Genomic DNA, 72089 nt, shown 5'->3' with positions numbered 1-72089 from the left:
GGGGCAGTTCGGTCAATTTTTTACCAAAAACACGCCCATCCCCCGAGCCTACTTAGGAATCCGCGGGCTAAAGCACATCAATTTAGCCTTAAAATGGCTGGTTCGTGCTGTTTCACTCGTTTGACCACCCAAATAGCCTATCTTACCCCAAGGGACAATACTAGACCGCTTCCCAGCCTTCCTCGGTAGCCCAGTCAATATCCAGCTAACACCACGCCTGACCCTTGGGCCTACCTAGGAAACCGTAGGCTATAAAACACCAATTTGGCTAAAAAATGGCCCGTTCGCGCTGTTTTGCCCGTTTGACCACCCAAAAAGCCTATCCTACCCCCAAGGGCCTACACTAGGCCACTCTCAAGCTTACCTGGGGTAGCCCAATCAATTTTTAGTAAAAACCATGCCTGGCCCTCGGGCCCACCTAGGAAACCATGGGCTATAGCACACCCATTTAGCTTAAAAATGGCCTGTTTTTGTTATTTTACCCGTTTGACTACCCACACAGCCTATCCCACCCCAAGGTCCACACTAGGCCTCTCCCTAGCCTGCCTGGGGCAGCCCAATCAATTTTTGGCCAAAAAAAGCCCGACCCATGGGTCCACCTAGGAAACCGCGGGCTATAACACACTAATTTGGGCCAAAAATGGCATGTTCACGTCGTTTCACCTGCTTGACCACCCAAATAGCCTATCCCACCCTAAGTGACCATACTAGGCTGCTCCCCAGCCTGCCTGGGGCAGCCCGACCAATTTTTCATGAAAAACACACCCGTCCCCAAGGCCCACCTAGGAAATTGTGGGATCTAGTAGACCGATGTAGCCTGAAAATTTCCCATTCGTGCTGGTTTGACCGTTTAACCGCCCAAATAGCCTATCCCACCCCAAGGATTCACACTAGGCTACTCTTGAGCCTACCTCTGGCAGCCTTGTCAATTTTTAAAAAAAAAACACGCCCACCCGCTTAGACCACTCAGGAAATTGTTGGCTATAGCACACCGATTTAGCCTAAAAATGGTCCGTTCACATCGTTTTCCCCGTTTGACCACATAAATAGCCTATCCTACCCCAAGGGCCCACACTAGTCATCTCCCCAACCTACTTGGGGCATATCGTTTGATTTCTGGAAGAAAACACGCTCGAACCCCGAGCCCACCTAGAAAACTGTGGGCAATAACACATTGATTTGACCTAAAATGGCCCGTTCACGCCGTTTCATCCGTTTGACCACCCAAATAGTCTATCCTACCCCAATAGCCCACACTAGGCCGCTTCCCAGCCTGCTTAGGGGAGCTCGATTGATTTTCGATCAAAAGTACGACAGGACCCCTGGCCAACCAAGGAAACCGTGGGCTATAGCACATCAATTTGGACCAAAAATGGTTGTTTCGTGCCGTTTCACTCGTTTGACCACCCAAATGGCCTATCCCACCCCTAGGGCTCATACTAGGCCACTACCTAGCCTGCCTGGGCCATCCCAATCGATTCTTGGTAAAAAAACGCCCAACCTCCAGGCCCACCCAAGAAATCGTGGCCTATAGCATACTGATTTTGCCCGAAAATGGCCTGTTTCGGCTGTTTCGCTCGTTTGACCATCCAAATAGCCTATCCCATTGCAAGGGCCCATATTAGGCCACGCCTAACTTTCCTGGGGCAGCCCAGTCAATTTTGGACTAAGAACATGCCCAGCCCCTAGGACTACCCAGGAAACCGTAGGCTATAGCACACCAATTTGGCCCTAAAATAGATCGTTCGCACTGTTTAACCAGTTTAACCACCCAAATATCCTATCCCACCTGAAAGGCCTACATTAGGCAGCTCTCCAGCCTACTTGGGGTAGCTCGATACAATTTTGACTAAAAACATACTTAGCCCCTGGGCCCACCCAAGAAACCGTAGGTGGGATTTGGCCTAAAAAAAGCCCGTTCGCGGTGTTTTGCCCGTTTGACCACCCAAATAGCCTATCCCACCCCAAGGGCCCACAGTAGGCCACTCCCCAGTCTGCCAGGGGCAGCTCAGTAGATTTTTGGCCAAAAACAAGCCCAGCCCCCAAAGCCACCCAGCAAACCGTGGGCTATAGCACACCGATTTGGCCTGAAAATAGATTGTTCGTGCTGTTTAACTATTTTAACCATCCAAATAGCCTATCCCACTTGAAGGGCCTACACTAGGTCTCTCCCCAGCCTTCCTGGGGAAGCTCGGTCAATTTTCAACTAAAAACACACTCGGCCCCCGGGCCCACCCAGGAGACCGTGGGATATAACACATGATTTGGCTTGAAAATGTCCCGTTCATGGTGTTTTGCCCGTTTGACCACCCAAATAGCCTACCCATCCCAAGGGCCCGCACTAGGCCAGTCCCCAGCCTGCCTAGGGCAGTTCGGTAGATTTTCGGCTAAAAATATGCCCCGACCCACCTAGAAAATCGTGGGTTATAGCACACTGATTTGCCCAAAAATAGCTTATTCACGCCATTTTGCCCGTTTGACCACCCAAATAGCCTATCTTACCCCAAGGGCCGATACTGACCTGCTTACCAGCCTGTTTGCGGTAGCCCGATCAATTTTTGACCAAAAACACGCCTTGCCTCCGGGACCACCCAAGAAACCGAGGGCAATAGCACAACGATTTAGCTCAAAAATAGATTGTTCGCGCCATTTTTTCCTTTTGACTTCCCAAATAGCCTATCCTACCCTAAGGGCCTACACTAGGCTGCCCTCCAACCTGCCTGGGGAAGCTCGATCAATTTTCAGCCAATAAAATACCCGACCCCTGGACCCACCCAGAAAATCATGGGCTATAGCTCACCAATTTAGCTCGAAAAAGACCTATTTGAGTCGTTTCGCCTGTTTGACCTCCCAATTAGCCTATCCCACCCCACGGGCCCATACTATGCCGCACCCCATCCTACCTAGAGCAGGCCGATCGAATTTAGTCCAAAAACTCACCTGGCCCCCTGCCCCCCTGGCCCACCCAAGAAAACATAGGTCGTTAGCCAACCTGGGGCAACTCAATCAATTTTTGTCCAGAAACACGCTTGGCCCCTGCACCCACCCAGGAAACCGTGGGCTATAGCACACCGATTTGGCATGAAAATGGCCCGTTTGCACCGTTTCGCTCGTTTGACCACCAAAATAGCCTATCCCACCCTAAGGCCTACCCTAGGTCGCTATCAAGCTTGCCTGGGGTAGCCCAATTGATTTTTGGCCAAAAATAGGCCCATCCCTCGAGCCCACTCAGGAAACCCTATAGCACATCAATTTGGCCCAAAAATTGCCCGTTCGTGTAATTTATCCTATTTTCCCACCCAAATAACCTATCCTACCCCAAGGACCCACACTAGGTAGCCCTCAAGCCTACCTGGGGCAGCCCGGTCAATTTTTGGCAAAAAACATGCTCGACACCCGGGCCCCACAGGAAATCGTGGGCTATATAGCACACCGATTTAGCCCAAAAATGGCCTGTTCATGCCATTTCGCCCGTTTGACCACCCAATTGCCTAACCCCTTCCAAGGTCCCATACTAGGCCACTCCCCAGCCTATCTGGGGCAGTCGATCAATATTTAGCCAATAAAAACCCTTGCCCCTGGCCCACCCAGGAAACCATGGGCTATAGCACACCGATTTAGCCAGAAAATGGCCCGTTCATGTCGTTTCGCCTGATTAACCACCCAAAATAGCCTATCCCACCCCAAGGGTCCACATTAAGCCGCTCCTCAGTCTGTCTGGGATAGCCCGATCAATTTTTGGTCAAAAACACACCCGACCCCCTAGACCACCTAGGAAACCGAGGGATATAGCACATCGATTTGGCCCAAAAATGGCCCATTTATGCCGTTTTGCTCGTTTGACCACCCAAATAGCCTATCCCACCCCAAGGGCCCACACTATGCCTCTCCCCAACCTACCTAGGGAAACCTAGTCATTTTTCAACAAAAACACAACCCGCCCCTTGGCCAACCCAAGAAACCGTGGGCTATAGCACACCGATTTGGCCCGAAAATAGCTCGTTCGTGCCATTTTGTCCATTTAACCACCCAAATAGGCTATCCCTCTCCAAGGGCGAATACTAAGCCATGCCCCAGCCTGCCCTGGCCAGCCGATCGATTTTCACCTAAACACATGCCCGACCCCTGAGCCCATCCAGGAAACCATGGGCTGTAGCCCACCGATTTGGCCCGAAAATGGCCCGTTCGAGCCGTTTCGCCTGTTTGACCATTTAAATAGCCTATCCCACCCCAAGGTCACACACTACGCTACTCCCCAGCCTGCCTGGGGCAACCCAATTGTTTTTTAATAAAAAACACGATCGTCCCCTAGGCCCACCTAGGAAACCGTGGGCTATAGCATACTAATTTTAACCAAAAATAGCTCGTTCGCGCTGTTTCGCCCATTTGACCAGCCAAATAGCCTATACTACCCTAAAGGACCACACTAGGCCACTCCCCAGCCTGCCTAGGGCAGCACAGTTAATATTTGGCCAAAAACATTCTTGGCCCCCAAGACCTCCTAGGAAACCATGGGCTATAGCACACAAATTTGGCCTGAAAATGGCCCATTCGCGTCGTTTCTCCCGTTGGACTACCCAAATAGCATATCCCATCCCAAGGGCCCATACTAGGTCGCTTTGCAGCCTGACTGGGGCAGCCCAATTGATTTTCAATGAAAAACATGCCTGGCCCCCGGGATTACCCAAAAAACCATGGGCTAAAGCACACCGATTTAGCCCAAAAATGGACCGTTCGCGTCGTTTTGCCCGTTTAACAACCCAAATATCGTATCCCACCCCAAGATCCCATACTAGGCCACTCCACAGTTTTCCTGGGGTAGCTCGATCAATTTTTGGTCTACAACACACTCGGCCCCTTATACCACATAGGAAATCGTGGGCTATAGCACACTGATTTGGCCTGAAAATGGCTCATTTGCACCGTTTCGCCAGTTTGACAACCCAAGTAGCCTATCCCACCCCAAGGGCCCATACTAGGTCGTTCTCCAGTCTGTCTGCGGCTGCCTAATTAATTTTCGGCCAAAAACACATCCGACCCCGAGGCCCACCCAGGAAACCAAGTGTTATAGCACACCAATTTGGCAAAAAAATAGCCTGTTCACACCATTTTGCCCATTTGACCGCCCAAATAGCCTATCCCACCGCAAAGGCCCGCACTAGGCTACTCCCTAGCCTACAGGGTAGCCCAATTGATTTTTAGCCAAAAACACTTTCGGCCCCCGTACACACACCCTAAAAATTGTTTTGGCCCAAAAATAGCTCGTTCTGGCCCTTTCACCCATTTGACCACCCAAATAGCCTATCCCACCCCAAAGGCCCATACTAGCCCATGATTTCCTAGGTTGACCCAGGGGCCGAGCGTGTTTTTGGACAAAAATTGACTGAGCTTCCCTAGGCAGGCTGGGGAGCATCCTCGTATGGGACCTTAGGGTGGAATAGGCTATTTGTATGGTCAAACAGGTGAAATAGCACGAACGGGCCCTTTTTGGGTCAAATTGGTGTGTTATAGCCCACGATTTTCTGGGTGAAATAGGCTATTTGCCAAAAATCGACCAGGCTTCCCTAGGCAGGATGGGGAGCTGCCTAGTATAGGCCCTTGGGGTGGGATAGGATGTTTGGGTGGTCAAATAGGAGAAATGACATGAAAGGGCCATTTTTGAGCTAAATTAATGTGCTATAGCACACGGTTTCTTAGGTGAGCTCGAGGGACGAATGTATTTTTAACCAAAAATTGAACGGGCTGCTCCAGGCAAGCTAAAGATTGGCCTATAGTGGGCCCTTAGGGTGGGATAGGCTATTTAGAAGGGAAAATGGGGGAGAAACGGCGCAAACGGGCCATTTTCGAGCTAAATTAGTGTGCTATTGCCCATGATTTCCAAGGTGGGCTCGGGGCACGATAAAATTTGATCGGCTGCCTCAGGTAGGCTGGGGAGCATCCAAGTTTAGCCCTTGGGGTGGGATAGGCTATTTCGGTGGTCAAACGGGCAAAATGACGCGAACGAGCCATTTTTGGGCCAAATCGATGTGCTATTGCCCACGATTTATTTGGGTGGGCCCTATCCTACCCCATAGGCCCACACTAGGCTGATCTTCAGCTGGCCTAGGGAAGACCAGTTAATTTTTGGCCAAAAATATGCCCGACCCTCAGGCCCACCTAGGAAACCATGGGGTATACACACCAATTTAGCCCGAAAATGGCCCGTTCGCGCCGTTTTGCCTGTTTGACCACCCAAATAGCCTATCCCACACTAGGCCACTTCCCAGCCTACCTAGGGAAACCCGATTGATTTTCAGCAAAAAACACGTCGGCCCCCGGGTTCACATAGAAAACCGCAAGCTATAGCACACTAATTTGGCCAGAAAATAGCCCATTCACACCGTTTAACCACCTAAATAGTCTATCCCACCGCAAGGGCCCACACTAGGCCGCTTCCCATCTTAGTTGATTTTTGACCAAAAACACACCTGACCCCCGGGCCCATACAAAAAACCGCAAGTAATACCACATCAATTTAACCCAAAATTATCCCGTTCGCGTTGTTTTGCCCGTTTGACCACCCAAATAGCCTACACCACCCCAAGGGCCCACACTAGGCCGCTCCCAAACCTGCCTGGGGAAACCCGATCGATTTTCGGCCAAAAACACATCCGAGCCCTAAGCCCACCCAGGAAACCGTGGGCTATAACACACCGATTTGGCTTTAAAATATCTTGTTCAGGTTGTTTCACCTATTTGACGACCCAAATAGCCTATCCTACCCCAAAGGCCCATACTAGCCTACGATTTCCTGGGGGGGCCTAGGGTCGAGCGTGTTTTTGGCCGAAAATTGACTAGTTGCCCCAGACAAGTAGGGAAGGGGCTTTTGTGGGACCTTAGGGTGGGATAGGCTATTTAGGAGGTCAAACGAGCAAAATAGTGCGAACGAGCCATTTTTGGGCCAAATCGGTGTGCTATAGCCCATGATTTCCTGGGTGGTCCACGGGGCCGGGCGTGTTTAGGGTCAAAAATCAACTGGGCTACCCAAGGAAGGCTATGGAGTGTTCTAGTATGGGCCCTTCGGGTGATATAGGCTATTTGAGTGGTCAAACGGGCAAAATGGCACAAACGGGCCATTTTCGAATTCAATCGGTGTTCTATGCTTGCGGTTTCCTATGTGGGCCCAAGGGTCAGGCGTGTTATTAGGCTAAAATTGACTGAGCTACCCCAGGCAGGCTGGTGAGTGGCCTAGTGTGGGCCCTTTGGGTGGGATAGGCTATTTGGGTAGTCAAACGGGCAAAACACCGTGAACGGGCCATTTTCAGGCCAAATCGATGTGCTATAGCCCATGGTTTCCTAGGTGTGCCTGAGGGCCGAGCATATTTTTGGCCAAAAATCAATCGGGCTACCTCAGGCAGGCTGGAGATCAGCCTAGTATGGGCCCTTGGGGTGGGATAGGGCCCACCCAAGAGAACCGTGGGCTATACACTGATTTAGCTCAAAAATGGCTCGTTCGCACCTTTTCGCCCATTTGACCACACAAATAGCCTATCCCACCCCAAGGGCCCACACTAGGCCTCTTCCCAACCTGCTTGGGGCAGCCCAGTCAATTTTCGGCCAATAACACGCCTGGCCCCAGGCCCACCGCCCACCGAGGGGCAGTCACTTAATGTTTGCCTAAGACCAAACTCGAGCCCTAAGCCCCCCCCCCCCCGAACAGTTGGCTAAGACCCATTGAAAGTCGCGAAAAATGGACCATTCGCATTATTTAACTTGCAAAATGGCCTCAACGACCCCACCATACGCTCTAGATCTACTCTACAGCCTCGAGGAGCGGCCGACTGATTTTCACCCCAAACTGAGCCCAGTCCCTGGGCCCATACCCTCAAATCGTGGGTAAACACCATCCGAAAGTCATCAAAAAGGACTGTTCACGCTGTTTCGACCATTTGACTTGCAAAACGGCCGCAAAGACCTCGTAGGACTACCCAGATCTACTCCACAGCCCGCCAGTAGGCCACCTGTCAATCTTCACACAAAACTAATCCTGGGCCCTAGGGCCAATCCCCGAGCTGTGGGCTAACACCCACTGAAAGTCGCAAAATATAGATCGTTCATGCCTTTTTGCCCGTTTGACTTGCAAAATAACCCCAACGGCCTGCCAGACCACCCAGATCCACTCCACATCCCTCCAGAGGGCCTCTGGTCGATTTTTCCTAAAATTTGATCCTACCCCTAAACCATGGCTAAGAAAATTTTGCCGTTTCACACGTTTAACTTGGAAAATGGCTTTCTTGGCCCAGTCAAAGAAACCTAATCCATTTAATAGGCCATCAAGAACCAAACGAGAAGTTTCAACTCAAATTATTTTCAAAGTCCACACCCTCCCCTGATCCATGGGCTAACACTCACCAAAAGTGGCAAAAAACCTATAATTCTGCTATTTCACCTGTTTGACTAGGAAAATGGCTCATCCGACACCACCAAAGCAACCTGGTCCATTTAATAGGCGGTCAGGTGATCGCCTGAGAAGTTTTTTCCAAAATATTTTTTGGAGCTTGCGCTGACCCCCCCCCCCCTCCCCGATTTATGGGCTAACACCAACAGAAAGTTGCAAAAAAATCTACATTTTTTGTCGTTTCACGCGTTTGACTTGGAAAATGGCTCACTCGTCCTCACCAAAGCTAATCGATCCATTTGATAAGCCACCAGGGGACCACTCGATACATTTCACCAAAAAAATTCAAAACCCACACCCCGATCCGTGGTCTAACACCCACCAAAAGTCACAGAAAACCTGTAATTTCTATTGTTTTGCTCGTTTGACTTAGAAAATGACTCCCTTTAATAGGTCGCCAGGACACCGCAACAAGAAGTTTTGCCCTAAATATTTTTTTAATCCCACAACCACCCTTGATTAGTGGGCTAACACCCATCGAAAATCATAAAAAACTCATAAATTTTGTCGTTTAGCACGTTTGACTTGGAAAATTGCTCTCCTGACCCCGCCAAAGCAACCCTATCCATTAAATAGGCCGTTAAGGGAGCGTCCAAGAAGTATCACCCTACATATTTTCCAAAATCAGCACCCACCTCTGGATGCGTAGGCTAAGACCCACCTAAAGTCCCAAAAATCCTACAATTACTGTCGTTTAACCCATTTGACTTGGAAAATGGCTCCCCTAGCCCCGCCAAAGCAACCCAACTCATTTAATAGGACGTTAAAGTACCGCTGGAGAATTTTCACCCAATTTTTTTTTAAGCTTGTACGCTCTCCCCGATCTATGAGCTAACACCCATTGAAAGTCGCAAAGAATTTACAATTCCTGTAGTTTCATCCGTTTGACTTGGAAAATGGCTCCCCTAGCCCCGCCAAAGTAACCTGATCTATTTAATATCTGTTACAAGACCGTCTGAAAAGTTTTGCCCAAAATATATTTGAATCTCACACCTTCCCTCCGACCCATGGGCTAACACCGATCAAAAATTGAAAAAACCCATAATTCCTACCATTTCACCTGTTTGACTTGGAAAATGGCTCATTCAGCCCTGCCAAATTCACCTAATCCATTTAATAGGTTTTCAAGGGTCCATATAAGAAGTTTTGCCCAAAATATTTTCTTGAACCTGCACCCACCCCCTAATTCATGGGCTAACACCCACTGAAAGTGGCTAAAAAAGATCAATATTTCTGTCATTTTGCTCATTTAACTTGGAAAATGGCTCCACCAGCCCGCCAAAGCAACCTGATCCATTTAATAAGTCGTTAAGGAACCGCCTGAGAAGTTTCACCCAAAATTATTTCTTGATCCTGCACCCCCCTCGATCTGTGTGCTAACATACACCAAAAAACGTAAAAAGCTGCAGGTTCCATTGGTTTGCTCGTTTGACTTAGATAATGGATCCCTCGTTCCCACTAATGTAACCCAATCCATTTAAAAGGTCATCAGGAGACCACGCAAAAAGTTTCACCCAAAGTTTTTGGATTCGTCACCCACCCCTTTATCCGTGGCTAACACCCACCAAAAGTTGCAAAAAACCCATAATTTCTGTTGTATTGCCGTTTGACTTGGAAAATGGCTCCCCCTACCCTTCCCTCCTCCCCCTCAAAGCAACCCAATTCATTTAATAAGTTGTTAGAGGATCGTCTAAGAAGTTTCGCCCAAAATATTTCTGAAGCCTGCGTCCATCCCCCGATCTGTGGGCTAACACCCACCAAAAGTCGCAAAAAAACCATAATTTTTGTCGTTCGCCTGTTTGACTTAGAAAATTACTCTCTCGGCCCCACCAAAGCAACCTGGTACATTTAATAGGCGTTAAGGTATTACTCGAGAAGTTTCACCCAAAAAAAATTTTGGACCACGTACCCACCCACCATCCGTGGGCTAACACCCACTGAAAATTGCAAAAAAATTGCAATTATTGTTGTTTCGCCCGTTTGACTTGAAAAATGGATCCCCCAGCCCCCCCAAAGTAACTTGATCCATTTAATAGGACATCAGGAGACCGCCTGAGAAGTTTCGCCGAAAAGTTTTTCAGAGCCAGCACCCACCCCTCGATTCGTAGGCTAATATCCATCAAAAGTCACAAAAAACTTGTAATTCTTGTTCTTTTGCCCACTTAACTACGTAAATGGCTCCCTCGGCCTTGACAAAACTATCTGACCAATTTCATAACTCGTCGCCCAAAATATTTTCTGAAACCAGCACCCCCTCCATATCCATGGGCTACCACCCATTGAACGTCGTAAAAAATCCATAATTCCTGTTGTTTCGCCTGTTTGATTTGGAAAAATGGCTCCCCTTGCCCCGCCAAAGCAACCTGGACTATTTAATATGTCGTCTGGGAACCGCCCAAAAATTTTCGCCAAAAATTTTTTGGATCCCACACCCAACTCCCGATTTGTGGGCTAACACCTACCGAAAGTCGCAAAAAACCTTCAATTCCTATCATTTTCCCCCTATGACTTGTAAAATGGCTCCCCCGTCCTCGCCAAAGCAACCTGATCCATTCAATAGGCCATTAGGGAACTATCTGAGAAGTTTCACCCAAATATTTTTTTGTAGCCTGCATCCATCCCCCGATCTGTGGGCTAACACCTACCAAAAGTTGCAAAAAACCCACAATTCCTATCGTTTCGCCCGTTTGACTTGAAAAATGTCTCCTTCGGCCCCGACAAAGCAATCCGATCCATTTAATAGGTTGTTAGGGGACTTTTCGAGAAGTTTTATCTAATATTTTTTTAGAGCCTGCACCCACTCTCCGATCCGTGGGCTAAACCCACCGAAAGTCGTAAAAACCTCACAATTCATGTCGTATCACTCGTTTGACTTAAAAAATGGCTTCCTCAGCCCTACCAAAGCAACTCGATCCATTTAATAGGTTGTTAGGAGATCGCCCGAGAAGTTTTGTGCAACTTTTTTTAGAGCCTGCACCCACTCTCCGATGCATGGGTTAAACCCACCAAAAGTTGCAAAAAAACCCCACAATTCCTACCATATCGCCCGTTTGACTTGAAAAATGGCTCCCCAAACCCTGCTAAAGCAACTCGGTCCATTTAATAGGCTGTCATGAGACCGCTTGAGAAGTTTTGTCCAAAAAAAATTTTGGAGCTCACATTCACCCCACGATCTGTGGGATAACACCTACCGCAAGTCCCAAAAAACCCATAATTTTTATTATTTCGCCCACATCCCTCATTAACCATAGGTTAACAAACATTAAAAATCATTTCTGTTATTTCGTTCATATGTCTTTAAAAGAAGCTCTGTATGCCCCTCCAAAGCAACACAATTCATTTTATAGGTCGTCACAAGAGGACACAAGAAGTTTCGTCCAAAACCCATCTGGACGCCCTCATTCCTCATCAATTAATAGGCTAACACACAAAAAATTACAAAAAATCCTCAATTCCTGCTAGTTCGCCGATATTTCTTAAAAAAACTTTGTCCATCCCTACAAAACAACACGATTCTTTTTATAGGTCATCACGAGCGAACTCAAGAAGTTTCACCTAAACCGCATCCAGACACCCACATCCTATCAATCCATAAGGTAGCCCTCACAAAGACAACTCTCACAGTAATAGTAGTTCCTTTCAAGTATAGAAGAATTTGCTTACAGAGGAACAATAAGTACAATAAAAATTTACGAAAATAAAAATAATAAAGATCAAAGAACAACAAACTAATATTATGACTACTGAAATGGACGCATAAGCAAGACAATTCAACTACCGTACTAATTTTTTACCCTTGTCTGTGTCCTTCGTAACCTTTCATCTAAAGTCTAAATACTCAATGAACTGAAGTTGTGTCATATCTTACCTAATCACATCTCCTGCAACCAATTTTTCATACACTCATACTATACATCATATCTTTGTAATTATCAATTATTTTACAAAGAATATTGATACAAAAGATCAAAATTACAACAAAGAATCAAGCGAACAACAAGAACAACATCACTAGATTCAACAAGATAGATAAATAACACAAGATTGTAATAACTATAGTGAATCGAAAGAGCCCCACACGGCTTCACTATATCAAGATACAAACAACAAGATTACAAAATAATGGATAGTAACTTGACACAAAATATCCTAGAATATAAGAACCCTAACATGAATATTAGGACCCTAAGACTAAAAGATATTTACACCAAATTTTTACTTGAATCAAGAGGAACTCATGAACCTCAATACCCACAAGTTTCTAGCCAAAGAACAACAAAAGTGTTACTATACTTTGTTGTCTAGTTTTGGGTTCACTCTCAAGAATAAGAGAGAGAAATTCTCAAAATATTACAAGACTTGTGTTTATTCAATAATAGGAATGAACTACGTTCAATAAATAGCCCTATTATTGTCTATTTATAGTACTCCACAAAATTAAAGAAAAATGACCATTCTAGCCTTGGTCTTGAGTGGCTTCGGAGTGTAATTAAAAAAGTGTTAATACACTTTTTTTGGAGTGTAATAAACTTACACTTCAAAGCCGCTCTTCACACTTCAAAATATGAAATCCCTTAGATGAATTAATTACACACTCACACACGGTCATTTGCATGAACATGGCTTGGAGTTTTTGTAACTCCCAATCTTGGCTACGTGTGAATGGTCTTGAACTAGTTGCACTTGTATCATCCTCTCTATCTAGAAGGGAATTTGTCCTCAAATTCGGTGGATGTTCATCCTCAACCATGGCAATAGGAGAGAGGTCACATATGTTGAAGGTGTTGTGCACTTGATATTCCGGAGGAAGGTTAATTTTGTAGAAATTATCATTGATTATTTCAAGTACTTGAAAGGTACCATCACCCCTCGGCATCAACTTGGTTTTCCCTTGTGAAGGAAACTGGTCTTTTCTAAGGTGCACTCAAACCCAATTACTCAATTCAAGAATAAGCTTTTTTCTCCCCTTGTTTGCTTTCTTAGCAATCTCTTGATTTTTCTTCTCAAGCTTTTGCCTCACTTTCTCATGCAATTTCTTCATGGCTTCGGCCTTCTTGTTCCATCTAAGCTAATCATAAGATCACTTGGCAAAAGAGTTAAATCCAAAGGGGAGAGGGGGTTGATGTCGTATACACACTCAAAGGGAGTCATTCCCATACTTGAGTGTATAACCCGATTGTATGCAAATTCCACCAAAGGTAGGTGGTTCTCCCATGAAGTCATTTTGCCTTTAACCATTAATCGTAACATAGAACCCAAAGTCCTATTTACAACCTCAGTTTGGCCATCGGTTTGTGGGTGGCAAGATGTAGAGAATAGCAATCTAGTGCCAAGCCTACCCCACATTGACTTTCAAAAGTGACTAAGGAACTTAGAGTCCCTATCACTTACAATGGTCCTCGGAACACCATGCAATTTGACAATATTTTCAACAAATAAAGAAGCCACACTTGACGCATCTTCACTTTTTGAACAAGGAATGAAGTGTGCCATCTTAGAAAACCGATCATCTACAACAAAAATGCTATCCCTACCTCGTCTAGTCCTCGGCAATCCTAACATAAAATCCATAGATATATCAAACCAAGGACGTAAAGGAGTGGGAAACGGGGTATATAACTCGTGAGGGAGGAGCCGAGACTTGGCTCCCTTACAATCTACACATTGGCCGCAAATCCTAGCCATATCTTTGTGCATTCTAGGCCAATAGAATTGCTCCTCTAATATCCCGAGGGTCTTTTCAATCCCAAAATAACCCATTAGACCGTCATCGTGTGCTTCCCTCACAAATAACTCTCTCCAAGAGCTAGAAGGTACACACAATCATCTACCTTTAAACAAGTAACCATCAAACTTAGCATAGGGATTTGAACCCCTATCCGAAACCAACTTGTCCCTACCCAATTCTTCGCATTCCCTAAAGATAGAAGCAAAGTGACGATCCTCGAGATACAATACCTCTAGGCTCTCAAAACCCATTAACTATGAAGACAAAGTGGACACAAGTACATATTTCTAGATAAGACATCGGCAACCACATTGTCCTTACCCTTTTTGTATTGAATAACATAAGGGAAGGTTTCTAGAAACTCAATCCATTTGGTATGCCATTTGTTAAGCTTGTCTTGTTCCCGTAAATGCTTCAAGGATTCATGGTCCATTTAGATCACAAATTCCTTGGGATACAAGTAGTGTTGCCAATTGCCCAATGCTCTAATCAAGGCATACAACTCTAAATCATACGTGGAGTAGTTTAGAGTAACACCCTTGATATTTTCACTAAAATAAGCAACGGGTTTTAAGTCTTGCATCAAAACAGCCCCTATGCCTACTTTACTAGCATCGCATTCAACTTCGAACGTCTTATCAAAGTTGGGCAATTGTAACAAAGGTGCGGAAATGAGCATAGCTTTCAAAGCTTCAAAAGACTTAGATTGATCTTCACCCCACTTGAAGGGTTGGTCTTTCCGAATTTCCTCGGTCAAGGGGGTGACTATGTTGCTAAATCCTTTGACAAACCTTCTATAAAAACTAGCCAACCCATGGAAGCTTCTTACTTCACCAACGGTTTTTGGGATTGGCCAATTTTTGATAGCGTCTATCTTGGATTTATCCACTTTGCCCCCTCTTGAACTAACAACAAAACCCAAGAAAACAACTTCATTAACACCAAAGGAACACTTTTCAAGATTGGCATACAACTTCTCTTTTCTAAGCACATCAAAGACACTTTGTAAATGCAATACATGCTCATATATGGACTTGCTATATACAAAGACATCATCAAAATAAACAACAACAAACTTTCCAATAAAAGGCTTCATCACATGATTCACTAGCCGTATGAAAGTACTTGGAGCATTGGTTAGTCCGAATGGCATAACCATCCATTCATAGAGACCAAATTTGGTCTTGAATGAGGTTTTCCATTCATCACTGGGTTGCATACGAATTTGGTGATAACCACTTCGAAGATCCATCTTGGAAAATATACAAGAACCATTTAACTCGTCAAGCATGTCATCTAATCTAGGAATAGGGTGATGATATTTTACCATAATCTTGTTGGTGGATCGACAGTCCACACACATACGCCAATTTCTGTCCTTCTTTGGCACTAATAACATCGGAACCACACATGGACTCATGCTCTCTTTGATGTACCCTTTGTTGAGAAGTTCTTCAACTTGTTGTTGTAGTTCTTTGGTATCCATAGGGTTGCTTCTATAAGCCGGTTTGTTTGAAAATTGTGAGCCCGGCACAAAGTCAATTTTATGTTCAATACCCCAAAGTGGGGGCAATCCTTGCGGAAGTTCTTTGGTAAAAACATCTTCATAATCCTGCAACACAAGAGAAATCAAAGGAGAAATAGAAGAATTAGTGGGGTTAGTGTTAAAACAATGTGCCAAAAGAACCATGGGTATGTCCTCATCATGATCCACAAAGAGCTCCTTCTTTTTAACCAACATCACTATATTTTCTTTTCCATTTGATGTTGAGGCAGCCCCGGATACCCCTACTACCCCACTTACGGGTTCCCCCTCCTTTTCTTTATTTTCAGATTTCTTTCCCTTTTCTTTCAATTCCCTCATCCTTTGATACAACTCGTTCACTTGTGAAGGCAAAAGTGAATGAGGTGTGACCTTTCGGCCATCCCTCTCAAGTGTATATCTATTAGACCTTCCATCATGTTTGGTAGACCTATCATATTTCCAAGGTATATCTAACAAAAAGTGACACACTTGCATTGGTATTACGTCACAAAGCACTTTGTCATGGTAGTTTCCTACCTTAAACCGTATCACACATTACCTCATGACTTTCAATTCACCACATTCATTCAACCATTGCAACTTATAAGGGCTAGTATGAAGTGTAGTGGACAATTTTAAGAAGTTCACCATAGCAACACTAAAAGCATTTGCACAACTACCACTATCTATCACCAAAGTGCACACACTACCCTTCACAAGGCACTTAGTATGGAATAGATTCTCCCTTTGGCTAGGATCATCTATTGCCTTACTAATCATGGCACGTCTCACTAAAAAGTTTAAAATAACACACTCTCCTTCTTGTGGATAAACATCTTCCCCATCATCATCATCATGTGGCTCACCCTCAGTTTACTCTCCATCTTGAGGCTCGGCCTTATTTTCCTCTCTTTCAACACCCACTTCTTCACCAAGTAAATACAATCTACCTTCCCTTAGGATTACATTGCATCGGTTAGGGCATTCATTGGCTTTATGCCCCCAACCTTAGCACTTGAGGCATTGGAACCCTTTAGGATTAGGATACTTGTGAACTTCTTGCCTTAAAGGAATTTTGGAGACTGTTTTGGGCTTGGAAAGCCTATTAATGGTGGGTTGGTCCTTATTTTTGGGCCAACCCAAAGAGTATTGAACCATATCCTTTCCCCTTGGACAACCCAAGGTCGATTGTCCCTTTCCTTTGAACGACGACCTCTCCTTAAGTTCCCTTTCCATATCAAGATCCGCTTGGAAAATACCTTCGACGGTATCAAACTTATGAAGTGTCAAATGAGTGGAGATCTCTTTGTTCAACCCACACTTGAACCGAATGATGTCATGACTAATTTGTTCTCCACGATCATCAAGCTTCAACATGAGTTGTTGAAACCCATCATAATATGCCATCACATTTCGATTCCTTTGTCGCAAATTGTACAACCTAGAAAGCAACTCATGACGATAACTTTTGGGAAGATACTGTTGCCTCATTAAATACCTTAATCGAAACCATGGTGGTGTTTGTCCATTAATTAAATCATTACCAAACCATTTGATGTATTCCCACCATGTGTTAGCATAACTTTCAAAGTGAGCTATAGCGTAACAACTCTTCTTTTCTTTCAAGATATCATTCACTTGAAACACTTTATCGCACGCCGATTCCCAAGCAAGATAAACCTCGGGGTCACTTTCACCCTTAAAGATAGGTAGGCTCAATTTGACGGTATTGATGCATGTGTCTCTCTTTTGGTGTAGGTTTTCCCTTTCTCCATAACCTCGGTATCTTCTTGGATCCACACGTCCCTGTCTCATCTCCTCTTCCCTCATGTAAGCCTCATCAAAGGCTCCATACCCTTCATAATCTGCTCTACCATATTCCTCAAAGTGTACGGGATAGTTTTGGACATTTGGGACTTGATTTGGAGGAATTGTATTCTGTGAAGGTGGTGGTATTTAGTTTAGTAAAGCTCAGAAGGGAGGGTTTGGATTTAGTGGAGGTATTGGACGCCCAAGTCCTTCTTGCGGAACTTAAGGAGTTTGGGAATGGGTTGGTCTGTTGGATTCTTGGGTTATGGGGTTATGGGTCATTTGTCTTGCGGCATTTAGTGGAGCTAATGAAGGATTTGGCAATTGTGGCCATGTTTCAGAAGTAACGGTGGCGGAGGAATTTATATCATGTCCACTTGAGGAAACATGTTGAGGTGTAGAAGGGTGAGAGTTTCTTTGACTCTCCACTTGTTCTAACCTCCCACTAATAGTCGTTACTTCTCCCCTTATGGCTCCCACTTTCGTACTCAACCTTTCAAGAGTTTGGGTCATGTGATCCTCATATTCTCCATTTCATTAGAATCCACGATTTGAGACGTGGTTCTTTCCATTTTCAAGGTATTACCTACACAAGCAACAAACAAGTTAGTTTAAAACCTCTCCTCACTCACACTCTTTAGGTTCACTCACACTCTCTAGGTTCACTCACACTCAAGCTCTACAAGTGTTGTAGATTGGCTAGTAACCCGTGAATCCTTAAGGTATGAGTATGCTCTTGTATGAAATGGATTCTTGTTTGAAACTCAAATAATTCTCGTTGGAATATAGCCAAGAGTTACTATGTATTTAAACGATAAAAGCACACAAACAAACGTTGACACAAACACAAAGCTTCAAAGGACTAATTGACAAGCTAGTAGGAATGTACTGGTTTGTTAATTAGTTCTCAAGTCAATTAGATGAAACTAGGAATCAATAATTAGAAACTAGAACATCCAAATTTGAGTTTAATTATCATGTGAAAAGTAACTAGGGTGATGTGGTAGCATGTCATTAGCCACGGGTCCATATACGTTGTTCATCAACTTGAAGCCTTGGTCCCTTTATATCATGTGTAATGGATGACTTGTTATTGGGAGGGAAACATAAAGTTTTGTAACTTTTTTTTTCAACTTTTCCAAACTCTAAAAGTGATGTTTGACCTTACTAGTTCCACAAGACAAGGTTCCTTGTTTTAAGGGAAAAGTGGTTGTCAAGTTTAGAAAGGTGATGTTGGCAAGTCTTCTCACAAACAACTTTTTCAATTTTGTCTTACAAGCTTTTTGGATCTATTGCTCTTTTAAGACATAGGATGAAGAGAAACTTTTAAGATGAACACAACATCAACACTTTCAAGAACAAAACAATAATACACCACAATGGTACTCCAACATCCAACACAAGTCAAACTCAAGGCCACTTCAAGTTTTCACAACAACAAGTCTCTTCTTATTAAGCTCAACTTTAGATTTAGACATTTTTTCTGTGTTGGTGAGGAAGAGACCAACACAAAAAACAAACTAAACAAATCTTTTGTAGATCTACAACCAATTTTCGACCAAAATGTTCAAGAACACACTTTTTGGTAAGAGCTTCCCAAGATTGGTTTTGTAAGAACAAAACCAAGCCTTGAGCTTTGACACCAAATGATACAAAAGATCAAACATACAACAAAGAATCAAGAGAACAACAAGAACAACATCACTAGAGAATCAAAGGCCCCACTCGAATTCTCTAGGTTTTCAAGGCAACAACGACAATATTCAACAAGATAGATAAATAACACAAGATTTCAATAACTATAGTGAATCGAAAGAGCCCCACACGGCTTCACTATATCAAGATACAAACAACAAGATTACAAAATAATGGATAGTAACTTGACACAAAATATCCTAGAATATAAGAACCCTAACATGAAGATTAGGACCCTAAGACTAAAAGATATTTACACCAAATTATTACTTGAATCAAGAGGAACTCATGGACCTCAATACCTCCAAATTTCTAGCCAAAGAACAACAAAAGTGTTACTACACTTTGTTGTCTAGTTTTGGGTTCACTCTCAAGAACAAGAGAGAGAAGTTCTCAAATATTACAAGACTTGTGTTTCTTCAATAATAGGAATGAACTAAGTTCAAGAAATAGCCCTATTATTGTCTATTTATAGTACTCCACAAAATGAAAGGAAAATGAGCATTCTAACCTTGGTCTTGAGTGGCTTTGGAGTGTAATTAAAAAAAAAGTGTTACTACACTCTTTTTGGAGTGTAATAAACTTACACTTCAAATCCCCTCTTCACACTTCAAAACATGAAATCCCTTAGATGAATTAATTACACACTCACACACGGCCATTTGCATGAACATGGCTTGAAGTTTTTGTAACTCCCGAGCTTGGCTATGTGTGAATGGTCTTGAACTAGTTTCACTTGTATCAAGTATAGTACTAGTTATTGGTGATGAAATTACATTAAATATTACAACTGATTACAACTAAAAATTACAAATGAATAAAGAAAAAATATTATTTTCTTCTTCTACGGCTGAGGCGCAGATATCTCGCTTTCTTTAAGGAGATTCAAACTCACTGCAGCAATTGTTTCACCGGTCCAGCAGTAATACTCTTGACTTGTCCCCTGCAGGATACAACACCCTACTCACAATAACTCAATAAATTCGGACAAGAGTTGAGTTCAAAGCTCCACAAAAAATAACACCTCCCTTCAATTAATAAACTCTCTTTTATAACTGTAATGAATGAACTCACAATTTTCTCTTCATCTACCATTGCCATGCATTACAATCTCTTTTTATAAGAAAATTCTTCTTTCATAAAGAGAAAGTCATGTGCCAGTTGACAAAAAAAAATAATGGTGGAGTATTGGCCTCAGTGGTTTTATAAAATAACCACTTCCAATTGTTGGAGTAAATGGCATCTAATGCCATAATTCAAGAAAAATGATAAGATAACATAAAATAATGCAATTGATGGGTGTAATGTTTTTTGCATGATTGTACTGCATAATAATAATATTAAAATAAAAATTCATCACCATCAATCCCCCCACTCATTTTAATATTATCAAGAGAGTCCAATAGTTGAAGGAAGACTATCATGCATAATGAAGGTGTGGTCTGCATTGAACCTCCACTTAGTAAAACAGTAATTTTTACTCCAGCGTCGTGGTGGCCTCATACTTGAATTATTACTGCTTTGGGGAAATAAAAAGTTACTGTATACATATAATAGTCAAGGTGTTTACATGAACTTTATAGACAGCACATTACGGCCTTGTGCTATTCCGGTATCAAAAGTGTCTTTAAGAATGAGCCTAATTCTCATAGGAAGTGGCCTACCTTCACACTCACATAGGTGAAATTCGTCGAGAGTGCTCCTGTAATTTAGCACCCCACTCATACGAACTACAGATTTTTATTAAGAGTTTTATAAACTCAACCTCACAATCATTACAGGTTAATGCACTTACATCATAGGGAGGGATAAATAAATAGTGCACTTTTTTCCACAATAAGTCATCATGTGATTCATTTTTCATTGAACCTGGTTATAGAATCTCTAGTCACCAGGTTGGGTTTCCTTACATATGACTCAAGATTCAATAGGCTTCCATTCCACCCTCCTCGATGTGCTCTAGACCTTTTCTCTTGCTAAAGCTTTAGTCAATAGATCTGCAAGATTATCACAAGATTTGAAATAATCAACATTAATGTACCATTTGTCAAATATGATCTCACATTACTATGTTTTCTCCATATAGGTATGGATTTATCATTGTAATAACGATTTTGAACTCTACCAATTGCAGCAGTGCTATTACAATGAATTAATAGAGGAAGAATTGGCTTTTCAAAATAAGGTATTTGAAATAATAAATCTCTCAACCAATTCGTTTCCTCACTAGCTGAAGCTAAAGCAATTAGTTCAGCCTCCATGGTAGAGTTAGCAATAATTGTTTGTTTTTTAGATTTTCAACAAATAGCACCACCACCCAAAGTAAAAACATAACTAGTAGTGGATAAGAAATCACCTGATAAAGTATTCCAACCCGCACACAAAAGCCTTCAAGTACAACAGGATATTTTTTTATAGAACAAACCACAATTTTTTGTTCCAATTAAATATCTCATTACTCTGGTTATAGCATGACAATGTTCACTTCCTGGCTTGCTAGTAAACCTGCTAAGTACTCCTACTGCATATACAATATCAGGCCTAGTGTAATCAGTCACATATCTCAAACTTCCAATTATGCTTGCATATTTCTTTTGATTTATTACATCAGTTTCACTTTCAACAGAAAACAAGTGAACACTAGAATCAAATGGAGTTACAACATGCTTGCAATCAATGAAATTATATTTTTTCAATATTTTCTCACCATACTATGACTGGTCAAGGAAAATTTCATCACATGTTCTAGTAATTTTTATTCCTAGAATAATATTTACCTCACCAAGATCTTTTATTTCAAAATGGCTTCTAAGAATATTTTTAGTTTCATCAATAATATTCATGTTAGAGCCAAAGATCAGTAAATCATCAAAATATAGGCAAATAATAACATGTGAATTATTCCAAGACTTATGATATATGCACTTATCACACTCATTTGTTTTAAAATCATTGTCAATTATGCAGGAATCAAACTTTTCATGGCATTGCTTTGGTGTCTGTTTCAAGCCATATAGGGATTTATTAAGTTTACACACTTTGCTTTCTTGGCCAGCCTCAACAAAACACTTGGGTTATTCCATGTAAATCTCTTCATTTAGGTATCCGTTTAAAAAAATAGTTTTTACATTCATTTGATAAATTTGTAAATCAAAAATTGCCGCAATAGCAACTAAAAGTCTAATAGATGTAATTCTCGTTACCGGTGAAAAAGTATCAAAAAATTCTAGTCCTTCTAGTTATTTAAAACCTTTAGCCACAAGCCTAGCTTAATATTTATCAACAAATTCATCCAGTTTTAATTTTTACGTAAGACCCATTTACATCCAATTGTTTTACAACCCGGTGGTAAATCATCTAGCTTCCAAATTTTATTGAAAATTAGCGATTTCATTTCATCATTGACAGCCTCTTTCTAGAAAATAGCATCATGTAAAGACAAAGCTTCTTTTAAAGTGATATGGTCTTCTCCAACGTTAAAAACATAATAATCAGGACCAAAAAAAATTTCTACTCTAGCTCTTTTACTTCTTCTTTACTCAAAATCATCATTTTCATTTTTATTTAAAGTAGAAGAAATAGGTAATGACAAAATATTTTCTTTAGTCCTTTGACCCCCACTATTTTTAGAATCAAAAGGAAATTTATTTTCATGAAAAATAGCATCGCCTGATTCTATTATCAAGCTATCTTCAAGATTAAAAAAATCTATAGGCCGTACTATTTGAAGCATAACCAAGAAAAGCACAAGTAGTAACTTTTTTACCCAACTTAGAGATTTTAGGATCCATTAACCTTACATAGGATAAGCAACTCCAAACTCTTAGATATCCCAAATTTGGATTATGACCTTTCTACAATTCAAAAGGTATTAATTTACTCTTTTTATGAGGCACACGATTCAACAAATAACAAGCAGTCAACAGACCTTCACCCCAAAAACTTAAAGGTGCACAAGACTCAATTAGCATGGCATTAGTTAACTCAACCAAAGTTCTATTCTTTCTTTCCGCTATACCGATAGATGCAGGAGAATAAGGAGGAGAAGTTTCATGAATTATACCCAATGATCTTACAAAAGAATTGAACTCAAGTGACTCATATTCACGGCCTCTATCACTTCTTATTCTTTTTATTTTTCTATTAAACTGATTCTCAACTTTATGGAAAAAAATTTAAAATTCTCAAATGCATCACTTTTATTTTTCATTAACTAAACATATGTAAACTTAGAAAAATCATCAATAAAAGTGATAAAATATCTATTTTCTCCATGAGTTAAAATTTCACCAAGTTCATAAATATCAGTGTGAATTAATTCTAATAATTCAGTTTTTCTTTCAACTTGGAAATGAGGTCTTTTTGTGATTTTAGCTTTACTACAAGCTTCACATTTTTTAAAATTCTTTTTGATCATTGGAATTAATCCTAAACTACATAACGTTCATTTATATGAAACAAACAAGCATGCCAAAAATTAGTAGAAGAAAGCATATAAATAGAAGTAGATGTTTTATTCATTTCAACATTCAACTTGAACATACCATCACATGCATACCCTTTTCCCACAAAAATATTATTTTTCACAATTACATATGGATCAGATTCAATAATCTATTTGAAGCTTTCTTTATTAAGAAGAAAACTAGACATCAAGTTTTTTTTCTCATGGAAAGAGTATAAAGTACATCTTTTAAGATTAATACCCTTCCAGAAGTAAATCTCAATTCGACATCTTCCATTCCAAGTACTTGACTTGTGTGTGAATCTCCAAGCATGATGATTTTGGGCTCCTCAAATTTTGTATATTTTTTAAACCAATCTTTGTCATAACAGACATGACGGTTTGCACCAGAGTCAACCCACCATCCATCAACATTCATCACCATGTTTATGTCTATTATCACTACCACAAAAGGTTCTTCGATAACGTTTGCCTGAGGTGTAGGCCCATGTTTCTAATATCTGCAAAATCGAGAATTATGCTCACTCTTGCCACAGACAAAGCACGGTCCTTTTTCTTGTACATGTTGATTTTTTGTTTGGTTATTTCCACCATTATTATTATTGAGATGTCTATCATTATTTTTCTTGAATTTTTTCTTCTTAGGCTTCAAAATAGTATTTTTGTTAGGTTCATGGGTAGCATTACTTGAAGTTAAATTTACCTTCGGTGTGATGTTATTCTCTTCTGTTTGCATAAGTGCATCTTGGCCTCTTGCCTCTTCTTCCATGCGGATTCTCATTATTAAAGTCTCAAGAGAAGTTTCCTTTTGCTTGTGGCGCATATTTTTTTGAAATTCTTTACACGAAGGTGGAAGTTTATCAATTATGCCACAAACAATAAGGTTATCTCCAATTTTGACTTCTTCGGACCTAAGTTCGCAAATAATCATTATAAAGTCTTGAACTTGGTTTACTGCTGATTTGTCGTCTACCATTTGGAAACGAAAATCTGCTAGCCGCATATTTTTTCGCTCCCGCCTCCTCAGTATCATACTTACTCTGCAAGGCTTTCCAAATTTTCTTTGTACTAGAGTAAGTTCTATCATAATAATTATAAAAATTATCAGACAGACTATTAAGTAAAAAATATCGACACTTATAGGAGTCATTATTATATTTTTCCACTTTCTCTTCAAGAGCAATGAGTTTTTCATCACTCATGGAAGAGTTATTTACTTTGTTTAGATTCTTCGCAGTCAATAAATAAGAGACATGGAGAAGACTCAAGTAGAAAAATACTTTACCCTTCCACCTCTTGAAGTGAGTCCCGTTGAACCGAAATGGCTTGTTAAGATCTCCTATCTTGACATCTACGGAATTTTTTCTTTATTCATTTGTAATTTTCAGTTGTAATCAATTGTAATATTTATTATAATTTTACCAACAATTTTAAGGAGACTCAAGCCCACTGCAGTAATTATTTCACCGATTCAGCTTGTCCCCTCCAGGCTACAATTCCCTGCTTACAATAACTCAACAACTCTGGACAAGAGTTAAGTTCAAAACTACACAAAAAAATAACATCTTCCTAAACTCTCTTTTATAACTGTAATGAATCAACTCGCAATTTTCTCTTCATCTGTCGTTGCCATGCATTACAATCTCTTTTTATAAGAGAATTCTTCTTTCATAAAGAGAAAGTCATGTGCCACTTGACAAAAAGAAAAAAAAATAATGGTGGAGTATTGGCCTTAGTGGTTTTATAAAGTAACCACCTCCAATTGTTGAGGTAAATGGCATCTAATGCCATAATTCAAGAAAATGGTAAGATAATATAAAATAATGCAATTGATGGGTGTAATGTTTTTTTTGCATGATTGTGCTGCATAATAATAATATTAAAATGGCCCCCATGAGTTGGTTTGAGGGATACTTCCCATAGCGGAAGTCGTGGGTTCGATCCATCCTTAATATCTTTTCAATTAAGCTCGTCGCACAGGATTTACCTAGTGCAGTTTACATCTCCTGTGTGGTTTACGAACTATTGCACAGTGAAGAATTTACTCAGTGCGCATACAATATTCACCACAGAGTGCTAACCCAAAGGACAGAGGGTGTAGCGGCTGCAAGTTGTCCTGGAATTCCTAAAAAAATAATAATATTAAAATGAAAACCCATCACCATCAGTTGCTTTCAAGTTGACTAAGAATTTGCTTCCATCATCTTGTAATTATCAATTATTATAAAACATAATTTAAAAAAAAAAAAAAAGAAGAATTTTTGCCGCCTGCTTTGCTTAACCATTAGTCCTATATTTCCATTTCAATAAGTACCTTCGAGTCAAAATGGACTTTGGTTTAATTATACTGTTCAGTAAAAAAGGTTCTTATGTTTTTCTTCTTTGTGGGGTTGGAAAAATTGGATTTTTGAGCTGAACCAAATAAGTTAATTGATTTTTCTGTTGATATATTCACACACATATATATATATATATATATGGTTTGTTGGTTCTTGTAGAAAAGGGGTTTTGTGTTTTTCTTCTTTGTGGGGTTGGAAAAATGGGAATTTTGAGCTGACCCAAATAAGTTTCTTGATTTTATATATATGGTTTGTTGGTTCTCGTAGAAAAGGGGTTTTGTGTTTTTCTTCTTTGTGGGGTTGGAAAAATGGGAATTTTGAACTGACCCAAATAAGTTTCTTGATTTTTCTGTTGATATATAATATATATATATATATATATGGTTTGTTGGTTCTCGTAGAAGAGGGTTTTTTGTGTTTTTCTTCTTTGTGGGGTTGGTAGGGGGTGCGGATAACTTTAATAGAAGGGGTGTAGATAATTTTAATAAATCTATTATAATAGATTTATTTTTATTTGTATGTGGATATTTTAACTTTTCTAAATATTTTTATTTTTAGTTTATTGTTCATATCTTGGAGGTGATTAACTGGTATTTGGTTAAATGTTTTACTGTAGTATTCTTTAATTTTTTCTCTTAGTCTTTGTAATTCTTCTATATTATTTTTAAGGTATTCTAAATATTTTATATCTTTTGTTCTAAAATATTTGATTAAATTCTTTTTCATAAGTATTTCTTCTAATCTTATTTCTTTCATATCTTGTCTCCAATATTTTAAGTACTCATAGTTTATTATTTTATTCTAAAGTAGCTGCTTGTTTACTAGTTTCTGTGTAATATTTTATTCTAATTGTACTATAATTTATATCTGAATTAAGGTTATTAATACTATTAATTATCTTTCTTTCTTCTTCTCTTAATGAGTTTTTTATGTTATATAAACTTTTATCTGTACTTTTTCTAAATTTTCTAAGGTTTCTTTTATCCATATTAATTTTTCTTTTAGATTTTTCATTATTTCTTTGAGTCGGTTTCTATAATTAATTTCTTCATATAGGTCACTTTGGTTTTCTCTAATTTTTCTAATATATTCTAACATTCTAGTCTGAATAATATCCATCTGGGTAATTATCTAGTTATAGTTGTTTTATCCAATTTATAATTTCAATTTTATAGTTTAATATTTTTTCTAATATTATTCTCTTAATATCTATAATTTCTATATTTCTAAGTATATATAAGATTAATATTTTAAGATTATCTTTCATTTAAAATTGGTTAAATACTTTATTATAATATATTTTAGTTTTTTCTTTTTAATCTCAATTTTTCTATATTTTCACTGAGAAATTGTATATATTTTATATCTTTAGTCCTTATATATTCATCTAAATTTGTTTTCATTTGTTTTTCTGTTGATTGTATATTTTTCATATTCATTTTTCAAAATTTCAAATATACATAATTTATCATGGTTGATATGTAGGTTTGGTATATAAGCATTTGTAAGAGTAGTTAGGTAAGTGTGGTATATAATTTACTCTAGTCATAAAATATTTATCAAATATTTTTTCTAATATGATTTTTCTTATTTGTAATTTTTATATCCTTAAGTACATATAAAACAAGTATTTTAAATTTATCTACCATTTCGTCAGATAAATAAGTATTCATTTTTCATATGATGCTTTTTCAAAATATTCCCTTCAATCATACACATAACAAAATATGATCATTTTAGATTATTATATACTAGATTATTCTTAAATAACATATTCTTCGATCACTATTAGCATGATAATCTGGATACTTTTCTCTTAAACAGCGCCTCTACTCTGGCTACTCCTCTATCACGACTTTATTGCCTCACCGGTTTCACCTTTAGGATGACATAGTTCTTAGGGATTTTTCTCCTTTTTCACTTTGCTAATAAACTTCTTAACATGCTATTTTTCGAATAATTCTACTATAAAGCAACTAACATGAACTTATTTTATCTTATCATGATTGTTGAAAATTTATGAATTTAGCTATTCATACTAGTAAATGAATATACCTGTTCTAGTAGATTTGATAATTCTAAGCTTTAATTTTTTTTACACGTATCCTAACTTGTTTTACCTAACCTATTTATAGTCCTAACTCTACTTTACAAAAAGTCTTCTTCTTTAAAAGAAGAGAATGACTTAAAAATATAAATAAGGACAAAAGTTATTAATACCTAGACTAACAATAGTCAAATAGTCAAAAAGTCTATACAATAGATTAATAATTTACGTAAAGAAAGAAAAAAGTCTATCTTATTTTGTTACATGTCTCTTTCATAATTAATATCTCCGTTTTTATCTCCATTATTGATCCGTTGCTATCTTCTTTTCTCTATCTTCTTTTCAGTGTAGCATCACATCTGGAATAAAGTTGTGCCTGCCACTACATCTACTACATATGTGATCATTGTATTTTTGACCAACTTTTTCACAAAATTGTTCCGTAGCTTCTTCTGAAATAATTTCTTTTTTGATATATCTCGTTAATGGTTGTTCTTCTGGTTTGAGTGTTAATCCCTATTTTCTAAGTTCTTTCATGTCTTGGTCTCTAACTTCTTTACAAGTTGAATAAACCAATGTTTGATTCCTCGAGCTATATATCTAAATGGGTTTCTGATTTGAATAATTATTAAGTAATTCTGATAATATATTACTAAGTCCAATAACTCTTTTGTTGCAGTAAAATCCTGGTATCTATGTTTTTGGTATCTCATCTTGTTCACATATTTCTTCTGGAATAATACAATCTCTGGTCATACCTATCTTAATTACTGTAATAGTCTGTTTAACTTCATCAAACAATATTTCGGCTGGAGCGGAATAAAATCAAACATAAAATAATTGTCCGTTAGTAATTCTCTTGTAGATCATAAATCCATTGTGAATATCTGGAAATCCTTCTAACTCTTCTCCAGTAGTTGTGTAAACTGTAGATAATAATCCATAATAATAACATGATTTGATTAAATTCGAACTTGTACCTGAAAAAACAATAAGATTATTGTAATTCTGGCATTTCTGGGTAATATATCCTTTTTGTTGTGCGGCTAGTTCTTTACTTTGAATAGGTTTGGTATTTAACATGGTTTGTAAGCTATATATATTTTCAATGTATTTTCGGGCAACATAGTTGTATGTCTGTTTTTCTTGGTTAAATGATTCAGAATATGTATGTATCCAAGTAAGTTTCTTGATTAGCCTGTTGATAAATATGGATTTTTCTAGTAAAAAACACTAGGAAAATTCTTCTCATATATAGAGTTATCTGGTACCTATTGTGTTGCTGGTGACAGGTGTGAGGTGTGAGGTGTGGAATTAGTCGATAGAGTTACCTGATACCTATTGTTGTTGCTGGTGAGAGGTGAGGAATTAGTCGATAGAGTTACTTGATACCTATTAATGTTGGTGCGAAGTGTGGAATTAGTCGATATATAGAGTTATCTGAGGTGTAGAATTAGTCGATACCTATAAATGTTGCTGTTGTTGGTGAGAGGTATGAGGTGTAAAATTAGTCGATAGAGTTACCTGGTACCTATTGTTGTTGGTGGTGAGAGGTGAGAGGTCTGAAATTAGTCGAGGTGCGCAAAAGATGGTCCAGACACCACGGTTATTTAAAAAAGGAGTTTTTTTTTTTGGGTGGCTTTTAGAGAAGGCTTTTGTGCTTTTCTTCTTTTTGGGTGGCTTTTAGAGAAGGCTTTTGTGTTTTTCTTCTTTGTGGGATTGAAAAAATGGATTTTTAAGCTGATCCAGATGAGTTTCTTGAGTTCTCTATTGATAAATTATGGATTTTTTGTGCTTTTAGAGAAGGTTTTTGGGTTTTTTCTGTTTCTTGGGGTTGAAAAGAAAGGTTTTCTAAGCTGATCCTGACAAGTTTCTTCATTTGTCTGTTGATAAATATTGAATTTTGTGGCTTTTAGAGAAGGTTTTTGTGTTTTTCTTCTAGGTGATTCTTCCTATTTGTCCTAACCTTGGTGGATAGAGTTGCCCGATAACTAGTGGGAGGTGGCAGTTATCCCGTGCATTTAGTTGAGTTGTGCGAAAGCTGACCCAGACACCACGGTTATTATAAAAGAGGATTTTTTAAGCTGACACAGATAAGTTTCTTGATTTCTCTGTTGATGAATATGGCTTTTTATGCTTTTAGAAAAAGTTTTAAACTTTTCAGATGGTGGGGTTTTCTCAGACCCTTTTCTGTAATGTTGATTGTAGTTGTAATGGTGGGAGTTTTACTAATGGTACAAACAAAAATGAAGAATTTTAGACATAAAAATGGAGTTTTTGTTCAGTTTGATGTTCAAGAGAAAGTGGGAATGAAGAATCTTGAACCAATGAATAGGTCTAGTGAAGCTGAAATTTTGTCAACTAGTGTTAGTCCTTATCATGATTGGGAGTTATTTGCTGCTGATTATGAAGATTGTGTATCCAGATGCTTTTACGAGCAACAAGTCTTCGATTTTTTCGAGTATTTTTCTTCCTCATACAAACCCCTTTGATCCAAAGTTAGGAAATTACTTTAGTGAGCACATGTTCAAGATTGCTCTTTTGGGTAGTTCTTTTGTTACTCAGAAACCAGAAGAGGCTCATTTTTACTTTATGCCGTTTTCGATCAACGTTATGCGAAATCATCCTCGTGTGCATTCTGCCTCGGCGATTGAAGATTTTGTTGCTGTATAAACTGATAGAGTTAGATCAGAGTTCGAATGCATCTGGTGGTGCTGATCATTTTTATGTGTACTGTCATTCTATCGGTCGAGATGCTGCCTCTGAGCATCAAGAATTGCATCATAACTCAATTCAGGTTACTTGCTCGTCGAGATACTTTCAGAGGCTATACGTTGCCCACAAACATATTGGGCTGCCCCAAGTTTGGCCTCGCCAACACGAGCAAGTGTTGAACCCTCCAGATGCGAGGTATGACGTCATTTAACTGCATTGTATTGCAATTTCTGTCAATAAGTGATTTTGGACGACTACTTGTTTTGTGTGTGTTCGATGTTATTATCTTTCGTTAGTCTTTCTTTTGTTTCAATTGTGTGCCTATGGATCAGCTGGTTTCTACTTTTAGCTAAATAGATGCCTCTGTCGCATACAAGAACGTAACTTTGGTATTAGAAAACTTTCCTCTGGCTTATACTGTTTCCAAATGCAGAAACTTTGCTAACTCTTGTTGATATAAACTAGTGGTAGGAGAACTGCAAATACACTTAATTAGGACGATCTTGACCTATACGCAAGTTGAGTTTCGGTTATTGAAGTAGAGGTGGTTTTATGGAGAATCCACTTAGTTTAGAAGCGATGATATGACATCTTTCTTTTTGAAAAAAGGGCAGCCCGGTGCACTAAAGCTCCCGCTATGCGAAGAGTTCGGGGAAGGGCCCAACCACAAGGGTGTATTGTACACAACCTTACCTTACTTTTCTGTCGGAGACTGTTTCCAAGGCTTGAACCCCTGACCTCCTGGTCACATGGCAACAACTTTACTAGTTACTCAGGCTCCCCTTCAAACAAATATATACACGTAAATACCAGTTGACAGAAAGATCTATCATAACCTCCACCCCCCACCCCCCACCCTAACACCCCCACCAAGCGTGTGCTTTACATCAACAGAAAGGTGATTCCCTTATCTTCTTCTTCTTCTGCAACTCTGGTAGTCCCACTTTCTTCCCAACAATAAAATTTGCAGCTACCGAGATTATTAAGCCTCACTTGATCTCTTATTTACCTTGTCGCCGGCCTGCTTTCAAGCTATATTCAGCCGAATGCTCTCTCTTCACTCATCTGTCCGAAATAATGGATAAGCCTCCTCAGAGACGGGGGCGGATGTACCTTGCACCAAGCGGCATCACAGGACACCACTTCGTCAATAATTTGGAATACTTGAACGATCAATTCTTGTTTTTTTTCCTTCATGGTTCGATATTCTGGTCTCCTAGGTGTAGAGAAACCACACCAATCCATCTTGAACTTAGTGGTTAAACTGCCTATGATTTGCTTTATTTATTTTTTTGCAGATACAAGCTCGTCTTCTTTGCTGGTCGTGTCCAAAATTCTCTTGCAAGACGAGATTTATTGTAGCAATGGAAGAACGATAGCTCCTTCGATATATTCTCCGGGAGTTCATCTTTCCCTTACAAGGAAGGATTTCGGAGAAGTAGATACTGTCTCCACGTCAAAGGTTACGAGTTAAATACAGCTAGAGTCAGTGATGCTATTCAGCATGGCTGTGTCCCTGTACTAATTTCGTACTACTATGATCTTCCATTAGCCAACATATTAGACTGGAGCAAGTTCTCAGTTATTGTTAATGAAAGAGATATTCCACACCTAAAGAAGATACTGCTCTCTGTGCCTGAACGAACGTACCTCAACATGTATAAGAATCTAGGTATCGTTAGAAGGCACTTCGCGTGGTATAGTAGCCCGAAAACTTATGATTTATTCCACATGACTGTTTACCAACTTTGGTGCAGAAGGGGACTACATCGAGTCACTTGGTGATATCTCGGTATCTGACTTCGCCTTAGCTGACATCTAGCCGTGGTTTATGTGAGTCTACTAGATGTCATCTAAGGCGAGCTTAAATGGAACGACGTGGTCAGTAAGGATTCATAGAGCCGAGCTCAACATGTTAGAAGTCATGGCAATGGTGTTTGTATTTTTTTCACATTTATTAGATCTCTCTCAAATTTGTTTTTTATTTACATTAATGGTGTTTGTATTTTTTTTTCACATTTATTAGATTTAATGCAAGGGCTAGGAAGCTTTGACATCCTCTTGTATATACATTCCTCATGTCTTGAATTATTCTAGTAGATAGTTATTCACAACATCCGTTAATTTTTCAAAGAGTGAAGGGTCAAAAACAAATGTGTAGTAGATAGTTATTCACAACATCCATTAATTTTTCAAAGAGCGAAAGGTCAAAAACAAATGTGGAGTATCTTGTATTTTTTTAGTTTTGTACTTATACTATTACTTGTTCACTTTTGCTACCTGAATATTCATGTGTGAAATACAAATAATTGATAATTTAGGTACTTCACGCTCTTGAATTATTATTCACTAATTCACGAATGAATTGGGAAAGCCAACAAATAGATTTGATTCGAATGCTATAAAGCCGGTGCTGGTGCTGTTGTTGCCTGTGCATAGGGCCGTCGCCCACTCCCGTTCTGGGGCGCTAAGGGACTTTTGTTTTTGGAACAGATGGTAGTGTTTTGCTGACGCCTCGAATTAAGCTTTTATTGCAACATGCTATGCTTTCTCCCCCATTGTTAGTAGGTTGATGTCTTTTGATAAATATTGTATTGATAATTAAGATAAGAAACTCATATTTAATAGTTCAGATATGAAACCTCACTGCTAAATCAAGCAAACAACAATGTGATTGTTATTTAAATTTTATTGTATTATATTGTGCGAAAACATATCATTAACCATTTTTTTAACTTATTATTTAATAATGCTACTTTGTCCTTTATCATATTTTTTTATAGTAGCTCTACCCCTTACTCTACTAAACTTTTTTAGTAGGTCTATCCATCAAATTAGCGTAGCATTATGTACATAAAACTTATCCAACATTGTACTCATCAAACAGCTGATCTCATCAAATAGTGGATGTGTAACATTATGTAATGACGAAAAACACCACATTATCATTGATGATTCATATAGATCTCAGCTTACTTAAAATTGAGGTATATATAGATCTCAACCTACTTGAAATTGAGGTATAACTATTGTCGTCTGAGTTGAGGATCTACTGAAAAATCTCTCTACCCCACAAATTATCAGGGAAAGACTACATTCGATCCTTTAGGCCACTTATGTAATTACACGGAATATATTTTGGTGCATGTGACTTATGGCAATGGATCTGTGGATCATTTGATCACTCTCATAGCACACAACACAATGACTCCAGTTCACCAAAACATTGGCAATTGGGAAGAAATAGTTGTTCGTATCCATTGACGTTAGCAACAACATACTCAGCGAAATCCCACGGATAAGGTCTGGAAAGGGTAAAGTGTGTTCGAACCTTACCACTACCTAGGGGAGGTAGAGAGAAGCTGTTCCAAAAGACCACCAGCTCAAGTACCATTATTCTTGAACTTGGAAGGGCATGATATTACCATGAGATGCTTTGGGTCCAAAGTTCATTTACTACGTCGTTTAAGAGGAGAAAAAACACTAATATCCCACGATAGCAAGATACGCCCTCTGAAAATGTCTTGTAATGAAAAACTAGGTACGATAAACGGAGTTCAATAACATATCTGTACAGTCCACTGGTCATGCAATAGTAGAAATGCCAAAGCTACGAGTCATCTGCTTTAACATTTAGAGACATCAAATTTCAAATTTATGGCCAAAACTTATATACTTGAAAGTTGAAAGCAACACTGATTCATTGTTCAAAACCTGCATGCCCCAAATGTCCTGTTTTGGGTGAGAAAATCCCTCTATCACTTCTGAAATGAAATTGAGTAGGAACCAGTATTTGGATCTTTAACTGCTTTGAAGTTGTCGACGTTCATACCAAATCGGCCCAAAATGGAATTTCCCATTTCTTTGAGCTTGCCTGCAATATAAAGAAAGATAGTTTAGCTTCCTCAGGGAGTGTTAAATCAAAGATGCACAGTCATGAATATACACAAATTGTGTGGGATGCCAAACACGAAATTTTGAAATAAATACAAATCATTAACACCCAAAGAAACAGAAAATAGAAGTGGGCAATGCACACGATTGATGAGTTGTCTTGAAAGCAAAACGAAGAATCGTGATAAAATAAATACCATAAGTTGTCTCAGATCATACAGTAATAAAGGTGTTAATCCACGGGCCAAACTTCCTTTTGAAGAACTTGAGATGATACAATGACAATCAGTCGGAAGAGACAAAGGACCTAAAAGCTAGGAGGCAATCTCATGGAATCCAGAACAGTAGCTATAGTACGTTAAGCACAGAAGTGCATTCAGCAGCAACACACAATTAAGCAGTAAAGCTAACAACATTTAAGTTCCTTGGTGACTCGTACCAAAAGCTAGTGATCTTGTCAACTCTAGATGTGCATTGTAAATGTCACAGTTAATTGTCTTAGGGGTCCTTAGATTCAAAACAAGGTTATACAATTATAATCCATACTTCCATGGGGGGATAGATAATACTGAGATTATGGTATAAAATTTTCCTGGTTTAGCTAATACCCACAACCAACCACTGGAAACATTTAATCCCAAAATTACACTGGGATAACTCCTAACCCTGTAACCAAACAGCCCCTAAAGGCTAAAACTGTTGTCTGCCAAAGTACAAAGTAAAGACTACCAGCCAAAGAACAGTCGCAATCTTGAATATTCAAAACTTATGCCATTACTATACCCTTTTCAGAATGATGTGAAAAATTAGGAGGTAGAAAAATTAGTAGGTAGTTGCTAAAGCATGCAAGTCATGTTCAAACTTTCCTAAACGGCTAGCCTGAGAAGCAACACAGAATCTCTGAGTGCAAAAAGATAGTCGTCCACAATCATGTGAGTGACATGGACTAGATACCCTTCCTGCTGACTAACATAAATAAGTGGGGCGAAAATGCCAAACCACTAACAATTGCATGGGAAAGATCTCTGCTATTTACAGAGTTACATTAGAAAAGAAACATAGATGATTAATCCATGCAAAGACAGGAGATTTTAAGCTCACCAATCATCTCTTCTTTCATCTTTTCTCGCTTCTCATCAGCTAATCGCTTTAAACGTATCACACTTCTCCTAGCTTGGTCATGTGAGGGTTCCAATTCCAAGATTTTTGTCATGTCTGCAAGATTTTAAAAAACCAAAGGGAATAAGAGCAGACAAAAAAGAGCTGAAGTAGAACTCCAAACAACAGCAACATAACCAGTGCAATCCCCCACAAATTGGGTCTGGGGAAGGTAGTGTGTACACAAACCTTACCCCTACAAGGTAAAGAGGTTGTTTCAGATATACATAGTAGAACTCCAGTGATTTAATTATTCACCAATAACGTGAAACATTTGAGTGGTGTGGAATTATTACGAGAGGCACATGAGTAACATACAAGAGCACTCTTTTTGAAAATTCTTTTTTCAGGTCAGAGGATGGGAACAAGGAGAAGGCAATGGGAACAAGGAGAAGGCATAGGAGAGCCAGACTAGAAAACATAAGATTTCCACAAAGTAGCCCAGTAAATGCGAGTATGGATACTACTTATTTAGTGATGCAGCTAAGAAGTACCAGTCACAATGACACTGTACCGAATAAACATGGTACAAATTCAGAACCCGATATTTACCAGTAATAGCCTCATCAAAGTGTTCAAGCTTTTCATGTGCCTCTGCTCTTCTAACCAGAGCCTTAATATATGTAGGATTTAGTTCTAATGCTTTAGTGCATTCCTTGACTGTCTCTTCATGTTTCCCCTGTATATGAAAAAGTAAAATCGCTATCATCATTAGTAGATACAACAAAAACTCACACAGATTAACACAATTGATATCTTACACGCTACATGGGAAAAGTATCAAACAAAGATATGGGAAAAGCAAAGGAACATTGTGAAAATTGTTCCTAATATCAGGTGAAGGTAGATGTAATATCATGTGTGCAAATTGAACCTTTTTTTTCAACTCGTGACCTATACGTGTGCCAAGTAAACTTTCAAATTTTTATTTTTTGAAATTGCAGAAAAATGGTGAGACGACAATTGTTTCTGGTATGCCGCTTACTGGGAAGCAATACACAAAAAGATAGGTACCACATTCTTTCACTAAGCTACACATCTTCTCACCCTCTAACTTTCTCCATTCCCAATAACTCTAATGTAAAACCACACAACCAAATGTTGTAGAGTTCCTATACCAAACATTGAAGTAGTTAGACAACTACGGTCAAATGATTCATGATTGCAATACCCTCTCAATGACTTATTGGAGCTTTCAAACTACTAGCCAGTAGCCAGTTTCACATCACGCCAGCATTAAGCCCAACACATCGACCCCTAAGAAGGAAGATGTTACTGGCTTATAACTGAATAAATAATACTAAAAGTCCCTTTTGTACTATTCCTAGAGCAGGAAAAAAGTAAGAACGCGTTAATCATTCTCTTGCCCTCTCAAACTTCTAAAGATGACCCGCTTTGGCTGGATCTTTCCCGTTATCCAACAACCCACCTATAAAAGGGGCAACAAAGCCCCATTACCAGGTTGGAGCTATAAAGAATTTGCGACCATGCATGATAAGAACTCATGCAATCAAGGAAGTGGTAAAACAGTTGCCCAAAGCTTGGTGAAACAACCTAAGTGGGTCAATTTGCCAACAAAAAATTTGACCAATTGAGGAAATCATACAAAAAAAGAAAAGAAAGAAAGAAAGAAAGCACAATGGGTGATAAAGAAAAAGCAAGAGGCATAAAACTCCTATTACAAAGATCAAAATTAGGATTACTCTCTTCATTATTTATTTGGGGGATGAGATGAAATCTTCGAGACCTTAAAAAATATGTCTTAAGGTTACAGAATATAAAGATAAATAGTGTGTTTCCACCCCCCCTCACGAGTACACATGAATTTTTTTTTGGGAAAGGTAAGGTATAATGTTCTGTGCGAAGAAGGTACTCGGAAAGTACAAAGGGGGATAGCAAGTAGACATAGACATATACAATCACAAGAATATCTCCTCTAGAAATTTTTGTGTGTGTGTGTGTGTGTGGGGGGGGGGGGGGGGGGGGCAAAACAAACAAACTGGGTTTCCCAGCATATTGCGAAGTCTCTTTCCATCAAATATCTACTGGTTTCATGACGACAAATGACCCTCACATAGGTAAAATAAGAGTTATAATGTGTCTAGTTTTCCTCCAAAATTTGGGCCAAAGTAACTTTCTCTGCTGTCAACAAATGTTAACAATATAAAGTATGGAACTTAAACATTACACCATATATACCTATTTGACATGATTTTTCCGTCACATTTTTACTAGAGATTATTTCTTCTGAAATATGCCATCACACTTATATTAGATCCTATATGTTCGTCAGTCCTTTAAATTTGGTTCGAAAATTTGTATATTAGTGGCAAGTGCGATCTAGAGAATCCTCAACTTTAAGATCTGATATTTTTCACAAAACTAAAAGTTTATTGATGTGACTGCAAACTCCTCATACAAGATATATGGAAAGGGTAAATAAACCTATAAAGGTATAGAACCTCTAATAAAAAAGCCTTTGGGATTGAGGCCAATTTGTTGATAATTGGTATGTTAAATTTTGACAAAAATGTCCCATTGATAAGAAGACAAGACTAAGTATTAGCCTTTTTAAGCCCGTCGGAATTTTTTTTGACCAGATAAAGGTAATTCCATTGATATTCAGCAACGAGTGTGTGTTGGAGAATATATATTGAATAGCTCTTTTACAGGTTGCGTAAAGACTCAAAAAGTCAAGCATGGTTTCTACTAGCCAGTCAGAATTTCCAATATCCAATATAGAAGGATGACAGGTGTCTTTTGAATGTTCAAATGATCAGAAAAAGCTGCAAATTCAATTTCAGTACTTATTTGAGACCTAACTAAATTGATATACTACAAGAAGTAAGAATCTGAGTGGGACATGCAAATCAATGAAGAGCTATATAGTTATGAAACATATACTAAATGTATAAATGTAAAAGCTTCTAACAATTTCGGAGAACTATTCTTTAGTAAAATATAAACTTATCTGCACTGCCAACCCATGAACGAATTTTGAAATGATGAATCTGATTTTGAAGTGTGCAAAAAGCATACGCTGAGCTTACCAGCTTGGAGAAACAAGTTGCACGATTAGCATGGAATATTGAACGAATTTCAGTACTCGAAGGAATATCTGCTGCAACTTGTAAGGCTAGCTCATATTTTGACAATGCCTCTTCATAAAGCCCTTCCTTGAACAATGTATTGCCTTCAACTTTTGCATCATTTGCTTGAGCCAAGTCTCTCTGCTCCTCAAAATGAAAGGATCATATTAATAATTGTCGAGAGATATTATCTTAGTACAGTGTCACCAACTAAGAACAACAATATACCCAGAAAAATCCCACAATGGGCAGCAGTGAAAGTTGAAATGGCAATGAGCAAAACCTTTAACAAGAGAAAGAAGGACAGGTAGATTGGATTCACGCAAATACATTAATGATGAAATCCCTCAATGTCGAGAGGGAAAATAAAATGGCGGAAGAGGATTAGGAAGTGATTTTGCATAAAAAAAAAACAACATGCCCAGTGTATTCCCACTTGTATTCCCAACAGTGGGGTCTGGGGGGTAAAGTGTACACAATCCATACCACATACCACTACCTCAAATGAAGTAGAGAGGTTGTTTCCGATAGACCTCGTCTCAGGACAGATAACAATATAACAAACAAAAAACATTAAAAAAAAAGGGATAGCACACCGTTAGATAATAAAAGAAACAAGACACCAACAAAGTAACACAATCAACTATCTATTCGAGAGCACAAACATCATCAAAACACTACAAACAAGAAACTAAAGGCACAGATCGTTTCTCCCTACTATTACGGACGCACTCCTACCCACTAACCCTCTATCCTAATTCGCATCCTCCACACCTTCCTATCAAGAGTCATGTCCTCCGTAAGCTGTAACCGTTCCATGTCATGTCTTATCACCTCCCTCTAATATTTCTTCGGCCTATCTCTACCCCGCCTAAAATCATCCATAGCCAGCCTTTTCACCCCTCCGTACTGAAGCATCTGTGCACCTCCTCATCACATGCCTGAATAATCGCAACCTCACTTCCCGCATCTTGTCTTCCACCGAAGTCACTCCCACCTTCTCTTGAATAACCTCATTTTTAACCCTATCTCTCCTGATAGGTCCACACATCCATCTCAACATCCTCACCTTCAACTTTTGAATGTATGAGTTCTTAACTGGCCGACACTCAGCTTCATACCATGACCGACAAAAAGAAAAAGTGCATTTACTTCAGTGAGATTTCTACCCAAGGCCCAAGGCCAAAAAAATATTATCATCAAAATTTTCTGCACAAGTTTCAAATCTCCTAATCATTAGATTTTTCTAAAGATAAATTATCTATCTTGGAAAGCATCCTACACTCAAGCAAAAATTACTATTTTTTTTATGGAGTGCTTGATTTCTACATTGAAATTTGAACCTAAAACCTCCTGATTCTCAATCCACTTCATAGGCTACTAAGCCACACCCTTGAGCGCAAACTCAAACACATTACTCTTTATTTTTTTTTTATTTTTTTTTTACTTTTTTTTATTTTTTAATAACCGTGTGTCCGGTCCAGCTTGCGCGCACTTCGACTAATTACACAGGATACCGGCACCCTCCCACCAGCAACAACAGATGGGAAGAAAACATTACTCTTTATGATAACCGTGGTATCTGAGCTAACTTGCACACAACTCAACTAATACAATACAATACAATACTTGTCACACCAGCAACATTACCTCATTGAGCTCTTCCTGATTTGGTTCAGTCTGCGAAGAAGACGACGCCGTATTGACCGCGTTTTCCGATTCCCTATTACTTCCATTTTCCGATTCATTCAGTTCTGTATCACTCGCTGTCTCATATCCATCCGACACGTAACCACGTTCTGACGCAGCCGCAGATTCCGCCGCCGTCGCCGGAGAAGATTTCGCCGGAGATTTGGAAGAGTTTACTTTTGGTACTTCCCATTGTACTTGTTCAATCAACACCATTTTTCTGTAAGCTTCTTGATTCTTCTACAACTTTCTTCTTCGTCTTTTGAGTCTTTTATTATGGAGAAGTAAACTTTTTTGCTTGAGGATGGAGAAAGGTGACTGGAAGTAAAGAATACAACACGTCGTTTGGTTGTTAGCGGTATTGTACTCATAAAGCTCGGGTCGGGTCGAAATATCGGATACACCGTCCATTTACTTTTATTTGTCTTGTTTCATTTTACAAGTGTTTAATTTGATTAATCTTTAAAACTAAATTAAATAACCATTTAATCATGAAAACTAAAAAATTTTAAATTTAGAGTTGAAGTTGGAGTTGAAATTAGAGCTAGAGTTGTGTTTCGCCAAAAAAAAAAATTAACTTTTGAAAAAAAAAAATTTTAAATATAATTTTATACCCTAACTTTTACAAACTATCAAAAATCACCCAACTAAAATATACCTACTAATAAAAAAAGAACACAATTAGCCACTATTATAAAAATAATTACATAGACATGGCCATATTTAATGAATTTCAATTATGACATATATAATATTTACATTAATAGCCGTTTTCTCAGATTTTAAAATTTTAAATATGGATATTATATTAACAGATCACTGCTTCCTATTTTTTAGATAACAAATATTATCTTTCAAATAAATTTATTTTTGTAGGAATTTATTTAATTTATTTCCTTCATTTTTCGTTCCTAAAACATAAGAAATGATGAGTTGTTATTAAATTTTAGGGTGCCGCTAAATTATTTATTTAATTTTCTTATACATGAAAGATTTTACTGTGTGTGAATAACTTATTTCTATGTAAAACATACTTTGTGTTATAAAACAACAAAGAATAAAGAAGAAGAGTAGAGAGAATAGAGAGAGTGATTCTTATTTCTTCTCTTAAGGGATGAGAGATCATTAGATTGTAAATAAAATGAACAAAACCCCTCTATTTATAGGGAAAATTTACTCCTAGTCTGAGTAAAAAACAAATGCTTCAAATCCTAATAGATATCAAAGTAGATCTTAATAGACATTCAATATAATGTAAATACATTTATAACACTCCCCCTTGAATGTCTAATTGGTAGATAATGTGCCTCGTTAAAACCTTACTAGAAAAAACTCAATAGGAAAAAAGTCTAGTGACGGAAAAAGAGTACACATCTCTAATAATACGCATTTCGGCTGCCTCATTAAAAAATTTACAAGGAAAACCCAGTGGGACAAAACCTCGTAAGAAAAAAAGAGTACAGCGCGTATTAACTCCCCCTAATGAGAGCATCCTTGAACCTTTGCATCCCGATCTTGTGCACCATCTTCTTAAAAGTTATAATTGGAGAAAACTTGGTGAATAAATCAGTCACATTGTCAGTTGAACGAATCTGTTGCACGTTAATATCATCATTCTTTTGTAGCTCATGTATGTAGAAAAGTTTTGGCAAAATGTGCTTCGTTCTATCTCCATTTATGAATCCTCCCTTAAGATGTGCTATGCATGCTGAATTATCTCTGTATAAAATTATGGATAGATTGTCATATTTTACACCACATTTTTCTCGAATGAGATATATCATGGACCTCAACCATACACATTCTCGGTTTGCTTCATGAATAGCTATTATCTCAGCATGATTCGATGAAGTGGCTACGATAGACTGCTTTGTATATCTCCAAGATATGACAGTATCCCCACATGTGAACACATTGTATGTTTGAGATCGAGATTTATGTGGATTAGATAAGTACCCAACATCAGCATGACCAATAAGATTGGGACTACAATCTTTAGAATAAAACAAGCTCATGTGTTTTATCCCATTTTGATGTCTCATAGTAGGAGCAGAAATATACCTTGCTAACAAATTGACTGAAAAGGCTATAAGTCTTGTAGTATTTGCAAGGTACATGAGTGCATCAATTGCACTAAGATATGGTACTTCATAACCAATCCAATTCGATATATTTTGAATTTCAGCAAATAATTTATTGCTTTGAAAACTCTCCAAGAGTTCCAATGATGTTCAAGCAATAAGCTTATACAATATAAGGATTATAAATAAGTTTTTCAAAAACTTTTATATGCTTCAAGCAGTTTGAATCCTTAAAAGTTTTCACATAAGTTTTGTCAAGTGACAATATTCAACATTTCATGAGTGACATCTTCAAGTGTCTGGATTGCAAATCAAATAAGTTTTACGCTTACCAAAATGCATCCTTTCATGTCACTTGATAAATGATTCTACCTAAGCATGCTTAAATAAATGTAGAATTCAGATCCTCGTAAGCTTTCACAATATTGCGCTAATATTGTGTCAAAGATATTGATGATATATCGCTTTGTATCGGTTCACAACGCAACATAACATAACATTTTGAGATCTCATCACTTCATTATTTTCAGGCACATGAACCTTGCATAAGGTTTCATGAAGTGTTATGTAGGCTCTTCAAAAGTTTATTGCCTTCTTATTATGATTATTTGCTCCTTATTTTTCAAGGACTATTTCATTTGGAGCCGATTAGTCTACCACGCTTCACGCATGCATAGACTCTGTCCTTTAGGAACACAAAATTAGAGCACTTGCGCTTAATATGAGATGTTTTTGGCATTTGACTTGAATTATCTTTTGGATGAGGATCTGGTGATAATTCCTAACATATTTCATAGCGCTTATAATCTCCCCCTTATGTTAGGAAAACTAACATACACCCTCTACTTCTTTGAGGAACCCATCTTTGTGCATTATGGTATATTCATTAATCGTATACCGCACATCAAAATTATTAGATGGAATAATTAGTTCCCGACCTTGAACCAATTGAGAGGAAAGAAATAATCATAATTTATTGGTCTAATGCATACAGATGCTATTGCAATATATCATATGTCAGACCAATACATTAAGTTTTGTTCTCATTAACAATGGTTTAGATATTTATCGAAGACATTCAATGCTAAACCATCACCATCAAGATGAATTATCTTGATTACACGATCTGAAAATTATACTCAATTTATATTGAACAAGTAACTTTATGAATGTCAAACGTAGGTTGACCATGAATATACATGTGATCATCTTATTGATGCATCTTTTCAACATATCACATGATAGGTGAATGGGCCCTTATTCACCTTTTATAATTTTCAGATTTGAAGGGATCCAATCCCAATATTAGTTGGTCCAATCAACTTGTCATGAGAACAAACGATATAAACAATTCTTGAAGAATCTTCTAGTTCTTCAATACATGCACATCTTCGAGATGTCACAATCGTTCATATCAATTTATGAACTTTTATTCTAGTAAACTCCAAGTTTACCATGACATGTACTTTTTCTTTAGTAAATTTCAAATTTACTTACATGAATAAATTTCAGATTTACTACTTCAGAAGTAGATTTCAAAATTATTCAACCTCTTTCGGAGGTGAGTTGTGATACAATCACAATCAAGTGCACATTTGCATTAATAAGTTGCTCATTCTCCAGGAATGGAATATAATCGTGCCTTAAGCCTATCAAATTATGATAGCTTATAACCTCTTTCAAGATTTTGCTACTTCAAAAGCAAATTGAGGCATACACATGATGTAGAGAATTTTTCTCTAACATATCTTATAATCATATAAGCATGTGAAAATATCATCACTTTTGATGATCATTATTATATTCGTGCATTCAATCGGTTGTCTTCTTTCAGACATATTATGCACTGCTACCACATACACCTCAAAAATAAAGCAAGTTGTCATATTTCAGACTTATCATATAGTGCTACCACATTCACTTCATGGAATGGAGCATATTCAATGGGTCGAATTTCATGACTTTTCACCCAATACCCATTATTTTTCCTTAGCCATCACAATATCATCAATATGGTGTATTGAGATTCAAACTTAATATTTTATCCATATAAAGGCGTCTTAGACATAAATCGATGGGACTTGAATTCAAATATTATCATCTCTTTTGATAATATTGTTCTTGAGGAATGAATTTAAAATATAAATGGTTTCAAACCAATTATTTTTCCTCAAATCCAACAATAATTATATCATTAATAGAAAATTACAAATAACCTAAGGAATTACTAACCTTGACCTTTAGATTTATAATCTCACCTTATTTGGCAGAGTCTCGTGCTGATAACGTGTTATAAAACAAGAAAGAATAAAGAAGAAGAGTAGAGAGAATAGAGAGAGTGATTCTTATTTCTTCTCTTGAGGGATGAGAGATCATTAGATTGTAAATACAATGAACAAAACCCCTCTATTTATAGGGGAAATTTATCCCTAGTCTGAATAAAAGACAGATGCTTCAAATCCAAATAGATATTAAAGTAGATCTTAATAGACATTCAATATAATGTAAATACATTTATAACTCTTTGCATATATACCATAAATATATAAATATGCTTAGTATGTTTCATTATACTTGTATTTTTATATAATGTATATATGATATATACATGATATAAACTTTATATATAACATACTTTGTATATTTCTATTATAAATATAATACTTTATATATTTATGGGTATAAATATAAATTAGCATTAAAATAATGTCTTAAATAAGGGAAAAAACTAAATAAGGGATAAAAATAATGATGACAGAGAAAAAGAGATATATATTAGGATAGCATTAAGTTTGAAATTATAATTATCTTATTCTTTAAAACTGGTATATACGTAATATTGAAAAAGTAATGTTATAAGGAGAGTTTTATGTAAAAATTTAAAAGATTGGGGTTATGTGTAATAATAATAATAATAAAAGTTAGAATTGGAGTTGAAAAATTGGGAAAACAACAAAAACCTGTTTTCCCTTTTCAGAAAAATTTTACGGAATTATTTTCTGAATTTTCATGGCCAAACACCACAATTTTCAACTCCGAAAAAAAGGAAAAAATTTCCATGATCAAATGGGCTCTAAATTAGACGGGTTGGGTCTAGCGAGTCGAAATATCGGATACTCCTTCGGTTTGCTTTTACTTGTCAAATTTCATTTTATGGGTTTTTAATTTGACTAGTTAAACCGCATGTGTAACGTTTGATTATTTAAAACTAAATAATTTTATATATTGCGGAGATTTTTAATAAAGTGTCAAAAGTTTAAATCACTTTTCAAAGATCCTTCACACTTTAATATAGTAATGTAAACATATATTTTAGTGTAAGCACATATATATTTTACCATCACAAGTTTCAAGTCGTTGATTGATCAATCGCTTTTGCGTTTGTCATGCAATAACCTTTTCCCTTGTTGAGAGGCTAAAAGAGACGCATCAGTTTAAACCATATTTGTGGTACGGTTATTTTTTTTTTCTATATTTAAAATCTTTCTTTATTTTAAAAGTTAATTTTTTACAAAATCATTGATTCCACTCTTATTACGTGCTTAAAACTTTTTAAAAAATTGATACTTCTTAAATTTTTCTTATTCTAACGCTTTTATATTCATTTCTAGATTTTTCAAATCTTCTTAAATGTAATTTAGTTGATTTAAAATTCTTAAACTAATGAAAAAAATATTAGTTGTCATTAGTTCAGATATGACTTATAATAAGGAAGATTTTATCATAAATATATTTAATTAATTTCTAACTCTTAAATATTAAAAAATAGTAAAAAGACGATTTTGCCAAAAGCAAAAACTTTACTGAAGAGCAAAAAATTCAAACAACATTTCTAAGGCCCTTCATAATTTTAATATATTATAGATTATAGATATAGTTTTTGTTTCAATTATATCAATTTTAATTGGTAATGAAACATAGAAACTTTTGTGATGCATTGTTACTCCAATAATAATTTTATATAAGAGAATTTTGTACTGGTTGTATTCGTCATTAAATTCAATAACATGAGATTTTCGAATGTAAGTGATTTCAAATCCGTTAACACAAAAACAGTTTAACTAAAATAAATCTCTAAATACTATAAATGGTGTGAATATATAGCAATAAGATTATATAGTTAACATCAATTAATTTAAGGTAAGGTGTCGTCGATTAAATAATTTGAGGTTAAGGTGTGAATGTAATTGATTTATTTGTTGTATTTGTATAGACAGAAAAACACTCTTAACATCATAATTTGACAATCTTTTTGTTTATGATTGTGTTTTTTTTTCTATTATAATATTTTTTTTTAATAATTTACATAGATTAAAACTACACATAATTGATAGATTTGAGTTGTGAGATTCACTTTCTTTTCAATTTTAGAAGTTCTACAACATCAATGCAATTTGAATTTGGGAGTGCTTTATTTTATTTTCTACTAAGCATTTACGTGAGTTCTTTCATAAAAAATTTCTTGATCGAATAGTTTATGTGTTTTCAATAATCATGTTAAAATTTTACTTTTTTACTTGTGAATATTAATTCAGGGTATAAACATTATTTAGTAGCCGGGAAGCACAATGACAGTCAATTGCTTATACTCTTTAATTTCTCACTATTAATATACGACGAACTAATTAGTTATATTAATCTTTCTCTTGGTTGTCTCTTCTTAATTTTCCTTAGCTTTTATTGTCATCACTGTTTCTCAGTTATATGCATTGTATACTTAAATATTGTAATGCATAATAATTTTACAAATAATTTTGTTTGTTATGTGAAGGAAGAAAATCAACGAGGGAGTATATATATTAAATTATTACTTTCTTTATAAGTAGGGCTCGTAGTAGAATTAACGATAAAATAGAATAATAAGTAAAGACAAAATGAAAAAAAGAAAGCAAAAAAAGATAATGATGCGATCACACCAAATCGATAAATAGTTTATAGTAATACCTTATGGGTGTCTTATTTTCTTTAGTATCTAGCAGTGTGTTATCCCATCTTGTTGTGCTTTCGTATTTTTATTTGTTATATACAATTATATGTCTTGAGCAAGGGCTCTATCGAAAACAATCTCTACTTCATCTGAGGTAATGGTACGAACTGCGTACACTCTAGATATATTATTATTGTTGTATTTTGCAAAAATATATGTATCATTTAAAATATATCATTAGAAATCACGTTTTGTATTAAATAACTTAGCTAAACATGATAGAATTATTAATCTTTCTAAAAAATTATTTTAATATTAAATAAACTGCATCCATAATTTTTCAGTGTACTACTACGAGTATTGTATAGTTGAGAAAGTAAAGAGATAAATTTTTTATTTTTTTATTATTACTCGGCAGAAACATACCTGTTTCGGCCAAGTTTTATATCAAAATTCTCAATGATATAAGTTTATGCATTTTTAGTGGTTGCTTGGTATAAGGGATCAAAATAAACAAAGTTATTTCATATATTGAGATATCTCATATGATTGGTTATTCTACCATATATATATAGAATAATTTATCGCATCATTAGCAATGATGCGATAAATTATTTCAACAGATGTCTATATAGATTTATCTCATCTTTTAATTTTTTTCATTGTCCCTAAAACTTGCATCTGAAAAGAAGAATAGAACAAAAATACATAACAAGTGCAACTAATTAATTTCCTAGATTTTAAAATAGATGATTAATGCAGCTATTGAGCATGTTTTTATGGAGAAATTAAACCTTTCGAACCCGGATGGTGTTGAGTGGGCTGACACACTGCTCCAATTATTTCTCTATTTGTTGTACATCTTCAAAGCTGCAGGATCCTAAATCTTCTCCCACGAGTTAAATTTCTATGTTAAAAATTGGCATTTACAATATTGAAAAGGCTTTCGAAAGTTATGGAATGTTTCAAGAGCAGATAGAGCCATTAGAATTGAAAAAGACAACATAAAACTTAATCTTTGAATCACTTATCGAACCCATAAAACTTAATGTTAGAATCACCTATCAAGAAAAACATTAGATCTGGAAAAATACAACGTAAGGCTTAATGTTTGAATCACATACTATGCATATACTTACTTTTGTCTCCGCTTTTTCAAAGCTACAATAAAACAAATAACACCAAAATTGAAGAAGAATAGAATTGTTTAACCTATTTTACTATTATTAAATTTACATCTATTTTCATCAAAAAATGCAGCCACAGTAGTTCCTTTAATTAATCCACCATGGGCGATGTGTCATGCCTTTGGGATTCATATTTTTCACCATGTTTACCTTGAGGAGGGCATGCTTGATATTATCTGTTGTAGTCTTCTTACAAATAATCCACAACTGAAAAGACAAATATATGACCTCAATACGCAAAGATGAGACGTGACTCAAATTATTCTGTATTTGTAGGTGTGTAACTTATAAAAACAAGCAAAAAACTTCATTGCTAAAGAACTAAGGGATTCAAGAAGCAAACACAAAAATAAAACGATTAATTGAACTATGGAAGCAAACACGAAATTAGTATCAAAACCATATAAGAGATTGAACATTTGCTTTTTCTTTTTGTCAAGAAAAAACAAGAAATGATTTCACATGAATAAGAGCTATCTTACAGACAACTCATACAAGGAACATGATAAAATGTTAAATCAATTTTAACTTTGGCGGAAAAATCATTGACAGTTTTGGACAAGAAAGTCAGCTAATACGGTGAAGTTCTACGGTAAAAAGAACAATCTAACCATATAAAATAATATCATGAATAATTATCAACCCATAAAGGAATATAACTAATGTCCAAGGCAAAAACAAATTACTTTTAATAGACGTAACTAAAGTCCAAGTGATAGACGAAAGACGAAAATAAGTCTCCGAATTTTGATGATAAGGAATACTAAATAAAGGAAAAAAAATCAAAGAATCCTAGATCGAACACACTACAATTTTTTATGGCTTCCTAACGTATAATGAATACTAAATAAAGAAAAAATAAAGAATCCTAAATATGGGACTTTGGATTAAAAAGGACTCCCAAGTTGTCCAATTAAGTGGGAGTCCTCCAAGTTTTTAAAATTAGGTGGGAGGGACAACTTTTTTTTGATTTTTTTTTTAAAGTTTTTCCGTCCAAACAACTTGTCCCAGTTGTAGAACAACTTTGGTAGTTGTTCGACAACTACGCGAAGTTGTTCAACAACTACGCGAAGTTGTTCAGACAACTAATGTAGTTGTCCAACAACTATCCCAGTTGTTCAAAAGACTTAGTTTTTTTTTTTTAATAACTTGCGGGATCCACTTGTCCCCTTTTCTTAATTGGAAACTTGGGAGGGTCTTTTGACTATTTTTTTCGAATTCCTAAACCAAACATAATATAATTTCTTTCACCAAAAAGTTTGTGAAACTATAAGAAAATAGTGAAAAGATGTTGAATAACCTCAAAAAGAGAATAAGTAGCTTGTTACCTTTATATCACTATGTTGTTCCATTCACTTATATTGATCACATTTAGCTTCTTATTTGAGACTTTGAAAGATAAGTTCTACTAAATTATTGAGTTTTAAATCAATAATTTATATATATTCAATGAACTTTTTAAGACGATTAATATAAAGTTTGAATGAATCTACAACCAACATGATAGAATGATGTTATTACCTCTTTCAATAGTAAATGATGCTCAAAATAGATTTTTATTCTTAGATAATGTTGCCATCATCATGTCTAAAACAAAAAAAAAAAACAATAATCAGATATTAAGAATTGAGGCCATAATATCTCAAAAGAAACAGTTAAAACAACGTTATTCTACATGAGTTAGTTATCAGTATTTCGAGATTATGCACATACACAAACCACCACGCATAAATCAAAGAATATATACTCTACATGTAATTATTTGTTTTGGTCTCTAATCGAGAACTTCACACTTTGTTTTGCTCTTAGTTATTATTTTTCAAAGAGTCATACTTAGGATTCTCTTAGAGCCTCGCTATTTCTACACTGAACAATTCTTGTAAAAATAATTGAAAAAGAAAAGAGCTATAATAGATTTACTTAAGTTACCCAAGTTATCCGCACCCCCTACAAGTGGTATCAGAGCTAGATATACTTTGTTTAAAGTTACGGAAGTAGTATATATTTGGACTTATTTGATTAATTTATTAACTATGATAAAATTATAGCTAGATATCTACCAAAATATTATAAATATTGTTTAGATGAATAATGTACAAAAATCACAATAATATAAAGAATTAAAAGAAATAATATCTGAGAAATGTAAAAAATTAAAAATAAGGATAGAAAGACTACAGTATAACATAATTGTCGGAGTTAGTAAAAATTCAATAAATGCACAAAAGGAAGAAATATCAAATTTAGAATCAACAATAGATAGTCTAGAATATATATATCAACATAACCTATATACATTTAAATAAAATGAACAAAGAAGAATTTATAATAGACGAAAAAACATAGAAAAATCACGAAGGATAAAAAATAAAATAGTATTCTCTAATTTAGGAAGAAGATATAAGAAAATATGTGAACATTTATATTTAATGTTAGAAAAAGAAGAATTAAAATTAAAAGATAAGTTGGCAGTCATGGCAAGAATAGAAAGAGAAAACGAAGAAATAGACAGAAAAAAGGAAATAGATAAAATAAAACAACAAACCAAAGAAGAAATACGAAAAATAGAAGAAACTAAAAATAGTAGGATTGCTGAATTAGAACAAGAACTACAAATACTAAAAGACCTGTATAAAAAAAGACAGAAAGAAAAAAGAGAAAAAGATAAAGAACAAAAATTATTAATTGAGATAAATAAATTTAAAGAAAAATTAGAAGGAGAAAATAAAGAATTAGAAACCAGTGAATTAGAAATAAATACAATAGATGCCGAAGAAACAGATAATTATGACTCGAAAGATAGTGAAACATATACAGAAATTCTATAAAACATAGGAAAACTAGAAATTAATGAAAAACAAGAAGTAATTAATAAAGAAAATCTAGAACTAATAAATACAGAAGTAAATACTCTAGATAGAAATATAATACCTAGTACATCAGAAATAAGAAAACCAACATATAATTACAAAAGTACGTTTAAAAGATATAATCCAAAGGATGAATATAATAAATGGACACCAAAACAAATAATTAATTATAATTTTTTAGATTTAGACTGTGTAATAGACACAAATAAAATAATACAACTATGGGTAGGATATATGTCAAAATAATTATTAGATAATAAAATAGATACAACAAACACACCAGAATATATAGAAAAGACATTAATAGGAACAGTAAAATTATGATTTTTAAACCTAGCCGAAGCAAGTAAAAAAGTATTAAGGTCTGATAATAAAATAGAAGGAACATTAACAATTACTAAAATATCACCAACAAAAATATTGAAAAAATATGAAATAGCTATAAGAGATGAATTTAGCAGTATGACAGCAGAAGAAGCAAAACAAAATAAAGAAAAAGATATAAATAGAAATTTAATGTTAAAACTAGCAATATGTAATATGTGCTATATAGATGAGTATACGTACGCATTTAAAGAATATTATTATAAAGGAACATATAATACAGAAGAAAGTAAAGAAATAAGAAGATTATATTTTAGTAAATTACCTGAACTATTTAGTTCAAAAATAATAAAGAGTTGGGATGAAGCAAAAATAGTAGATACCCTAGGAGCAAGAATAAAATTTTTACAACAATGGTATAGAAATCTATGTGAAGAATATAGAGAAAAAATAAAAATGAAAAAAATATTAATAAGAAATTTAGCATGTTGCAAAGATAAAATAGCACCTCAATTTGGATGTGAAGAAAGATATTATAAGAAAAGAAAAAGACATAAGAAATACAAGAAATCAAAATATAAGTATAAGAAACCAAGAAAAGATATTATGTAAAAAATTATAAACAAAAAAGACCATATAGGAAAAAAAAATCTATAAAAGAATGTACTTGTTATAATTGTGGAAAAGTAGGACATTTAGCTAGAGATTGTAAAATGCCTAAAAATTCAAAAAAGAAACAAATATCAGAAATAAAAATAGAAAATACAGAATACATGCAGATAGATTAAATAGATTATGAATTAGAAAGTGAAGATAGTATATATGAAATTTCGGAGAATGAAACAGATAATGAAAGTGAATTAGATAAATTAAATGACTGAAGTAGATATAAAACTGAACCAAATAACTGAAGAAGATATAAAAATAATAACAAAGGAAGAATATTTAAATGAAGAAGGAACAGATCAAAAAATAATATTTGATAATAATATATTTGACGAAATAAAAGGAAAAGAGTTACACCTAATTGTAGAAAAATGTTTAAAATACCAACAATAAAAAATATATTTAGTAGAAAAAAAGAAGAATACTACGTTGTAAGCCAAAAAAAACATGTAATAGACTGTAGATATGCAAAAGGTAGAGCTAGTATACCACTAGTAACAAAAAGAATAATTAATAAAGAAATAAACGATATAAAAAAGTAAAGACCCAATAAAATATGTACACCTTGGAGGAACAGAGATATTAATAAAAGCATGTTTTAGAGAAGGAATAGATACACCAATAGAATTATATTTAGCAGATGATAGAATTATAAAACCTATAGAAAAAAGTATAATAACTGCTATAAAAGGAAATTTAATATACCAAAAATTTAAATTTATAATAAGTGCGAATTATTCAGTAGCAATAACAGATAAAAATATAGAAAAATCATTAGTATTATATTGAAAAATATCAGGAATAGAACTAACCCCAGGAAATAAAATATTTACAGCAAGATGTAAAAATCTATATGTATTAACAATAAAACATAAAATAACAGAAAAAAAATAAAATTAATAAAATACAAATAGAAAGTCCTTTTGAACAATTCGTAAAAACAATTGATAATAATGATTATAGTTACAAAAATATAGATATAGAAGAAGATTTAGAAATAATAAATGATAGAATAAGTACACGAAAAAGAATAGCTCACGAAAAATCAGAATCATCAAGCTCATAAAAAAGAACAAGTTATGAAACAACTCCAATAGTTAATTTAAACCAATATTACATAACAGGAACAATAAATGAAAAAGAATATTTAATACTCTTAAACACAGGACAAGAAGAAAATTATACAGCAAAATTCTAGTAAAAAGTGAAGAAATAAGATCTTATAGTAATAGATGCCCAGATCTACCAAGGAATCTAATAAACATTAAAGATACGGCAGAAAAAAAAATAATAATAGGAGTTAGAAAAATAAAAATAGAATTTGAAATAAAAGAAGAAATGCAAAAAGTAGATATAATATTAGGAATAAAATGGTTAGAACAAGTAAAACCATACAATATAGAACATACACAATTATCTATAACATATAATAAAGAGAAATTATTCATAAAAAGAACTTTGACATGACATGAAAATATATGTACTTATAAAAATAATAGTAGAATGATATTATAATAGGTATTATACACCTATGATAGATACTGGAGCAAAAGCAAACTTATGTAGATACAACTGTTTACCAGAAAGTAAATGAGAAAAATTAAAAACACCAATAGTTGTCAAAGGATTTAATAATGAAGGAAGTTTAATTACATATAAAGCTAAACGTGTAAAAATACAGATATAAGATAAAATAATAACAATATAAGAAATCTATAACTATGAACTAACATCAAAAGATATGCTTTTAGGAATAGTATTTTTAGATAAATTATACCCACATATAATAACTAAAACAGATTGGTGGTTCACAACACCATGTAAACAAAAAGTAAGAGCAAAAAAAGTTATTAATAAAATAAGAAAGAAAACTGATTGGATTAAAGGAAGTGAAAAAATTACACAAAAGTTAGAAAATATAAAAAATACAGAAGACACAGTAGAACTAGTTGTATTTTTGATAAATAAAAAAGAAATAACTATATTTTCAATAGATAAGGTAGAAATAATAAAGAAAAAATTAAGACAATTATATAGTGAAGATCCATTAAAAAGATGAAAAAAACATAAAACTACTATAAAAATTGAATTAATAGATAAAAATAGCATAATAACTCAAAAACCATTAACATATAATTTTGACGATTTAAAAGAATTTAAAATGCATATAGATGAATTACTAGAAAAACAATATATACAAAAAAGTAATAGTAAACACAATAGTCCAGCATTTATAGTAAATAAACATAGTGAACAAAAAATAGAAAAAAGTAGAATGGTTATTGACTATAGAAATTTAAATGCAAAAACTATGACATACAATTATCCAATACCAAATAAGATATTAAAAATAAGACAAATACAAGGATATAACTGCTTTAGTAAATTTGACTGTAAATCAGGATTTTACCACTTAAAATTAGATGAAGATTCTAAGGAATTAACCGCATTTACGGTACCACAAGGATTTTATGAATGGAACGTATTACCATTTGGATATAAAAATGCACCAGGTAGATACCTACACTTTATGGATAGTTACTCTAAACAATTACCTAATTGTATAGTATACATAGATGATATACTACTATATACAAAAACTAAAGAGGAACATTTAAAATTATTAGAACAATTTACAGATATAATAGAAAAATCGGAAATAAGTCTAAGATGTTTTCCTGGAAAATAAGTTGGTTTTCTACTTATTTTCTCATGTTTGGTTGGTGAATGGAAAATATTTTATGGTGTTTGGTTGGTGAGTAGACAATATTTTTTAGAAAAATATTTCTAGTGTTCGATTGATGAGTGAAAAAATATTTTTTAGAAAATACTACTATCTGTTAACTAGTATATCAGTGCCTCTAGCAACTCAACAATTTGTACGAACTAATTTAAGCATAACAAATAATATAATTATCGAATACTAAAATATTACAATCACTAAATTTAAGCAACTATTAATTAACAAATATAGGAGACACTTTTCAATATTTTGTTAGGACAATCTCAAGATACTACAATTAATAGAAATATAACAGAACGACAAACTTATTCAACCTCGTGAAACAAGTTACATCGATAACAAAATGAAATATGCAATTAACAAAAGTAACATAAGTAAGTCTTCCTCTATGCATATGAAAATAACAATATATTCAACGAATTGAAAATGGAAAAAATTCAGGTTTCATTATTTTTTATTTCAAACAGTGAAAAATTGAAGCAAAGCACAGTGAAAAATATGTTTGAGTAATGTAAATTTTTGAGAAATGTAAATTTTTTGAGTCATGTGAATATAAGTGTTGTTGGGGTGGGAAGAGGGGTGAAGGTGAGGTCATAAGTCACATTTGTCATTTTCTGAAAAATGACTTCCCTTGGCTCATGAGGAAAGTCATTTTCCATCAAATGGTGGAAAATAAGTTGTCTTGGAAAATATTTTCCTAAACTTTTGTTGCAACCAAACAAGGGAAAACCGAAAAACATTTTCTGAAAAATATTTTCCATCATACCAAACACATCCTAAGTGAAAAGAAAGCTGAAATTATGAAAAACCAGATAGAGTTTTTAGAAATACAAATAGATAAAAGTGGAATAAAAATGCAACAACATATAGTACAAAAACTAATAAATTCAAAAGAAGAATTAGATACAAAAAAGAAATTTCAATCATTTTTAGGATTGGTAAACCAAGTAAGAGAATATATACCAAAATTAGCAGAAAACCTAAAGCCTTTACAGAAAAAATTTAAAAAGGATGTAGAATATAATTACAACGAAGAAGATAAAAAACAAGTTCAGAAAATAAAAATACTTTGTAAAGAATTACCAAAGTTATAATTCCCAGATGAAAATAAAAAATTTACATATATAGTAGAAGCAGACGCAAGTGAATATAGTTATGGAGGAGTACTTAAATATAGATATGAAGAAGAAAAATTAGAACACCATTGTAGATACTACTCAGGTATATTTAATGAAACAGAAATAAAATGGGAAATAAATAGAAAAGAATTATGTTCATTATATAAATGTTTATTAGCATTTGAACCATATATTGTATATAACAAATTTATTGTGAGAATAGATAATACCCAGGTTCGATGGTGGTTAACAAGAAAAATACAAAACTCAGTTATGACGAAGGAAATTCGGAGATTAATATTGAATATATTAAATTTTACATTTACGATTGAAGTAATCAAGGCTGACAAGAATGTTATTGTAGATTACATATCAAGACAAAGCTACTCAAACTGATTTACCAATGGAAGAAGCTGATGTCAAAGATACCCAAACAGACTTAATATTACAAGTGTTTGAATAAATGAAGTTCTTACAAGAACGAGTTATCACATTAACTACTGAATTTACAGATGTAAAAGTGCAGGTTGAGCACTATAAAAAACAAGAAAAAGCTATTAGCAAAGATACTGTTCAGGAAGAGCACATTAAAAAACTAGACCTAGAAGGTGACGATGAGAAACACCTAAAAACTCAAATTACTAACGAAATTACAGTTACAGTTGTAGGCGCAGGAGATGTATCCAAAGGAAAGAATAGTCACTCAAAATAAACCTGAACCACCAAAGAAAAAGAATTATAACCTCAACCAGATATTCTCAAAACCATATATACCAAATATACAAAAATCAGAGTCATCTATACCTCCCCAGATATACACATATTTCGAATCACTCAATAAAAAAAAAAAACTTATAACTATATCACTCGTACATCTATTGATAATATTTATACTTTACAAAAATTGTTAAATACAAAACCTATCCAGAGTAAAAATTTAGCAAAACAAGACCAAGGATATATTACACAAAAATGTCAGAACTATAACAAACTTATTGCTTTGCCTGGCACCAGTGCAAACTTAATTACTTCATGTTACTATTATGGACTATTATCTACAGTCTACACAACTACTTGAGAAGAGTTAATAGGAATTCCAGATATTTAGAAAGGATTTATGGATTATAAGAGGATTACGAAAGGACAGTTATTCTATGTCCGTTTCTACTCAGCACCAGCAGAAATATTGTTTGATGAAATAAAACAGACAATTACTGTTGTCAAGATAGGAATGACACGAGATTATATAATCCTTGAAGAAATATGCGAACAAGAAGAGATAACCAAAAATCAGATACCAAACTTCTACCGAAACAAGAGAGTTATTGGACTTAGCAGTATATTGACTGAGTTAGCAAATAATTATATAGATCAAAACCCAGTTCGGATTTACTATAACAGAAATCAATTATTGGTTTACTCTACTTGTAAAAATATTAGAGAAAATGACAGAGAAGAGATAAGAAAATAGAATATGACTATCCTAAAACCAGAAGAGTTACCAGTCACAAGATCTATCACGAAAGGAGTTATATTAGAAGAAGCTATGGATCAATTTTGTAAACAAGTTGGCCAAAGATACGATGACCACATATGCAGCAGATGTAGTGGCAGATACAACTTTATTCCAGATGTAATGTTACAATGCAAGAAGATAAAAAAATAGCAGATACGACAAAGATAAGATAGAGACAGCAACAGAAGAAAATCAACTACGGATGAAGAAAGAAAAAGTCATCAAAAAGCAATTAAAGTTATTAAAAGCGACATATGGAAAATAATATAGCTTTTACGTAAATTATTATGTAGTAGCTTTAGCCTTTTTGACTTTTCTTATCATTTATTAGTTTTTTTTGGCAAGTGGTGCCATTATTAGTCTAGACTTTTATAAAAGTAGCTTTAAGACTTTGCAGAGATATTTTTTATACTTTTGTAGAATAGATGACAGGTGTAAAGTAAAATAGTATACGCGTTTTCATTCTTAGATTATAAATAGACGAGCATCCACTCAGATAAAGAGCAAGTCTTCATGAGTTGAAGCAAAAACCCTCTCTTGTACACAAAACTTTTGAATTATTTAATGAAAACAAGTATATTTCTAAGGAAAAGCTATGAATCATCAAACAACTATGGAAAATCTAGAATTATCAGATTTACCAGAACAGGTATTTATATTTGTGATTATGAATAGCTAAATTCATAAATTCCTGACAATCATGATATGATAAAATAAGTTCATGTTAGTTACTTTATAGTAGAATTATTCGAAAAATAGCATGTTAAGAAGTTTATTAGCAAAGTGGAAAAGGAGAAAAATCCCTAAAGAACTATGCCATCCTAAAGGTGAAACCAGTGAGGCAAGAAAGCTGTGATAGGGGAGTAACCAGAGTAGAGGCGCTATTTAAGGAAAAAGTATCCAGATTACCATGCTAATAGTGACCGAAGAACATGTTATTTAAGGATAATCTAGTATATAGTAATCTAAAATGATCATATTTTGTTATGTGTATGATTGAATAGAATATTTTGAAAAAAGCATCATATGAAAAATAATACTTATTTATCTGACGAAATGATAAATTCAAAATACTTGTTTTGTATGTACTTAAGGATATAGAAATTGTAGATATAAGAAAAATCATATTAGAAAAAATATTTGATAAATATTTTATGACTAGAATAAATTACATACCACACCTACCTACCTACTCTTACAAATACTTACATACCAAACCTACACATCAACCATGATAAATTACGAATATTGGAAAATAGATATGAAAAATATACAATTAGTAGAAAAACTAATGGAAACCAATCTAGAAAAATATATGAGAACTAAGGATATAAAATATATAGAATTCCTTAATAAAAATATACAAGAATTATTAAGATTAAAACAAACAACTAATAAATACTATGATAAAATATTTAATTACCAGAATCCAATTCCAAGTTATCCAAGTTATTCGTAGAAACCTAAGCATAATATAAATAACATGACAAGTTATATATCTGATGAAACTAAGATACTTGTTTTATATATCATAAAAGACTTAGAATTAGAAGACATAAAGGAAATAATATGGGAAAAAATATTTGATTTTGAAGATGAGTTACTAAATACTAATTGGATAGAAGATGAATTAGAAAATATAGATTTCTATGGTAGAAATTATTATTCGGATAGTTATTATTCAGATGGATATTATACAGATTAAAAATGCTAGAATATAATTCAAAGAGTTAGAGAAAAACAAAGTTGGCTATACGAAGAAATTAATTATAGAAACCAGCTTAGAAAAGGAAGAGAACAAGTAAAAGAAAGATTAATTTGGATAAATAAAATCATAAAATAACTGGAATTAAAAGACAGTTTAGAATACGATTTAGACATAGAATTATTTATAGACGAAAAAGACAGGATAATTAACGAAATAGATAACTTAGAATTAAATATCAGATATAGTATAACTAGAATAAATTATTACAAAGAAATTTGCAATATCACAACTACTTTAGGATAAAATGATAGACTATGAGTATTTAAAATATTGAAGATAAGACATGGAAGAAATAAGAGCAACAGAGATACTGATGAAAGAGAATTTAATAGAATATTTTAGAACAAAAGATATAGAATATTTAGAATACCTCCAAAATAATATACAAGAATTACAAAAACTAAGAGAAAAAACTAAAGAATATTACAGTAAAGCATTTAATCAAATATGATCCAATCACCCCCAAGATATGAACATTAAAAAAATTAAAATAAATAAACTAAAAATAAAAATGTTTAGAGAAGTTAAGAAATATCCACGCACAAATAAAAATAGGTCCATTAGAGCTATAATAGATCTATTTAAGTTACTCAAGTTATCCGCACCCCCTACAATTGATTTTTCTTGCAACAACATTAGACAACAATATACTTGTTCATCTAATTTTTTGATAAAAGATTTCCAGCTGAAAGAAAAATAGAAGAAATTATCAAAAAGGAAGAATCATCGTCAATAATGATTATACATAAATTATAATACATGTAAGAATATAACTTGAATTAAAACCAAAATAAGAGCAAAAGTAGAACCAGTGGTAAAGTTTGTGCGTGTGTTTTTAAAGTTTACTAAAAATAAAATATTTAAATAGAAATCTAAAATTCTTTTTATATATAAGGTAAAATTTGAATTGATTTAGAAGTGTTCACTATTTTGATTTCTTGCCTTGATCAAATAAGGATTCTAGTTAATTAATTTTAATAATTAAATAATTATTTGATTTTTTGAGAAAAGTAGTAAAAAGACGATTTTTTCTAAAGGAGAGACTTTTAATGAAGGGCTAAGTGTTCAAACGTGATTTATAAGACCCTTCACACTTTTAAGATAATAGAGATTAATCTTCAGAGTTTGAATTAAATTAGACGGGTCGAGTTAGGTCTAGCGGATCAAAATAGCATATACTCCTTCCGTTTGCTTTTACTTGTCAAGTTTCATTTTACGAGTGTTTAATTTGATTAATCTTCATAGTTAAATTAGATTAGACGGGTAAGGTTGGGTCTAGCAAATCAAAATATCATATACTTCTTTCGTTTGCTTTTACTTGTCAAGTTTCATTTTATGAATATTTGATTGGATTAATCATCAGGGATGAATTAGATTAGACAGGTCGGGTCGGTTTTAGCTGATCGAAATATCAAATACTCCTTCTATTTGCTTTGTAACACCCTGCATTTCGGACGAGAACGAAAATCGTCATTTCCTTCACGTAAAGGTTCCAAAAGCCATAAATCCAATGCAAGTTTGGTGTGTTAATAAATTATGCAGTGTGAAAACCTATTTGAGCAGGAATTGAGATCATAGAGGTCCCCAAGCTCAAGGACAAGTTGAAAATTTTCCTATCGTTCGAATTTTAGTGAGCGTTGAAACTTAGGTCAACTTCAATAGACCATTACTCTTTGTATATATTGAATTAGAGTGCCTACTATATATCAAATTAAAGTTATTCAAATTATCTTTCCAACAATATCAATTTAGTAAAAATCCGACACCCGAGGAAGAAGTTATGGCTTTGCAAAGTGGAGTGTGTCGTGGAGCATAAGGTGTGCGACGCACACCATAACTTATGCCATAAGGTGTGAGACGCACAACCTAATGTGTGCGATAAAGAGTGAGCCGCACAACCTATATTATACAATAAGGTGTGCGCCGCATATATTGTTACTCAAGTGACTTAAACACTCCATTTTTGGGGCAAAATGGTCCTTTTCCCACCCTTATTTAGCCATAAACACGAAATTCAGTCCCCAAATACCCTAAAATACACCTTCATTCATTAAAATTGCTCAAGAATTCTCGTTAGGGTTTCAAAATAAAAACCTAAGCAACTCAAGATTCAACCATGGGTTTTGAAACTAATTGTATATTTGGAATCCCCAGAATGTAGGCTTCAAGAAGCACCTATCATCTTCGTATATAGAGTACGTGGGTTATCTCAAAAATCTCATGGGCTTAAAAATTCATGTTTTCAAAATGGGGGTTTTGAAATTATGAATATGATTATGTTTTAAATGTTTTATGATATTGATTTGGTCTTTAGGCCTATTCCCAAAGTGATTTGATATATGATATACGTTTATGCATGTATTTCAAAAAGATGTTAACTTGAGAGCATGAATTATATGAAAATCTCTCTCTTGATATGATTTTGTATTAAATGCTCATATGATGTGAATTATTTGAAATCATCTTGACAAGTATGACATGAAATATTTTGAAAATGGTTATAATTTTTGACTTGAAATGAAAGGGTTGTTATGTTGAAATATGATGAATATAATGGTTGCATGAAAGAATGATGTGATATTGATGGCTTGCAAGTCAGGTATGACGATACCCTACAGAATAAGATATGTGATTGAATTAAATGGAGTTTGATTCATTGATTTTACATGAGATAGGTGGATGCCCAAAGAAGGCGTTTGAGTATAAGGGCTCATCGCTAAAAACCATGTTTGCCGACATGTGGATTCGGTACCAGGCTAAGTGATCTTATTTACTTGACTTTATGTCATTCCCAAATTGGGACTATGGTTAGGAGCCCATGCTATGTGATCTTGAGCTCTACTATACTTTATTGGGTCGAGACACCCTGCTGTGTGATCTTGTGTGTCTTTCCCTCACTTATACTCTAATCTCGGCAGCAACCGAGATTTGATAGTTGGTATAAATGTTATATGTAGGGTATTCCACCTAGCTCAGCTGCATTACATTGTTGTTGAAAACTATTACATTATGCCCATGTGTTTTCAAATGATTTGATATGAAACTGCTTTATAATGGCTCTCACCTATATTTGGAAAAAAATATTATATTTTGTCTTTGATTTCTCTGCGTACCAGTACTTTTGTATTAACCCCCTTCCCTTCCAGGTTTGGAGGCACAGTTTAGGGGTCCAGATAACCAGTAGATCTCTTCCTATAGATTTGCAGAATCAAGTGGTGAGCCTTTTATATTTTGGAAGGCCTGATGTCTGTCAGTTCATTTATCATTTAGTAGTTTTGGGTCTACTGGGGGCCTTGTCCCAATTTTTAGACAGTAATTTATTTTAGTTATGTATTAGAGATTTCACAGACGGTTGTTCAGATGTCGGTAGATGTTGTGGGATATTATTTCCCCTTTGTGTGGGATGTTCAAATGTTCCATATATCTTATTATCATATGAATTATGTGCATGATTACCAGATAGATAGGGGTGTTTCGGGCCTTCATGGTTCAGAATGCTCGTCATGGCCAAGGCCCCAGTTCGGGTCGTGACAAACTTGGTATCAGAGCACGGTTCACGGTCTCAGGGTGTCTGCGAAATTATGTTGGGTAGAGTCTTGTTTATGGGTGTGTAACGCGCCACACTTATAAGCAGGAGGCTACTAGGCGTTTAGGAATGTCTCTCTTTCTTCATGTTCTAGTTCGTGCAATAGAGTCAGAATGTTCTTCTTTCATACTCTAATTCGTGCTATGATGTCGCCCATACGAAAGTAAAAAAAAAGTCATCCCAAATTCTTTTCTTACTCTAATGTCCTCAGATATGTCTCATTATTGAGGTGATTCAATTGCAGAAGTTTAGAATCTAAATGGTATGGTCCTTTCTGATTGAACCGTATAAGATTTAAAATTTATGCAAGGACTTGAGAAGAGTCCGTTAGTGCTTCAATGTGTATTGATTCCAATATAAACATTGATCCTGATGGAATCGTGCTTTTCAGCTTGAGGTATTAATTGCATTTAGTCCCCTTCAAATTTATGTTACAAATGTCTTGCTTAAGGGGGGATGATGTGTAGTAGAATGTTGGAACTGTATATCTACCCGAATAGTAGTATGCGTTAAAGTGTTGTTTTCATGACCTATTGGTAGTGAAATTAGACCAAGAAGTTGGTGATGTGAAGTCACAAAGTTAGAAGTCAGAGCGAGGGTGACTTTTATGTAAATGAATATTTTAGTTGAATAACCGATGTTCGAGAATGAGTTACCCCCTTATGGTGATAGAATAATGTGGTAACTAGTAGCATGTGTGGATGGTATGGTAGTCTGTGGAGGAAGTGTTTGACTCCAATTTTATTTATATAGAGTAAGATGTGTATTCTTAGTTCATTGGATATTGTGTATTAAATTTCTATCTCATGTAATCTTGTCATCAAGGTGTTTTTGAAAAAAATAAAGCCTAGTGAAGCTGTGTGGGGCTATGTCGATTAACTAGCATAGTTGACTTGTCATTCATCTTATTTTCTTATTCAAAATACAAAATCAAAGTCTAGTGAAGCCGTGTGAGGCCTATTTCGATTCACTAGCAACTTATTGTCCAACTTATTGTTCTTGTATTGGTTTAATATATATATAGCTGAATCAGTTTGCATGGATTGAGTTGGTAAAGAGGTGATTCATCCTTGTGTGTTAGTTTAGTAGAAGGTAGAGAAGGAGTTGTTAGTTAGCGTGATTTGTCGGTTGCTTGAAGTGTGAAAATGGCTATATTAGCCAGTAAGTTGTAAGTATAGACTCATGGTTGTTTGTGGAATTTGAAGGTAGTCTAAATGTATGTTTGGGTAAGTAAGTATGAGGTGAGAAATCCGTATAAGTAGAAAAGATTGTATGGGGTTATAATATAAGATTAAGGTTGGTCATGTCTATTATGTAACTTTACCCCTTGACCTTCTTTTCGTTGGTAATTGTAAACTAGTACTACTTGTGAGAAGGTATGTAGTGATTTTTGAGGCGCTTGTATAGTATGTCCCAAATTTTATGGACTAGAATATTATGTTGCATTTTTCAGTAGTGATAGACGATTAGTACAGGACTATATGCTTGAATTTAATGTAGAATGTGGTCGTAAAAATAGTGGCATGAGATTAATGATGTCTGTTTTGTGGAAAAAAATTAGTAGACTTGATGTGTTAAAATAGTACGTGCTAATGAGTTATGATAAGGAAGACCGTAAGGTCAAGATCAATTATTTGTTGTTTGGAAGTTCTAGTGTACTAGTGTTTCTTGATGTCTATTTCATGGTATCCAAGTGAGAATCATGCGTAAGGTTGGGTTGTAAAATCATGTTTAGCACTAGAATTAAGTTTTGAACAATTGATGTCCATGAAGGTGGATGTGATGATTTCTTGGTTAATGATGCTAGTTTTATGGAAGTAATCTAATAGGCTTGAACGGTATATGCAAGAGCTTAAGTTTACTTGATTCGTAGTGAAGTATGATGTTGCATATATAATGTAGAAGTATGCCTAAGGTGATCTGAGGTTGCGGTATTTCTAAGACTATTACACGTTTTGTGTGACGAGTGGTACCGTTGAATTGCTGGGTGGAGAAAGACTAGTTAGATGGTATATGGTGTTCTAAATAGCCAAGTTAAGGAGTTTTGATTGATAGTGTTGAGCCTTTTTATATGATCTTGATTCTCATAGTAGAGAGATGTAAGTTTGGAATCACGATATTGGTAGGCTATGTCGGAAGTAGTATGATTCATTGAAGGCTTGGTGATATCCATGTTGAGTGCTAGATTCTAAGTTTGAGTTTTTGAAGGTTGAACTAATAGAAATAAGAGTTAAAGCACTAGAGGGTGTACACTCCAACTATGGGGATACCCATGAAGACCCAAGTTAGTATGTATGCATGTATTATATGATGACTACTGGGTCTATAGTATGATAAAGTGTATCTCAGAAGGTAGTATTAACAGTGGGTTTTCCACTTTCAAGTGTAGTCATTCGGGTTAAGTGCCATAATATGCGTGTATAGTACTTTTCCAGACCTCAGAGTGCAGTGAGTGTACTTCAGTTTAGAGTCTAGTAAGGGATCTCCCAAACTTAATATGATGGCTTGAAGCTAAGGGGGAGATAATAGAGCGAATACCAAGTCAGGCTTTCAGATTCTAGTAGTGATGTCAGTATGACATAGAACATCAGAAGGGAAGAGTGAGGCTCAACCCATTCCGGTCTCAGTATTTTTTAGTTATCCTAATATCTACTCATACCTCACGTTTCAGTTCCATGATCATAGTTCATGTTCATGTATATGATAGAAAATTACGTGCTCTTCTAGATTCCTAAATGAGGAACTTCAGTTCATTCAGCCGTCGAAATCACATTCCATATGTTATGAACTCTAAATTGAGGTCATGTAGCTCATGACTCATGTATTCACGCTTTATAGTGAGCTTAGTTCCTATAATTCATGCTATACTCTTTACGATTGGTGGAATATAGTTCATAGCCATGTATGCCACAATTCAGATTTTCTTCTTTGATAAATCCCGGGTGTTGATTTGCTATTCCCCAGGCCTCAGTTAAGTGTCAAGTTTCATATAACATCCTTCCATGCTTCAAGATCTTATGTTCTAATCTTTAGTGACTCCTCTTTATGTGATGGTAGTAGTGATGAGTAAATGTTTCTAGTTGATGGAAGATCATAGTATGCTTATTTTAGATAAGGCCATAAGTGCGAAGTAAGGTTGGGACCAAGTCTTTGATGCATGTGATAGTTAGCTGAAAGTTTTGTGTGTGTGTATGTTCTTGGGGTAGCATGTGGGAGCTATATCGATAGATGGTTAGTACAATATGTGAAGTGTGTATTTATAAGTGTTTACTTTGAAGTTCATATGTGGTTATAGAGATAAGCTTGAATGACATGTTGGAATTTTTGTTAAGGAACGCTATATGCGCTAGCGACTTCGTAGTAATAGTTTAGAGTTAGCAATTGAAGTGGTAAGGCATGATAGGCTTAGGGTGTGATCTTTTAAGAGATATAGAAGGTGGAATCTTATGGTTTAGACTTGTATCGTAGAGTGGCATGTAGTATTTTGCGAGTTGGAGTTAGGCCTGATCATGGTGAAGAGGATTTAAGTTACTATATACATTAGTAGAAAGATTTATAAATGCAAATACTAAATGTGGTATCTACGGGTAATACAGTTAAGGGAGTATTCGAGGAGTGTGCTAATCTTTAAAGTAAGAAGTCGCATTGACTAAGGCCTGGAAATTCTATCATAATTTATGAGTTAAATGTCTATATTCCAGACTGCAGAGTAGTTTAAATTTTGTGATTTCCCTCAGTTGGATGTCTTATGTAATCCATACCCAAGATTCGTGGATTCCTATTACTGCTAGAACTTCTTTAGAGAGAGTGTTGAAGAGATACTCCAGTTGAGTATAAGTGTCTGGTATAATTCAGTCTGTAATTCAATTTAACAGTCGGGCAGACAAGTTACTATAGTTTTTCCACCTTTTCACCCAGTCCTACTATCCGAAGTCTCATGCGTATGGCCATTCCCAAGAGATAATCTATTCCATCCATATAAATTGTGAGTTTAGTTCATTCCAAGCATCATGTTTCAGATTCAGCTATCTATTCATGACTCGGTGCATAAGAGTTCAGCGTATAATCTCAAAATTTTTCAAGTATTTCAGCTCAAATAGTGTAATACCCTTGTACGATCTAAGTCTTGATGTCCTATGATTCGTACTTGCATAAGTTTTCACCTCCTAATTTTAATATGTATGATTGGATCATGAATATTTCAAGGGAATCATAAATTTTCAGCACAAATCAGCTTCTTGAAGCAAGAAAAGTCAAGTCAGCTAAGAATTTAGTTTCATTATAGAAGTTTAAATATTTTAGATTAGTTATGTCCTTTCTTATAAGGCACATCATGTCTGCATTATTTCATACCTTTAAGCATCAACAAGTTCCTACCCATCATTCGGGGACGAATGATCCCAAGGGGGAGATAATGTAACACCCCGCATTTCAGACGAGAATGAAAATCGTCATTTCCCTCACGTAAAGGTTCCAAAAACCATAAATCCAATGCAAGTTTGGTGTGTTAATAAATTATGTAGTGTGGAAACCTATTTGAGCATGAATTGAGACCATAGAGGTCCCCAAGCTCAAGGACAAGTTGAAAGTTTTCCTATCGTTCGAATTTTAGTGTGCGTTGAAACTTAGGTCAACTTCAATCGACCATTAATCTTTGTAATTATTGAATTAGAGTTCCTACTATATATCAAATGAAAGGTATTCGAATTATATTTTCAACGATACCAATTTCACAAAAATCCAACACCCAAGGAAGAAGTTATGGCTTTGCAAAGTAGAGTGTGTCGTGCAGCATAAGGTGTGCGACGCACACCCTAACCTATGCCATAAGGTGTGAGACGCACAACCTAATGTGAGCGATAAAGAGTGCGCCGCACAACCTATATTATGCGATAAGGTGTCCGCTGCATATATTATTACTCAAGTGACTTAAACACTCCATTTTGGGGAAAAAATGATCTTTTTTCCACCCTTATTTAGCCATAAACACGAAATTCAGTCTCCAAATACCCCAAAATACACCTTCATTCATCAAAATTGCTCAATAACTCTCCTTAGAGTTTCAAAATAAAAACCCAAGCAACTCAAGATTAAACCGTGGATTTTTGAAACTAATTGCATATTTTGAATCCCCAAAACGTAGGCTTCAAGAAGCACCTATCATCTTCGCATATAGAGTACGTGGGTTATCTCAAAAATCTCATGGGCTTAAAAATTCATGTTTTCAAAATGGGGAAATTATGAATATGATTATGTTTTAAACGTTTTATGATATTGATTTGGTCTTTAGGCCTATTCCCAAAGTGATTTGATATATGATATACGTATATGCATGTATTCCGAAAAGATGTTAACTTGAGAGCATGAATTATATGAAAATCTCTCTCTTGATATGATTTTGTATTAAATGCTCATATGATGTGAATTGTTTGAAATCATCTTGAAAAGTATGACATGAAATATTTTGAAAATGGTTATGATTTTTGACTTGAAATGAGAGGGTTGTTATGTTGAAATATGATGAATAAAATGGTTGCATGAAAGAATGATGTGATATTGATGGCTTGTAAGTCGGGTATGATGATACCCTACATAATAAGATATGTGATTGAATTAAATGGAGTTTGATGCATTAATTTTACATGAGATAGGTGGATGCCCGAAGAAGGAGTTTGAGTGTAAGGGCTCATCGCTGGAAACAGTGTTTTCCGACATGGGAATTTGGTACCAGGCTAAGTGATCTTGTGTACTTGACTATATGTCATTCCCAAAGTGGGACTATGGTTAGGAGCCCAGTCTAAGTGATCTTGGGCACTACTATACTTTACTGGGTCGAGACACCCTGCTGTGTGATCTTGTGTGTCTTCCCCTCACTTATACTCTAATCTCGGCGGCAACCGAGATTTGACAGTTGGTGTAAATGCAATATGTAGGGTATTCCACCTAGCTCAGCTGCATTACATTGTTGTTGAAAACTATTACATTATGCCCATGTGTTTTCAAATAATTTGATATGAAATTACTTTATAATGGCTCTCACCTATATTTGGAAAAAAATATTATATTTTGTTTTTGATTTCTCTGCGTACCAGTACTTTTGTATTGACCCCCTTCCCTCTCTGGTTTGGAGGCACAGTTTAGGGGTCCATATAACCAGTAGATCTCTTCCTATAGATTTGCAGAATCAAGTGGTAAGCCTTCTATATTTCGGTAGGCCTAATGTCTGTCAGTTCATTTATCATTTAGTAGTTTTGGGTCTACTGGGGGCCTTGCCCCAATTTTCATATAGTAATTTATTTCATTCATGTATTAGAGATTTCGCAGATGGTTGTTCAGATGTCGGTAGATGTTGTGGGACATTATTTCCCCTTTGTTGATTTCATTTGATTTATGACCATGTTTTCCGTAATATTATGTATCTTCCGCATATCTTATTATCATATGAATTATGTGCATGATTACCGGATAGATAGGGGTGTTTCGGGCCTTCATGATTCGGAATGCTCGTCACGTCCAGGGCCCCGGTTCGGGTCGTGACATGATTTTACTTGTCAAGTTTCATTTTACAAATGTTTAATTTGATTAATCTTCAGGGCTGAATTAAATTAGATCGATCAGGTTCTAGCAGATCAAAATATCAGATACTTCCTCTGTTTGCTTTACTTGTCATATTTCATTTTACGAATATTTAATTTGATTAATCTTCAGGGCTGAATTAAATTAGACGGGTCGGGTCTAGAGGATAAAAATATCAGATACTTCCTCCTTTTGCTTTTACTTGTCAGATTTCATTTTACGAACATTTAATTTGATTAATATTTAGGTTTGAATTAAATTAGATGGGTCGGGTCTAGCGGATCAAAATATCAGATACTTTGTGTGTTGTGATCCAATATTTCATTTGTTACTTTTTTTTACATTTATTCATTTTGCCAAAACAGTTGAATATCAATCATCTACTAAGAATGCTACCCCTTTAGACAGTGATACGGAAAACAAAGCTAAAAACCGAAATTATAGCTAAAGAAAGGAGATGAAGATGATAACAATGACACAAGATGAAACAAGACACGGATTCAAAACAAACACAAGAGAAATTGCATAGAAAATAAAGATAGATAGTGAGACCAAGATTATTACAAGATTAAGAACCAAGTGTATTTCAACACTAACCCCTAATGAATGTAATAATCAAAACCACACTCTTACGGTGACCGCCAAGGGAATCAACACACCTCAAAATCCACCGTTTCTAAGAAAAGGTCAATATTAGCTTTTCCAAGCCCTATACTAAGGTGGTCTACTCTCAAGAGAGAGGATTTTCAAGTGTTTCATACATTCATCATTCAAAAACTAATAAAAAAAGACCTAAAAGAGACTATATATAGTATATTACAAAAGAAAGACAAAATGACTCCAATTCTTTTAATGAGGTGGGGTGACCATGGAGTGTCATTTAGACAAGTCTAAATGACCAAAATGGCCTCAAGGCTAAGTGACCCAAATGCCCTTAATAAAGGGAACCAAAATCGTGAACCACCAAGTATGGCCCCAACCCGAGAGTCCTCAAGTCATCAAGGCTCCAAGCAATCTTCCACACTTGGGTTTGTTTAATAGCATGCCTAAGGCGACCCCTCCAAGTATGATCCCGTGCCCTCCATGCGACCGAATCTTAATTCTTCACGTAGTGACTTTGAATGATGTCATCGAAAGATAAGGAAGCCATTTAACTTGTATCATCCTCTCATTCTTGAAAGGATTCGACCTCTAATCCGTACCTTGCAAAACTAGAGAAAGGACAAACAAGCACAACATCCTCATGGCATGAGAGTTAGGGTTAGCACAATAATAAATATCATCATGCCAAGGCGGCACATACTTGAAGTATAACCAAGGATCCTTTGAATGAACTATTAAAAACTCCATGAAAGATGTACAAAGGATTTGGTGCTGGGATTCACCATGAGTGACACTTTGCTTGTCATGTAGACCAAGCAACAAATTGGATGCACCAACATCAGTATTTCTACATTTGGCACTAGGGTCAAATGGGAAAAGTGGCCATAAACACGGGTCTAGACAACTCTTCCTTTTCCCGTGGTATCCACCCAAACTAAACGACATACTATCTACAATAGCATATATATCATCCAAAACAAATAGAGAGTAGAGAAAGGTATCACTCAAGTCGACTACTACTCAGGTGCCCTCATGTGTGTACTCGCTACTAGTTTCTCAATCATTACCATGGGTACTCTCAACAATAAAGTCACACAAAGTAGAAAGAGAAGTATTTTCCAAGATCACACATCCCTTACCCTTAAGAGTACTCTCACCTTCCAAGAAGAGATGTCCATCTTTAGGAGGAATGTTGTCACACCATAGTGGGTTAGCATATCGTCTGTAGCTTTCAAGGCAAGCTATACCATCATTTTCACCACTAGGTATATTAGGAGTGTTTATATCATCTTCAAACAAGACATTATACCTAAAGAGAGCATGATCTATTTCACGGGCAGATTCAGAACAAACACGTTCATCACTCTCTAAAAGATCAATATCAAGTTTAAAAGAGTTTTCAAGTACAAGATTATCCCAAGAATAGATCTCGGGTTCACTCCCATTTTGTTAACCAATATTTTCAAATACTTCACTCACTTGAGTTCTATTAAGCAAATCACACATAACCTCAAGTGGCGGGCAAGTTTCACAC

At 35.4% G+C, this 72089-nt stretch overlaps 1 protein-coding gene and 1 long non-coding RNA gene across 2 annotated transcripts; one reads left to right on the top strand and one right to left on the bottom strand.

Annotated features, from left to right (window-relative positions):
• Window positions 1-28343: 28343 nt before the first annotated feature.
• On the top strand, window positions 28344-32978 carry LOC107843094. Its single transcript, XR_007044402.1, has 2 exons — window positions 28344-30955; window positions 32059-32978. It is a non-coding gene; the product is annotated as an uncharacterized LOC107843094 (long non-coding RNA).
• Window positions 32979-34267: 1289 nt separating this feature from the next.
• LOC107843093 (tetratricopeptide repeat protein 1) lies at window positions 34268-40936 on the bottom strand. Its single transcript, XM_016687262.2, has 5 exons — window positions 40552-40936; window positions 38863-39042; window positions 36365-36491; window positions 35756-35869; window positions 34268-34634 (listed from the first exon to the last, which is right to left on the bottom strand). Exons 1-5 carry the CDS (start codon window positions 40804-40806, stop codon window positions 34519-34521), a joined length of 792 nt encoding a protein of 263 aa, XP_016542748.1. The 5' UTR covers window positions 40807-40936; the 3' UTR covers window positions 34268-34518.
• Between the last annotated feature and the right edge of the window lie 31153 nt (window positions 40937-72089).

The sequence above is a fragment of the Capsicum annuum genome, chromosome 9, assembly GCF_002878395.1.
Source record: "Capsicum annuum cultivar UCD-10X-F1 chromosome 9, UCD10Xv1.1, whole genome shotgun sequence".
NCBI classification, from domain to species: domain Eukaryota; kingdom Viridiplantae; phylum Streptophyta; class Magnoliopsida; order Solanales; family Solanaceae; genus Capsicum; species Capsicum annuum.
Note: the sequence above shows the minus strand (reverse complement) of the source record. Positions and strands in the feature narration are given on the sequence as shown.

Bases quoted from the DNA above. Each gene is read 5' to 3' on its own strand.
- LOC107843093 (XM_016687262.2), bottom strand. From the start codon at position 40,806: ATGGTGTTGATTGAACAAGTACAATGGGAAGTACCAAAAGTAAACTCT. The intron at 39,043-40,551 runs GTAATGTTGCTG...TTTGAGGAGCAG, and splicing joins ATCAGGAAGAGCTCAATGAG to AGAGACTTGGCTCAAGCAAA. The intron at 35,870-36,364 runs GTAAATATCGGG...AAAATCTTGCAG, and splicing joins CTTTGATGAGGCTATTACTG to ACATGACAAAAATCTTGGAA.